The sequence below is a fragment of the Sus scrofa genome, chromosome X (genome assembly GCF_000003025.6).
Source record: "Sus scrofa isolate TJ Tabasco breed Duroc chromosome X, Sscrofa11.1, whole genome shotgun sequence".
NCBI classification, from domain to species: Eukaryota; Metazoa; Chordata; class Mammalia; order Artiodactyla; family Suidae; genus Sus; species Sus scrofa.
In genome coordinates, this window is record NC_010461.5 from 120,419,797 (window position 1) to 120,491,885 (window position 72,089).

General features: G+C 39.4%; 1 protein-coding gene across 3 annotated transcripts; it reads left to right on the forward strand.

Moving 5' to 3' along the window:
* FMR1NB (FMR1 neighbor) lies at positions 1,470-39,070 on the forward strand. 3 transcript variants are annotated; one of them, XM_021080273.1, is made up of 6 exons: positions 1,470-1,872; positions 19,463-19,582; positions 22,924-23,064; positions 24,421-24,517; positions 37,271-37,416; positions 38,911-39,070. In XM_021080273.1, the coding sequence occupies exons 1-6, from the start codon at positions 1,560-1,562 to the stop codon at positions 38,925-38,927; spliced, it is 834 nt and encodes a 277-aa protein (XP_020935932.1). In that variant the 5' UTR covers positions 1,470-1,559; the 3' UTR covers positions 38,928-39,070. The 3 variants fall into 3 exon arrangements, with proteins under 3 accessions (XP_020935932.1, XP_020935933.1, XP_020935931.1); XM_021080272.1 differs by having other exon boundaries at positions 1,472-1,872; positions 37,268-37,416; XM_021080274.1 differs by lacking the exon at positions 37,271-37,416 and having other exon boundaries at positions 1,471-1,872.

Here is a 72,089-nt window from a genome sequence, read left to right on the forward strand (position 1 = left end):
GATATTTTCCATGGGTCCTGTGACATGAACAAGGTTGCTCTTGGGAGGCAATTGTTCATGGGGCTCTTGAGTTTCTTTTGTCCTTTGTCTCCGACCCAGTAGTCCTCCATCTTCTGCCAGCATTTATGAAATTGTGGCAGGGTGCCTTGTTATTCAGAAGCACAGTAAAATCTCAGACACCTCTCTGTTCCTCATGGTTGAAGGCAATGATTTCAAATTAGTTTTGGAAAGGCTGAGGCAAAAAAAAAAAAAAAAAAAAAAAAAAAAAAAAAAAAAAAGATTACAAAAAGATAAAAGGAAAGGAAAGCAGATTTTTTCCCCCTCTTCCAGATCCTTTAATAAACTAAAGAGCATTATGAATTGCTCCTGGATGTGGGGGCAGAATGGAGTCTGCTAAATTTCAAGAATTATTTACATAGGAAAACTCCCTTCCCCCTTCCCCCTATGGAATGTTTATTAACATTTCAAAGAACCATAAGAACAATGGAATACAACTACTAGGCAACCATTTGGGAAGCCCCAGTAAAATGTAGTAAAAAAAAGGATGGAAATACAGTTCAAGGGGGTAGTTTTCACATCCCTAAAGGTGCTTTCGCAGGGTTGCCCAAAACAAGACAGCTAATGGAATTTTGCCCAAGGGTCAGATTTTAGAGTCTGAAAGGGGGCTTCGAGACAATGCTAACTTCTATGTTTCACCCAGGTATCACTGAGACACAGCAGAAGGAAAGTACTTAGGGCCACCCAATTTATTGGTGACAAGTGATGAGAATCAAAACTAAGTGTTCTGAGTCACCCTTTTTTGTGTTCCTCACACAATCTTTGTTCTCATATTGTCCTACTGTTTCATTTACTTGTAAATCAGCCTTAAGGTCTCTGAAGGCAAATACCACTTTGTTCCATTTAAAACCTCCTACTAAGATGTACTGGCAACCTGTTGAACATCTACCATATTCACTATCAGCATCCAGTGCTGCCCACCACAACGTTCTGCTTTGATGGAGATGCTCCACATTCGCACTGATACCCGATATCACCTGAGCCACGTGTGACTATGGAGCACTTGCTGCGGAGCTATTGGGACTGAGGAAGTGACTTCTTAATTCTATTTAATTTTAATTCATGAAAAGTTACACTTATATAGCCACATTTGGCCAGCAGCTACTGCGGCCAGCTGCAGTGACTAACTATGGTGACCACGGGGGCGACAACGGTGTCAGAGGACTGAATTTGAGGAGGAATTTGCAGCCAGGGCTGGAGTGTGAATTCCAGCGAGGCCCTTTTGTCAGTGGGTGACAGCAGTCCCGCTACTGGAGCAGGGCCTCAGGGCCCCATTCATTCATTCATTCAACATGATCTGCCCGGTCCTGCAAGGGCCAGGCCCTGAGCAGGGGCGCGGGGACCCAAGTCTCCCAGCAGGCCTCGGGAAAGGGGCGGGGCCTGGCCACGAGGGCCGCACGTGCTGCGGGGTGGGGTCACGTAAGCGTCCCCGCCCGAGAGGCTTCTGGGTTCTAGGCGACCGTTGGTGAGGGAGCCTCTCAGTGTGGCCGGAACCTTGAGCTATGCCTTCGGAGGGGCGATTGATGCGGGGGAGGATCCGCTCAAAGACCCGGGGGCTGCGGGGGCCGCGCTCCAGGGTGTTCCACTGTGAGCCGGGATGCAATGCGGCTGTGGGGTCGCACCCCGGGGGCAGCGGCACGGGGCGCCAGGCCGTCATGGCGGCGGCGACGCCTCAGCCCAGCTGGCAGGCGTCTCTGCGCGGCCTGCAGGCCGAGACGCGCCACTCTCTGCTGAGGATGTGGGCTTACAAGCGCTTCGGGCTGCTCCTGCTGGGCCTCTGGGGCCTGCTGCTGCTGTACTACTACCTGAGTCCCGGTGAGCGCCCGCTTTGGGGACCCTGGGCCAGGGCCCCTCAGGGGGAGCGGAGGGGAGGGGAGGGCGCCGAATTGAGGGGTGGGGGGCTTTGCGGGTGGTGCGAAGGCCCACGATCGCTCCCTCCGCCTCTGCCCTCAGGTCCGACAGCAAACTGCTGCCTCCTCATCTCCTTTCGGAAGCACCCACTCCTCAGAAAGCCGTTCCCCCCTCACTTTCCCTAACAAAACCCTACCCGCCTCACCTCCTGGCTTTAAAAAAAAAAAAAAAATGGAGGCGACATTCTCAAAACCGAAAATTAACTCTTGTTGTGAACAATTCAGTGGCATTTAGTATGTTTAAACGTTGAGCAGCCACCACCTCTCTCTAGTTCCAAAGTATGTTCGTCACCTCCATTTCAAACCCACCTCACGAATGCGATTACTCATTTCCCTGCCCCTGCCCGCACCCCCCCCCCCCGCTGCTTCCGTCTCTATGGCCTGTTCCTATAAAGGGGAACAAATATTATTTGTCCTTTGTGTCTGGCTTATTTTACTTGGCATAATGGTTTCAGGATGTGGGCATGTTGTAGCCTATGTATCGGTAGTTCATTCCTTTTTATGGCCAAATACTATTCCGTGGTGTGAATAAGCTGCATTGTGTTTAGCCATTTATCGATCGATGGGCATTTGGTTTATTACCACTTGTTGGCTATTATGAGTAATACGGCTCTGAATATGCATGTATATGTTTTTGAGTATATTTTCTGTTCTCTTGGGTGTGTACCTGGGAGTGGAATTGCTGGGTCGTATGGGAATTCTGAACTGTTTGAGGAAGTCCCAAACTTTTCCAAAGTGGCTGAGCCATTTTATATACCCACTGATAATGTGTGAGGGTCCCCATTGTTTGTTATCACCCTTCTCTTTTTGCTTATCACCATCCTAGTGCATATGAAGTGGTATCTTATTGTGGTTTTCATTATTATTTCCGTAATGACTAATGATGTTGTTGAGCATCTTTTCATGAGCCTTTGGATATTTGTGCGTCTTCTTTGCAAAAACGGCTATTTTTTTGGCCATTTTAAACTGGATTGTTTGTGGTTTTGTTATCGAGTTGTAAGCGTTCATATATTTTGGATATGTGATTTGTAAATATGTTCTCTCATTCTATAGGTTTTCTTTTTACTTTCTTAAAAATGTCTTTTCTCTTCTCTCCTCCCTTTCTCCTCCTCCCCTCCCCTTCTCCTCCTCCCCACTCTTCCCTTCTCCTCCCCCCTTCTTCCCTTCTCCCTTCTCCTCCTCCCCACTCTTCCCTTCTCCTCCCCCTCCTTCCCTTCTCCCTTCTCCTCCTCCCCTCCTCCTCCCCCTCCCTGCCTCCTCCTCCCTTCCTCCCCTTCCCGTCCCTCCCGTCCCCTCCCTAACCGTCCCTCCTCCTCTCTCTCTTCCCCCTTCTCCTCTTCCCTTCTCTTCCTTCCCTCCCCTCTCCCCACTCGTCCCTCCTCCTCTCTCTCTCCTCCCTGTCCCTTCCTCCCCCCCTCCCCTTCCCATCCCTCCCCCTCCCCTCCCCACTTCTCCCTCCTCTCGCTCCTTCCCTTCCTTCCCTTCTTTCATGGTTGCCTTCCCTGCAGCCTCTACCCTCACAAATGACTTCCCTCCTTCATCTCTTCCCTGAAATGCCACCTTCCCTCAAGTCCTCTCACAAAGTAGGAACTTCCCTCTCCTTAGGAAAATCCCTCCTCCTTTCTCAAAGAACTTTCCTCCTTTGCTTACACTCACTTCCCTTTGTCACCTCACTTCACAAATCCACTTCCTCTCTTACTCTCACAAATACCTTCCCTTTCTTCATCATCACTCCTAGAATGTTCTTAACCTTAGCTCAAGGTCCTTTCATTCCTCACCTCCCCACAGTGTCTTTCCTTTGCTCATCTTACAGGCCTTCTCGACTCTCACTCAAAAGCTTTTCTTCTTTATTTGACAGAGCGCTTTAATCCTCTCACTCATGGTCTTCACCCCTCACCTCCCTTTTATAATGCTTATATTCTCTTCCCTTATACTGTCCTCGCTCTAACCTAACCTACCTTCGCAAAGGCCTTCCCTTCCTCAAAATCCTTCTCTTACCTCTCTTTCTTTCTTTCTTTTTTCTTTTCTTTTCTTCTTTTTTTTTTTTTTTGGCCTGCCCCCAGCATGTGGAGTTCCCAGGCCAGGCCAGGGATCAGATCCAAGCCGCAACCTCAACTAAGCCCTGCAAGTGCGGCAATGCTGGATCCTTAACGCACTGTGCCGGGGATCCAACAGGCGTCCTGGCACTCCCAAGATGCTGCGGGTCTCCTTGTGCCACAGTGGGAGCTCCCCCTTACATTCTTATTTACTCTCTTCAAGGTCTTTGATCACCTCCCTGTCAGATGCTGTTTCAGCCCTCCAAACCCCTCCCCTTCTCCCCATTCACAGATTTTTTCTTCCCTCACCACTCAAAGGTGTGCTCTTCCTCCTCAAAAGTTTTCTTTTCCTCCTTCTGCTCAATGGTCTTTCCCCAAGTCTTTCCCACCTCCTCCTTCAAATCTTTCTTGCACCCCACTCAAATACTTTTCCTTTCCAGCCACAGCCCTCTCTGCTTAGCTTCAAGATAGCCTTCCCACAGGGGCCTTCTCTACCTTACCTCCCCTGGCCTGCCCTCCCTCCCAAGCCCCTCACAGTGGTTTTCTGTCTCCTCACCTGCATAAAGCCTTAGCTTTCCCATAGTATTCCTCTCTCCCTCCCTCGCGCTTCAGCTTCAAGCCTCCAAACCTTCCACTATCCCCACTTCTAATCTCAATGACTTCTCTCTCCCTGCCTTCCCTAGAAGCCTTCTGTCCCCTCAACCGAAGTCCTTCCACAGTCAAAGAAGGAGACAAAAATTGGGCAAAGGCAAGGTATTACAAGTAAAAGGAACAGAGACCACCGTATACTGTCAGAACTGCTTGGGGTTGAAATTCAGTGTTCAATAAAGTATAGGTTATACATTTTCTTATCAACGGTTTAAATAAGTTTAAATATGATTCATGCCCTTTGAAAAGTATTTTAAAATACTTTTAAAATGATCATTTACATATCATAGTACTTGAGATTATTCATATTTATTTTTCCTACTATTAATCTAAAATATAAAGTATTTCTGGATTACTTTTACTGTATTTGTAAACATTAGTTACATGTACAACAGAGAACCTTACAAACAGAGCTTTTTCATTCTCTGAAAAAAAAATCTAAAAAACAAAACTATAGATTGCACATTATATTTTCTTAGTCCATGGGTTCATTTCCTATTTTGAGTAGAGCTCTTAGAAAAAGAGAATAATGTCATTCAGTATGACTTCTTTATTTCCACAAGGACTTTTCCTAACATAGGTTCAACAGGTTTTCTTCTAAAATAATCCATGATTCGTTCTTTATGTTGTGAGATTTTCCAGATTCCCGGAAGGTAATATGTGACTGGATGGATTAAATGTCATTTTGCATTTAAAATGATTTAACTTAATTAACTTAATTAATTTAACTAAATTTATTGTGTTATGGGTTCAGTTGTGTCCCCCCACAACAAAAAATGCTGGACTTTTACCAACCCCCCCATCTCAGAATGTGACCTTATTTGGAGATAAGGTCTTTATAGAGTTAATCAGGTTAAAGTGAGGTGGGCGCTAATCTAGTATGAATGGTGTCTTTATATAATGGGGAAATTTGGACACAGAGATAGATATTCATAGTGGAAAGACTGTTTGAGTAGACACAGGGAAAAGAGAGCCATGTACAAGCCAAGGAGAGAGGCTTTCCTCACAGTTCTCTGAAGGGGCCAATCCTGTTGTCATCTTGATTTTGGACTTCTAGCCTTCAGAACTATTGAGACAATAAATTTCTGTTGTTTTAAGCCACCCTGTTTATAGTGCTTTCTTACAATGACCCTAGAAAACTCATACACACTGAGGGGTAAAATAATTTGGCTGTGATCCTGTAATATTATGATGAAAACAGGGCATATGGTCTGGGAGCTAAAATTTCCCTTCTTCTAGACAGACCCTTCTGCGTTCTCTGATATTTAATGCCACCAAGGAGAGTTGAGGTTGGGAGATCTGAAGTAACTCTGAGATAGCCCCACGTTGTATTGTCATTTGGACCTTGCTTTTCAGGTTATTTTTATGCATAAGGCATAAAAACTAGTGGCATGCAGGATGAAGAGACTAGTAGATTGAGACTGGGAATTTGATCCCACCTCCTCCACCAATTCTTTACCACCTATTGTGTCAGTCTTTATGGAACATCCTTTTTGGGGAGATTAAAAAGAGAGAGAAATAAAGATTGACTAATAGGTAATATTTTCAGAATGTTTTAGCTCCATTGGAAAGAAACACATGGCTGGTTTCTATATTATTATATTACAATACCTCAATTGTCTGTTATTCTTGGGATGTGAATGAGGCAGTGCACCTAGGTAGAAGGTCTGATTGACTGCCTTGTACCGCATTAAGCACCAAGTTTGGTCTTGCTTTAACCATTTGTGTATGTGGTGTACTTGGAGGATCCCTGAATTAGGAGTTAGAAGAACTGAGTTGTTATGATTCTGCCATTGACTTGCTGTGTGGCCTTTGATGAGTCATTTTCCCTCCTTAGGCTTCAGTTATCATGTTTAAAAATCGAGGCGATTTCACTAGACAGGTGTTTCTCCTGCCTCAGTCATTTGAATAACACCTTCACAACTCTTGGTTATCTTAATTCTACCAATTATTCATATTTTTATTTAAATTTCCTCACTTCTTAATATAAATATATTTTCAAAGGAAACTGAAGCATGGTTATAAATGGAAAACTGGTCATATTTGCTATTAAGAGAATTGTTTATAAAAATAAATATCCTGAAAACAAAGTAATATTATTAAATTTAAAATTATAAAACAGTAAGAAGAAACAGCGAAAAGGAGTTCTTTTGTGGTTCAGCAGGTTAAGGGTCCAGAGTTGTAACTCCAGTAGCTTGGGTTGCTGCTGTGGAGCAGGTTCTGTCCCTGGCCCAGGAACTCCTGCATGCAGCAAGGTGCAGCCAGAAAAGAAAAAAAAAAAGAAAAAGAAACTGTGAAAGACATATGATAAAATATTTACTCATTTTACATTGTACTAAGCGTTTCATGTATGACTTCACTTAATACTTAAAATTTTTCAAAATAAATATTATCCTCATATTGTAGATGAATAAACTGAGGCGAAGAGAAGTTTACTGATACTGCCCAAGTTCACCAGCTAGTATATGGCAGAGTCTGGATGCAAATTCAGGTCTATTTGAGGTCAGGGCCCAGAAGAGACTGCAGCATAGGTAGACCCTCAACTTACTAAAGTCTTAGCAGAATCCTCTTCAGGCTGATACTGTTAGCTACTATTCGAATTCTGTTTCTTCACTATTTAATCTAGTTCCTTATCTGAAAGACCTCACTGCAGAGCAGAGCTGACAGCCATTATTTGCAGAAAGAAAATGTGGGGGTCCCTTGTTTAAAATTTGTTGTTTAGGATAATAGTAGAATAGTGAACCAAAGTGTGAGACCTTTCTAAGAGCCATGTTCTGTAGATTGCACAGGTCACATGCCCAGAAGGCTGTGGCTTTGAGTCTCTTTTTTCTTTGAAATGTAGTTAGATTTTCAGTCTTTTTTTTTTTTTTTGTAACAGGGAAATTAAAAAATAAAAATTCTTTGTGACAGGGAAACCTAATTGGTTCTTTACTATTTCTTGCTGCCATTTAGGGATGTTGGATCCTAATCTTTTATTTGCTGAGCTTGTTAACGAGTGTACAGATGCAAATGAAAAGCAGAGAGGATGGAATTATTCTGCATATGAAAAACAGTGGGGAAGGGGAAAGGGCTAGAGCCTAGTAGAATGAGAAGATGATCAGAAAAGATCTGGGCACTAGCTGATGGGAGATTTTGGAGAGAGGAAAAGGACAGTTGCTTCCAGGAATGAAAGAACAGGGATGTCAAAGGGGATTTTATAAAGGTTTCCATATTGTGAGTGATGTCAGCCTTGTTTGGTGTCATGGTAGTTTTGATATACTAGTCATATATATTTTTTCCACTTTTATAATAAATACATAAGTAGCAAATACTAAATACATCCATAAATATTCAACTGTGTTCCGCCTAGAATCAACTCATGTAATACTGATGGTACTCATACCACATTCTGGGAATAGTGCTCAAGTTAATTTATAAATAATTTCCTTTCAAGATAGGGAAGAAACCAGTGGTAGAAAGCAAGTTAAATATACTGGAGGCTTTTGGTACAGGCTGCCACTGATGACACTTATCTGAGTAAAGGTTTAATTACCTCCTCCTTTCCTAGTGCCCATTGAAATGCCCAAAAGATCTGTAATGTTTGAAAACCCAGAGAACCAAAAAGGGTGCTATCTTTATTGATATGCCAGACATTTGGAGGATTTCTGAAAGATGGATGGCCATGCCAGACACTCCTAAGAGAAGTTATAGCAACGTGTGTTTCACCTCTGCTAAAGCTAACCCAGTTTGTCAGGGTCTGGAAGGTAGTATACTCTGAGTTAGATAACAGTCTCCATCCTGGAGGGACTCCAGAGAGCATACCCTCTATGGAAGATAACCTAGTATGGGGACTCAGACCACAGTGTGCTACTGCTAGCCAATAATTCCTTCAGATGGTGTGTTGATAAGGACAGTCAGTTGTGGAAGGGAAGCACTGAGTGAGCAAATGGCAGTACAGAACACAGGTCCTGTCAGGGCTGCTTGCAACTGCAGCTCCTTTCCTATATGATGTGGGGCAATGAGTCCTCTAATTTAGCAAAGCATGGCTGATAATATTAATATCATTCCTTGTTCCCTGTTCTGGAAGCACTCTTCCAAGCCCTTTGTGTGGCCGGTTTCTTCTAATTTTTTTCTAAGCTGAAATATTAACTCAGAGAGGCCCCTATTTAAAGTAGGTCCCCTGATCCAGCGTTACTGTGAGCTGTGGTGTAGGTTGCAGACTTGGCTTGGATCCTCTGTTGCTGTGGCTGGCAGCCGTAGCTCTGATTAAATCCCTAGCCTGGGAACCTCCATATGCCACGAGTGCAGCCCTAAAAAGCAAAAATAAATAAATAAATAAATAAATAAATAAAGTAGGTCCCCTACCTTATACTATATTGGTTTCCACTTTCTTCATAGCACTCATTAAAACTTGTAATTTTTTTTTTTTTTGTCTTTTTGCCATTTCTTGGTCCGCTCCCGTGGCATATGGAGGTTCCCAGGCTAGGGGTCTAATCGGAGCTGTAGCTGCTGGCCTGCACCAGAGCCACAGCAACGCAGGATCCGAGCCGCGTCTGTGACCTACACCACAGCTCACAGCAACACCGGATCGTTAACCCACTGAGCAAGGGCAGGGATTGAACCCGCAACCGCATGGTTCTTAGTCGGATTCGTTAACCATTGCGCCATGACGGGAACTCCTAAAATTTGTAATTATTTATTAGTTTAATCCTTTGTCATCTTTTTCTCCACTATCTTGTAAGCTCCATGAGGGCAGGGATCTTATCTAATCCATTCACTGATATATCCCCCAAACCTAGAATATAGTAGGCGGTAAATACTTATTTATTGATGAGTTGGAGTTAGGAAAAAACAAACTGGACAGAATGGGTTATTTCAAGTGAATATTCTTATGATTCCATCCTGATAATTATTTTATAAGAAAATGATTTCCTAGGAAAATGATAATGAAAATTGATTCTTGAGCATGAGAAAATAAAAAGTCGTAAAGGAACTATCTCCCTCTACAACATGCAGACTCAGACTATTTATGGATGTGTTTTTCCAAACCTTTAATGGATCAAATATTTCCTATGCTGTTTAAACTTTTTTTGGTACAGAAAAAAAGATGAGACATTTTCCAGATTATTTTATGAAGCAGATATGACCTTTATGCCAAAACCTGCAGAGATAGAAAACAAAACTGCAGACACCCTTGACATAGGAATGTTGAACCACAAATCCTATGCAAAGCATTAGCAATTGTGGGCTTTATTTCAGGAGTTCAAGAATCTCTTAATATTGAAACATATATTAATACTCAACAATTAATAGGCAGAGGAAAATATGATCATGACAGTAAATATTAAAAGTATTTGATAAAAAAACCCCACTTCCATTCTTGCTTAAAAATAAAATAACAACAGAACATTTGTAGTAAACTAAGACTAGAGGAATACATCCTTAATTTAAAAAAAATATTTTAAGCCAACAGCCAAAGTTACATTTAAGTATGAAACACTAGTGCATTCCCATTAAAGTCATGTCAGCTTAAAAAAAATATACGATGTGGAGTTCCCTTTGTGGCTCAGTGGTTAACGAATCCGACTAGGAACCATGAGGTTACGGGTTCGATCCCTGCCCTTGCTCAGTGGGTTAATGATCCGGTGTTTCCATGAGCTGTGGTGTAGGTTGCAGACGCAGCTCGGATCCTGCGTTGCTGTGGCTGTGGCGTAGGCCAGCGGCTGCAGCTCCGATTCAACCCCTAGCCTGGAAACCTCCATATGCCGTGGGAGTGGCCCAAGAAATGGCAAAAAGACAAAAAAAAAAAATGTACAATGTAGGAGTTGTGAGTTGTTTTATTTGGGGCAAAATGAGAACTATAGTTCCAGAAGCAGCAGTTCAGATAGCTCTGAAAAACCATTTCGAAGAGATGGGGGGAGTATCAGTATATTTGTGATTTTGGTGAAGCGGGGAGGTACATGCAACCAAGCACACATTTTGCAGAAGGTTGCTGCTAGTCTTGTGAAGGTTATTGCTAGTCATAAGGAGTGAATGTCACCATGAAGGATTTTAGTGCTTTTCTAGATAGGAGGAGATGCAAGAATTGGGCTTATAAAATCTCCTGAAAATATCTGTCTGAGACCTGTTCTGCCAGTTTTCCCAGAGCACAGAGTGTCTCACTCCTGATCTCCACCCTTAACTCTTTCAGTGGGTGTTGAGGGTCAGCAGCTGTAGTGGCTCATGATTCAATCATTGTAGAGGCAGATAGCAAGTGCCAGTCTCCAATTCATAGCCTCCCCCCACATGATCATAAATGCAGCCATAATTTTGGGAGACATTTCATGACCCTTTTGTCCCATGGTGCTTGGAATGCTTATTCCAAGGTTTGGAAAGGATTTTTCTGATGGGCCACTTAATGTACTGTTACTAGACTAGGCCTTATTAACAGTAGCCCAAAGTCTCTGGACTACCTGTCTTACTAGGCTGTTATGATCCAGGAAAATATTCCCTTTTGTTGCATCTTCCCATATCTAGAATTACATTATTATAACCATTGATCTGGTAAAGAACCGTGTATCTGTTCAACTGCTTCAGGTTGCTCAGTCATCATTATTTTTGTTGGAGGCTCAGTCACACATTTGGTAATACAAGAAATAATAATCTTTTACAACAGGCAAATACCAATAACATAGATAATAACATTAATAGAGTTACGAGTAAATATTTATGCCAAGAACTTCCTATGCCAAACCAGTTTTTGTAGATGTCATCAAGACTAGGAAGTGGGTCACTTAAGGCAGAAATCTGATTTTTCATGTGGTTCATTAGATGTGTTATATATGGGGATTCATTGGGTGTGAAAAGACAGTGTTCAGTTTGAATTATGGCACAGGTGCCTCCTTGAGATGCTGTAAGGCCATGCGGTTTTGTAGCACTGCTTTCCTCATTATGGAGAGCTCAGAATTCAGTGGGATAATAACTTGGTTACTATCACTTGAAGTCTATTTATGTTTAGCATCTCAATAGATGGAGAAAAAGCATTTGACAAAGTCCAACATCCATTCATGATCAAAACTCTTACCAAAGTGGGTATAGAGGGAACATACCTTAACATAATAAAAACCATTTATGACAAACCCACAGCAAATATAATACTCAATGGAGAAAAGCTGAAAGCCTTCCCACTAAAATCTGGAACAAGACAAGGATGCCCACTCATACCACTGTTACTCAACATAGTATTTGAAGTCCTAGCCACAGCAATCAGACAAACAAAAGAAATAAAGGCTATCCAAATTGGAAGAGAAGAGGTAAAATTGTCATTGTATGCAGATGACATGATATTATTTTTAGAAAACCCTAAGGACTCAACCCAAAAACTACTTGAACTGATCAACAAATTCAGCAAAGTGCAGGATATAAGATTAACATTCAGAAATCAGTCACATTTCTTGTGCTAAGAATGAAATATAGGAAAAGGAATACAAAAATACAGTATCTTTTAAAATTGCACCGCAAAAAATCAAATACCTGGGAATAAACCTGACCAAGGTGGTGAAAGACTTATATGCTGAGAACTATAAAACATTAATCAAGGAAATTAAAGAAGATGTAAAGAAATGGAAAGATAGTCCATGCTCCTGGGTTGGAAAAATTAATATTGTAAAAATGGCCATACTACCCAAAGCAAACTACAGAGTCAATGCAATCCCTATCAAATTACCCATGACATTTTTCACAGAACTAGAACAAACAATCCAGAAATTTATATGGAACCACAAAAGACCCAAAATTGCCAAAGCAATTCTGAGGAACAGAAACCAAGCAGGAGGCATAACTCTCCCAGGCTGCAGGCAATATTACAAAGCCACAGTCATCAAGACAATGGGCAAAAAGACCTGAATAGACATTTCTCCAAAAAAGATATACAGATGGCCAACAAGCACATGAAAAAATGCTCAACATCCCTGATTATTAGAGAAATGCAAATCAAAACTGCCACAAGATACCACCTCACACCAGTCAGAATGGCCATCATTCATAAGTCCACAAATAACAAATGCTGGAGGGGGTGTGGAGAAAAGGGAACCCTCCTGCACTGTTGGTGGGAATGTATTTATTTATTTATTTATTTATTTTGTCTTTTTGCTATTTCTTGGGCCGCTCCTGCGGCATATGGAGGTTCCCAGGCTAGGGGTCCAATCGGAGCTGTAGCCACCGGCCTACGCCAGAGCCACAGCAACGCAGGATCTGAGCCGCGTCTGCAACCTACACCACAGCTCACGGCAACGCCGGATCCTTAACCCACTGAGCAAGGGCAGGGACTGAACCCGCAACCTCATGGTTCCTAGTCGGATTCGTTAACCACTGCGCCATGACGGGAACTCCTGTTGGTGGGAATGTAAACTGGTACAGCCACACTATAGAGAACAGTTTGGAGGTACCTTAGAAAACTATACATAGAACTACCATGTGATCCAGCAATCCCACTCTTGGGCATATATCCAGACAAAACTGTCCTTGAAAAAGACACATGCACCCGCATGTTCACTGCAGCACTATTCACAATAGCCAAGACATGGAAACAACCTAAATGCCCATCGACAGATGAATGGGTTAGGAAGATGTGGTATATATGCACAATGGAATACTACTCAGCCATAAAAAAGAACGAAATAATGTCATTTGCAGCAACATGGATGGAACCAGAGACTCTCATCCTGAGTGAAGTAAGTCAGAAAGAGAAAGACAAAAACCATATGATATCACTTATATCTGGTATCTAATATATGGCACAAATGAACCTTTCCACAGAAAAGAAACTCATGGACTTGGAGAATAGACTTGTGGTTGCCCAGGGGGAGGGGAGGGAGTGGGATGGACGGGGAGTCTGAGGTTCATAGATGCAAACTATTGCCTTTGGAATGGATTAGCAATGAGATCCTGCTGTATAGCACTGGGAACTATATCTAGTCACTTATGATGGAGCATGATAATGTGAGAAAAAAGAATGTATATATGTATGTGTGACTGGGTCACCTCGCTGTATAGTAGAAAATTGACAGAATACTGTAAACCAGCTATAATGGAAAAAAATAAAAATCATTAAAAAAAGACAAAAAATAAAATCTATTTACATTTAGAATGTGTAAGTAATGAGGTCCTATTGTATAGCATGGGGAAATATATATATCCAGTCTCTTGTGATAGACCATGATGGAAGATGGTACGAGAAAAAGAATGTATATATATGTATGACTGGGGAACTAGGGTCCCACCTAGTAATATCAATAGTAACCTAAACAGGACTGAATTTTTTTCTTCTAAAATAAATTTCCTAAGGGCTAGCTAATCAGAGCCTTCCTTGGAAGGGAGAAATCCACCAAGGTAACTTAGAAGCACTAGTCACAGGTAATTGGCCATAAGCCCAACAACTGGATTGATTTTCAAAATTAGCACAGGATAGTACCCATGGTAAAAATACATTTGATTCATATTCAAAAGTCAAGAAAGCACTGTAAATCATCATATGAGTCAGGCCCAGCATCTTTGGGCCAGCTCTCTACTCTGATGTCTTCTTCCTGGTGTGAGTGCAGTTTCTCTTCCATTTGAGCATTGTTTTAAGGTGAGTTTGAGATCAGCAGCCCTCTCTATAGACCCATCTGGTGCAGGGCTCCCTTTTAAGTGGGAAATATGAATTCAAGAGTCAGACTCAAGAATGCCTGTTATCATGGTGTATGATCCTTTTAATATGTATAATATAATACAGTTGGATTTGGTTTGCTAATATTTTGTTGAGGATTTTTATTTTTGCATCTATGTTCATCAGTGATCATGGCTTATAATTTTTTTTTGTGATATCCTTGTCTGGTTTTTGAATGAGAGTGATTGCGGCCTCATAGAATGAACTTGGGAGTGTTTCTTCCTCTGCAGTTTTTTGGAAGAGTTTCAGAAGAATAGGTGTTAATTCTTCTCTGAATGTTTGATGGTATGAGGAAAAGAATGTACATATAAATATACATGTGTATATATATATATATATATATATGACTGGGTCACTATGCTGTATATAAAAGAATGTGTATATGTATATATGTGTGTGTATATATATATGACTGGGTCACTACGCTGTACAGCAGAAATTGACACAACACAGTACATCACCTATACTCTAATAAAAAAAGTCTGTAAAAGTTTTTTAAAAAAGAATGCCCGTTACCATAGCTATTGTTCAACATAGTTTTGGAAGTTCTAGGTAATGCAGTGAGAAAAGAAAGAGAAACAAGCTATTAATATTAGAGAGAAAGGAGACAAAACCATCTGTATTTAGTGATATTGTGGCTATATAGATCTGGAATGAAACTGAACAATGAGAGCTAATGAGAGTCAAAGAAATGATTTAGAAAATACCTGAACCGAAATCAATAGCTTTCTTACAAACTAGCAGTAATCAGCTAGAAAATGTAGTAAAATAGACCATATTCAAATAACAACAAAAATATGTGTAATATATGGGAATAAGTATAATAAGAAAGGTTATAGGACCTGTATGAATGCAACTAGAAACCTTACTCGGGGAGATAAAAAGAGACTTGAATGAGTGAGAGTCTTGGGAGAGATAATTTTGTACCACTATCAGTTGTTTCCAAATGAGTCTACATTTACGTGAATTCAGTCTAGACAGGAGGCACACAGTAAATGTTTTTTGAATGAATGTTGAATAAGTGAACACAATTACTATACAAATATTAGGATTTTTCAATTTGACAAAATAGTCTAAATTTCATCTAAAAAAATTCTTCAGGTTTGAAAATAAAATAAATTTTTTTCCCCTTTACTTCTTTGGCTGCACCCATGGCATGTGAAAGTTGGGCCAGGGATCAAACCCACACCTCAGCGGCAGCCCAAGCCACTGCAGTGACAATGCCAGATCCCTAACCTGCAGCACCAGAAGAGAATTCTTAGAATTTTGATAATGAGAACTAATGAAGGGATTGCCAGATCAGTTATGAAAACATATAACAATACAAGATAAATTATAACAGTGATATTGATGCATGAGCAGGTAGATTAGTGGAACAGAATGAAAGTCAAGAAACAAATTGATCACTAAGGACTTAGTATGTGATGGTGATGTCATAAATAGGAAAGGATGGATTTAATAAATGGTGTTAGGAAAACTGGAAAAATACATCCATATTTTATAAAATAGTCCAAAATATTTTCAAGATGGTTTAAAGATTTAAATTTAAAAAGTGGAACTATTTAAGTGATAGGCAGAAATATTAGAGTGTAGAATGCTTTTGATTGAAAAAACACACAACCTAAAATTTGAGAATTATGTTCTTTTCAGCAGGTTTACTGAGGACTTAAGCCCAGTATACTATCTAACCTGGCTCCTCCCTTACCTCTTTGGAATAGTCTCTCAGATACCTCTTAGTATCCTGGAGCAGGAGAAACCAGGATGTATAGGAGTTTGGGCAAAAAAAAAAAAAACAACAAAAACTCAGGTAGTCGAACATCAAAAGATAATTTTAAAAAGCTAATCAAAGAAGAATCAGGGAGTTCCCATCATGGCTCAGCAGAAACAAATCTGACTAGGATCCATGAAGTCGTAGGTTTGATCCCTGGCCACGCTTGGTGAGTTAAGGATCTGGCATTGCTGTGAGCTGTGGTGGGGGTTGCAGACGCGGCTTGGATCTGGCGTTGCTGTGGCTGTGGTGGAGCCAGAGGCTATAGCTCTGATTTGACCCCTAGCCTGGGAACTACCATATGCCACGGGTGCAGCCCTAAGAAGCAAAAAGTGAAAAAAAAAAAAGGAAAAATCAGACATCTCAAGTTAATGAATTTAGTGCTTTTCTGTGTATGGGAAGAATCAAGGGTTGGATTAATTGAAATTATTCCTTTGATACACATCTTAACTATCTAGGGCCAGTATCCTGTGTTGTTTCTCTATCCTGAATCCCCTCAAGGTGCACCGTATCTGGTGGCTGCAGTGGCTAATGGCTTGGCGGCCTCAACATCCTTTGTTAACTGAAATGACAGGCACATTCTTTGTCCAAGGTGCTTTTTAAAACATGACCTGAAAGGCAGAAATAGTAAAGGAAGAGATTGATACGTTTGATTACATGAAACATTTTAAACTTTTGAACTTCCCAAAACATCATAAAAAATATAAATGTAGCTGACTACCTTGAAAAATATTTGCAACATATGTGGCAGATTAAGGGTTAAGTTCTCTACTACACAATATATGAAACAGATAAACTCACTGATGACTAAAAGTGCAAATTAAGGAGTTCCGTTGTGGCTCAGTGGTTAACAAATCTGACTAGCATCCATGAAGATGCAGGTGGGTTAAGGATCCAGCGTTGCTGTGAACTGTGGTGTAGGTCACAGATGCGGCTTCAATCCTGCGTTGCTTTGGCTGTGGTTTAGACCGGCAGCTGCAGGTCCAGTTCGACCCCTAGCCTGGGAACCTTCATATCCCGCAGGCGTGGTCCTAAAAAAGCCAAAAAAAAAAAAAGTGCAAATTAAAACAAAAGAGAGACCATTATTTTGGCTATCAAACCGACAAACAACAGTGAAAAGGTGAGGGTCCATGAATATTGCCCTTGCCGGCACTGCTGGTAGACGTATACCTTGGGGCAGCCATACTGGAGGGGAATGTGGCCAAGGTCAAGGGCCATTCCTTAAGAATTTATCCTGGGAGTTCCCATTGTGGTGCAGTGGAAACGAATCTGACTAGGAACCATGACGTCAGTTGAGGGTTTGATCCCTGGCCTCGCTCAGTGGGTTAAGGATTTGGTGTTGCCATGAGCTGTGGTGGAGGTTGCAGATGTGACTTGGATCTGGTGTTACTGTGCCTGTGGTGTAGGCCAGCAGCTGTAGCTCCAATTTGACCCCTAGCCTGGGAACCTCCGTATGCCGTGGGTGCGGCCCTAACAAGCAGAAAAAAAAATAAATTTATTCTAAGGAATTTTCATGAATATCTGCAGAAATATAGCTCCAATGATAATTATTTCAGAGTTTCTTTTTTTTTTGGGTGGGGCGGAGTTGTGCCTATGGCATGTGGAAATACCAGGGCCAGGGATCAAACCAGTGCCATAGCAGTAACCCAGGCCTCAGCAATGACAGTGCTGGATCTTAACCACTAGGCCACCAGGGAACTCTCAAGAGTTCTTTCTTTCTTTATTTTTTTTAAATTGAGGTATAATTGACATCTAACATTATATTAGTTTCAGGTGTACAACATAATGGTTTGATACCTGTATAGAAATCATCACAGTAAGTCTAGTTAACTAAGTGTATCACCATACACAATTTAGAATTTTTTCTTATGGGAACCTTTAAAGATTTATTCTCTTAGAGACTTTCAGATATGTAGTACATTATCCCAGGACTTTTTTATTTGATAACTGGAAGTTTGTACCTTTTGCCTATTTCACCCATTTCTCCCACCTACCACCCCACTCCGTGCCTCTGGTAACCATCAATTTATTCTCTGTAACTGTGATTTCTAGGCAGTGTTCTTCATAATATCAATAAATTGTAAACAACATAAATATCTTTCTGTGGGAGGATTGTTAACTCATTTATAATAGAGCTGTATAATGGAATACTGTGAAGTTATTAAAGATCATGTTGGCAAATATTTAATGATATGGGCAAAGCCATGTTATGAGAATGAAGATGGATATTCTCTCTCCTTATATAAGATGAATCATGCAGATAAAACTAAAATGTTTTGAAGTAGTGAAGAAGGATAAGGAAGGTTTATGGTGTCTCTGGCTTTAATTTTTATTAGTAGATAAAGAAATCAATATATTTACCAAGAGTTTCTCTGATGGGGTCTGATTTAGTTGGAATGCATAACTGATTCCAAGTTGTTAATTGATAAGGCCTCTGAGTGCCAAGACTGTCAAAAGCAAGTTCACTATTGTAAATCAGTTTATTTTATTTATTTATTTTTTTTATTTTCCCACTGTACAGCAAGGGGGTCAGGTTATCCTTACATGTATACATTGCAATTACAGTTTTTCCCCCACTCTTTCTTCTGTTGCAACATGAGTATCTAGACATAGTTCTCAATGCTATTCAGCAGGATCTCCTTGTAAATCTATTCTAAGTTGTGTCTGATAAGCCCAAGCTCCCGATCCCTCCCACTCCCTCCCCCTCCCATCAGGCAACCACAAGTCTCTTCTCCAAGTCCATGATTTTCTTTTCTGAGGAGATGTTCATTTGTGCTGGATATTAGATTCCAGTTATAAGTGATGTGTAAATCAGTTTATAGTGCAACAATGAAATATGTCAGCCTATAGCTTAAGCATTTTACACTTTATTTTTAAATTAATTTTTAAACTTAATACTCAGTTTTTCAGTTTAATGGCAGAAACATGTTCTGATTATTAATTGTACTTAAGCTGTTACGAATTTTAGGTACAATGTCTGTTAGCTCTTAGACTTTCAATATTTATTTATTTTTATTTTTTATTTTTTGTCTTTTTGCCATTTCTTGGGCTGCTCCCGCGGCATATGGGAGTTCCCAGGCTAGGGGTCCAATCGGAGCTATAGCCACCAGCCTATACCAGAGCCACAGCAACGTGGCATCTGAGCCGCGTCTGCAACCTACACCTCAGCTCATGGCAACGCTGGATCCTTAACCCACTGAGCAAGGCCAGGGATCAAACCTGCAACCTCATGGTTCCTAGTTGGATTCGTTAACCACTGAGACATGACGAACTCCTAGACTTTCAATATTTAATTTAAGCAAAGGGAATTACTTTTAAAGGATTATAGAAAGTGATAAATGCTTTATATGTTGGGATTAATAATTTCACTTTTCTTAAGGGTTTGTGAATTCTGCGTCTCCAAGTGAGAATACTCTGTGGACCAATGAAAATGCTAATGGACAATCTCTGGAAAAAAATTCAGCCTCAAGAGCTCTCTTAAGTTTTTTCTTTCCAACAAGTAAGTTCCTGTTTGATTTTATTTCTCCCAATGTCCTTGTTTTGAAAACAGTAGTTAAATGTTTAGGAGGCAGTGTGGTCTATTGGCATCGGGATGAGACAAACCTGAGTTTTAGTGCTGACTCTTCCCTTTGCCCCAGGCAAGATAACCTCTTAACTTCAATGTTTTTCCTCATCTTTAAAAGGAAAATATTTACCAGAGAGAATTGTGAGGTTGAACCGAGATAGTATTTTAAGGCATTCCGTAAATGTCTGTTACTCTTTGTAGAATACTTTTCCTTCATAAATCTCTAAACCAGAGTTCCCATCGTGGTGCAGCAGAAACAAATCCGACTAGGAACCATGAGGTTGTGGGTTTGATCCTTGGCCTCGCTCAGTGGGTTAAAGATCTGGCATTGCTGTGAGCTGTGGTGTAGGTCGAAGACAAAAAAAGACAAAAAAAAAAAATCTCTAAACCTTTCAAAATTTACCTTAATAGCATTGCTTGAAATTTAGTCAGTGATTGTGAAATCAATGTCTTCTGTGGCATTAATCAGGGTACTGTGTAGCTCTAACGTTATGGGGTATACCAGCTGTTTTCCCATCTGTTTTAATGATAAAAAGTTCAGGTTTCAAGTCACATCATCTTTGTCTTTTTGTGATTCTGTATATAATGTGTTTATCAAGCACATGATGGCCCGTGAGATTATTAACCACAAATAAACATACTTCATTTTGTACAGCATGCAGTGCCCTTTCAAGAAGGTTCAAATAAATTGACATACGTGAATTACAAAGATGAAGCTTTCATTAAAAATCAATGTGGAATTTATTCTAACAAAATTTGATATATATACACAAAATTATGGCCACCGTTTAATTTCAGACTCTACCACTGAATTCTTATGTGACCTTGCATAAAGCTATTCATGTTTCTCTCTAGCGGTTTCATCATGTACAAAGCAAGCATTATAACACCTACTGCCAATGAGAATAGCAAAATAAGCAAACTCCTTAAGTAATTTATCTAAAAATACTTCCATGGTCAAATTGAATGGAGAAAGAGAAACCTGATAAGGTGGTATGTTGTGAAGCTAGAATAATGGTTTAGTGAGTGCTGGGGTTGGTCGTAAACAGCAAATGATGATTTACGCTTTAGAGCTTAAGAAGATAGCAGATGTAAACTTCCTGTAGTTACCTGTAATAACTACATTATACAAACACTGAGGCCACCTTTAAAATAGTTTAGATATCTGCATTTCTGAAATACTCCTACAACCTGGTGCAGTAAGTTGAGTCAAAATCAACTTATGAGATAACGTTTTCCCTCAACAAAATCATACTATTCCATTTTAAGAGACATCTCACCTAGGTTAATTCAAATCTTTCAAAACAGTGATTACATATTTAAAACATATATATCACATTCTTTGAGAATAACTACAAGTTCATAAAATATGAAGTACTTTTAACCAATTTATTTCCTCCCCTGTATAATTGAAAATGAATACTCTTTCTACTTAAGCACTAACAAAAGTAACTGTCATCTTGTTATTAGGCTGCTGTTAGAAATAGATTCATCTCTTACAGATTAAAATGATAACCAAGAGACAGACTGGCAGAGAAGCTTGAGAGGTCAAACCATCCTTCTCCCTTGGGACAAAATTATATATCATTTATATATGCTTTAGCTTGATAAAAATAATTGTTCTACCTTTTTTATTCTTCAAAATTACAAGTGTCTCTTGGTAATTTGAGTCTGAAAGTTAATTTTAGTATCTGGTATAGAGTCTATCAGATGGCAATTTAAGTAAGATAACAGAAGCCCAGCATTAGAAGGGACTTTAGAGATCATCTAGTCCAGTCTTTTCTATGATTTAAAATCTTTTCTTGTATGAATTTCATCCCCGGAAAGTGGTCTTTGAACAGTACCAACAGGGAAGAACTCAGGACATAGGAAGTCCTTCCAGTCTCTGACCAAGCCCTGACAGTTGTCACCTTTTTCTGAGTGTGTGATATCCAAGGCTGAACATGGTATTCCAAATGTAGTCCATCCTGGGGAGGAGAGTCACTCTGGGCCTGGCAGAATCTTAGAACAGATTGTTTAGAGTATAACAACAAAGTAGGCTAAGCTCTCACGTGTCTAAAATATTTGGGAAATGAATATCCAGGCCAACTGGTAATGCATTAAATTTGTGACCTTGTTCAAGTTACTTTGATCCTTTAGTTCTTCATTTTAAAAATGGAGGTTGAAATAAAAAGTAAAAATGGAAGTTGTAGAACTAATTTTGAGAGTTTGCTGTGAAGATTAAAAATAATATGTCTAAAGCAGGGTACCTGGCTCAAATAGGTGACTAATGAATGGTAGCTATTATTATTTTCACCTGGGCTTCAGGAATTACTAGTTTTTAAAGAAGAAGAATATAACAAAATATACCAAGAGGTAAAAATATGCTAAATAGCCATTACATTGTTCTTTGCTGATTTTGAAGTGCTTTGGAGTGGTTAGAGTGATCATAAAACATCATTTATTACTTTCCTAAGTCTGAGGTTGTTGATGGTATTGGAGATTGAACTGAATCTATACTGGCCTTAAAGCCATACTATAGAGATTTTCTTTTTGAATAAAATACTGATACCTACTTTTTTAGTTGTCAATTGTTTCTCATATAGATCAGCTATTTGAGCTTGTGAATCTTACAGATTCAGATATATATGAATTTATTGAAGTTGTATGAATCTTGGTATTTGTACTATAAATCATTGCCTATTCAAAAATTATAGATTCATAACTTAAGGCCAGAAGAAAGACTCTCAAAACACATTGCAGTGGCAATATGATGTGTTTACAGAAAGTAGGTCAGTACCAGTAGTATCACTTACCTTATTTCCTAGCAGTAAACTGTTCAAATTTTGCTTGCATTCATTCTTATTGACGTAATTTATCTGTAACTTAGTAAAACTGAGTGAGAGGATGTCTGTGGTATTATTTTAGCAAGGTGTTAGTTTTAAGGACATTTGACCTGTTCTTGTTATTTAGCCCCTTCTGTGTGACATTTGCATCACTATTGCTCAGCTTTTGTTTATAGTCACTTTGAAACTACCTTACCAATGATCTGTTAACACTTTTTATTTTCTGCAGTTCATCTAGAATTGAAAACATGATGTTAGATAACTTCGTGGTAATTTTTAGTTTAACTCATTTTTTTCAGCATTCAGTACTATTTGTATAAATCATTCAATCTTGAAATGTACCAGCTTAAGTGTTTTTCTTTTCCTTTTGTATTGCAGGTATTATTTAATTAGGGAATGTGCTTATTAACCATGCCAAATTCTCTTTCTTGCATTTTTTTCACCTAAAAGCATGCATTCTGAAGGAGAATCAGGTGGTGAAGCCTTGCAATCCACTGCAAGATTTTAACAAGACTGAGTGTTTGAGAAACAAGTGCTGTTATTCATCACTCAAGACCAGCAACTTCAACTGTTTTGTCCCACTGAAAGATAGTAAGCTCATCCTCTTACATTTATTATATTCTTATTTTTTAAAAATTGAATAAACAGCCTCAGTTTAAATTTGGATCTCTCAGGTCCAAACACTTAATTAAAGGAGGCTCCTAGCCCTAGAGAAATACCATCTGTAGGAAGTCCTGAAGTGGTCAGGCTTCTCTGTTCATGAGCCTTTTCTGCTTAGCACTTAGATGGGATTATGGCAGTTTGAAATTAGTTTCATCTTTTCTTTTGCTTTAGTCACTATCTTGTCACATAGGCTCCAAGCTTTATGAGATGTAACCCTCAATGCCTGGGAGTAGATAGCAATCAGTCATGCCTTAGCTTACTTTTCTCTTTCCACCTTCTCTTCCTGAGTAGAAATCTCGTTTATCTTTTTTCAGCATCTCAGTATGTAACAGTATACTTGAATGTTTCTTGTTAAAGTCTGTTTATTAGTTTCTCTCTTTATTCTTTTGTTTTTGAATTAGGTTCTTCTCTTAAGATTTTTTTTCTTTACAGTGTTTTGAGCACTAGACCATCTGTTTTTGCTCCTTCATTTGGATAGTGGGGACATATTCCCAGTTGGTTCCTTGATGGACGTATATGATATGATTAAACACTAACAAATGCTACAAAAGGATGCATGCAAAACAGTGTCTTAGGTTAATATCATCCCTATTAAATTTACAGCTCTTTGTTGAACATCTAGTATTAATAATGGAAACTGAAACCTGGCCATGAATATAGTATTACAATTTGAACACTGTCACATGGTGTTTATAATTCATTCATTAGTTTAGTCTTTATATTATGTGTGAAGAGACATTTGGTTCTTGTAGAGGGAGAAATTGAGCCATGACTTACAATTCCCCAATCATATTAGAATGCATTTATGAATGAATATAAGAATAAAATATACTTATTCATATGCAAATTCTTGATTTCTCATTTAACATAATGTTTTATAATTTGGAAGTAAACATTTAAGAGGCCATTCCTTTATCAAGCTAACTATTCATAGATTAATTCACTTCCTGAGTATTCTAGGATGTATAACATATGGCCAAGGAAAAAACATGGTTAGGCCATAGGAAGGAATGTATTTAGTATGATTCATAGTCTGTTAACAAAAACAGTAGATCACTATGTTAAGGCTTTCATTGGGGGGAACATACTTAAATGTAACCTTTAGTTGTATTTCAAGAACATTTCATAAACTGCTACTTATAGAATACCAAGGATATTTACCTGTTATGTAAGAATATCTCCTTATTTTATTATATGATAGTTTTTTATAAAGACTATGAAAGAGCTCAGATTTGCTTCTCTTGCTTAAGTCATAAAAGTAACAGGATATAATTAAACTACCAGAGCCTACGCAGATGTTCCGGATGTTTGGGTTTGGTGTGATCAGCATGCTCATCCTGGGATGGCTGCCCATTTATTGCTTCTCTCTTTGCCAGAGGAGGTAGGCAAACATAAACTTTTATTTGCTGATTGCTAAGTATACTTGAATATTTCTGTATAGACACATTTATTCATAGCTCCAAAAATGCAGGGGTTATGTTTCGGTCCCTTTTGCTTGAAAGAAGGTAGCTTGGGAAAAACCTAAAAGTTGAGTTACTATAATATTTCTTTAATGCATGTTATTTTATTTTTCTGTAAATTTAAGATATCCTTTTGCATAGTATGTACATTCCCTTATCAAACAAAATCCCGAATGGAAGGAAGAAATAAATCAGTGAGCTGAAGTTGTGTGGAGTAGAGGTGGTTATTAACCACAAATCAAAAGGATTCCCGGAAGTGTTAGTATCCATCTAGTAGATTGTCATCTACCATTGGGTCTTAAAGCTTTGGTCTGTCTTCAGGCGTTTGTATCAGATTTCTTACTAGCATCTTGTGCAAAATCCCAGTGGGCTGTTGGCATGATGCTTATAAATTCTTTTTTGGGGAGGGGGGACCACACTTGTGGCATATGGAAGTTCCTGGGGACAGGGATCGAATCTGAGCTACAGCTGTGACCTACACCACAGTTGTGGCAGCACCAGATCCTTAACCCACTTTGCCAGGCCAGAGATTGAATCTGCACCCTTTCAGAGACTACTCAAGATCCATAATCCACTGCGCCACAGTGGAAACCCCTACTTTTTTTTTTTTTTTTTTTTTTTTGGTCTTTTTAGAGCCACACCCTCAGCATATGGAGGTTCCCAGGCCAGGGGTTGAATCAGAGCTGCAGCTGCCAACCTCTGCCACAGCCACAGCCACACCAGAGCTGAGCTGTGTCTGCCACCTACGTCACAGCTCACGGCAATGCCAGATCCCCAACCCACTGAGTGAGGCCAGGGATCGAACCTGTGTCCTCATGGATGCTAGTCATATTTGTTTCTGCTGAGCCACAATGGAAACTCCAAGTTGTTGTTGTTTTTTTTTTTTTAATAGCGCCCCACCTACTGGGACAGAGTGGGTTTGGAAGTAGGGATCAAGGCTAGGACTAGGGTAGGATGAGTGAGCCACTCACTCTCAGATTTGTGCAAGTCTAAGTTTGGCACTGGTACAACCCTGAGAGCAAGTACCTCCTTAAACTCTCTGGTAAAGAAAAGGTACCTATTGAAAGTAAAGCATCTTTAATATTTTTACTCAAGTCAATAAGAAAGTAGTGTTTGAGTTACCAAGAAATTTAGATTTCATGGTAAGATTTAGACTAGACACATGTTTTACCTTATTTTCCATAAAGATAATGAAGTCCTCTTTTTTTTGGCTGCATCTGTAGCATGCAGAAGTTCTGGAGCCAGGAATCCATCCCACATCACAGCTGTGACAATGCCAAATCCTTAACTGCTGGGCCACCAGGGAACTCCTCACTAAGACTTTTTTCTTTTCTGTACCTTTTCCTTGAGTCTAATGAATTTGTCATATTCATCATTGTATTTTCAGTTCATAGCAAGGTGCCTCACATATAGTAGATGCTTAATATATTTTTTGTTGAATAAATGAATAGTTGAACGAGTGAAGAAATACAGTGAATGGAACTGGCTGGCCCGGAAGGCAGTCCTTATAGTGATTTAAACTTTGTCATTGCTTACATCACTTTCACAGACTATTTTGAAAAGTCAGTTGGATCACAGTCTTTCACCTCTTCCAGTTTGTATATGAATGTCTATTCTTTTTTCAGTTTTCACTTTTCTATAATGAGTGAGTAGTCTCTTATTCCTAGGCCTCCTTCTTTTCTTTCTCTTCCCAGGTAAATGGGAATAGGAGTGGCATTTTTTACCTTTCCTCCTCCTCTCTAAAGCTTGATTTCATATAGAAGATAACGCATAAATAAAAATGAAATATTATGTGCTAGAAATAGGTGACTAGGATTATGCCATGCAATTTAGAGTGTCTAGTGTAATAGGTCTGGTATAATAATTTCATTATGGCCCCTCTGTTGCGCCTTTGCAAAGGAGTTTTATGGGAATGTTCAGGCACACTGAATTTTTCTCTAAGATGAATTCCAGAGGATTATCCCTTAATAAGAATATATTTTCTTGTTCTGTATAATACAAAGTGCTTGAGAGATTTGAACAATGTGAATAATATATATATATATATTTATATTTATATAGAGAACACCATAAATTTTGGTTTACTGTGATTTATTTGTGTATTTATTCATTTACTTATTTTGCCATTTTGTGTAAGAGTGGTATGTTCCTTACCACTGTAAGTTATCCTGAGCTATTTTGTTGCAAACTCAGAGTAGGTGTCAGTTTCAGCTTTCTGCTTAAGCTGAATTTCCAGGAACAGTGGATGGTTGATGGTGGATGGGGTACTATCATGTTTTCCTGGTAAGCTTATTTTAGAGGCAAGGGGAATAACTGTGTTAGAACTAAGATCCTATCCTTGATACCAAACAAGGAGTTTAAATGGAGGCCAAAGCCTGCTAAACTCCCCCTTTTGGGGGCAAGGTATCTCTTTATAGCTATTCCCTTAACTCACTTTCTTTTCTCCATCTCAAAGAATAAACAGATAGATAAAAAAATTACAGTGGGTAAAATAAATGATCCCATAAAAGGAAAATTGATGCAGCAATAAAATCAGTGTGCAGTGGTTGAGAAAAAGAAAAGAAAGAAGCCAAACACAGTTGTTTGTCTAAATCAGAGGGGCCCAAAGCCAAATGCAGATCTATGGTAATATGATCTGGTCCTCTTTGTTGGAAGAACCCTTGAGGCATTGGAAGATACTCTTAAGCTTCTCCTCCTGCTGGGTCCTTTCCTGTATATTACATATACATTCCTTCAGGAAAAGGCTATGGTAACTTTCCTTTCTTGGCCTTTAGTCATAAACCAAAGCACATGATGTTTTGACATTCCTCAAGTCCTGCAGTTTGGACAGTGCCTTTTAGTTAGTTATAGGTCACCTAAGGAGCTAACAGCTGGCAGGAGTTGGAAGGGATGCAAAGTGAGAAGCAATATGAGTCTGAGGGAGAAATGAAAGTAGTTTAGATGAAGAGGTTAATCACTTTCCAGAGACAAATGCATTTCATTCTTTTAGTGCCTAATTCATGCTTTCTACAATTGACCATACTCAGTTACTGTTTGTTGTGCTAGATGTTGTGGAGGATACAGAAATGTCTAAGAGATACATTCCAGTTTTAAGGAGCTTAAATCTACCTTAAAATAAATCCCAAGCATGCCATATTAAGTAACAGTATAAGATGAAATATAATTAAGCACTAAAATGAATGATGGCAATAACTTATAAAAGTTCTGAAGTTTTGGGTATCAGGTTGAGTGGGAGAAGGCAGAGTGAGCTCCATGGTGGAGGTGCTATTTGAGTTAAGTTTTGAAAGGAGGACAAGATTTGGGTTAGGTGCAGAGGGGACCTAACCCAAATCTTGTCCCACAGAATTCATTACATCCAGATGGAGTCTTTTTACTATAGACTCTTCAAATGCTTGCCATTTCTAATCAGAATTGGCTGAACTTTCCCCTTTAATAATTTATAATTGATTCTGCAGTTTATGTCTGCTTGACTTGAATTCAGGTGTGATGTGAACCAGGTACACAGAGAACTCAAGCCAGCTTAAACTGGTTCACATATACAAATGGAGCAGAGAGCATTAGTGAAAAGCTTTCTAAGAATTTGCTACTAACAGCCTTATTAAACTTGCATATAAGATGCATTTTGAAATTCATTATGTCCTCAAGGTTATGTAAGATCTATTTTTATTCTCATTAATAGGAATCAGAAGCCTCATTAGGTTTAAGTGTCACTAGTAGGCTTAAGACTTACATAGAGATGAAGGAAGGAAAATATCAGGTAAACTGGGACAAAAGGAAGTAGGGGAGGGGGCTCTACGGGGAGAGAGGAGAAGAAGATGGCTAAATTATTCCCGATACATAATAGAGTGCCAGTAACAGTATTTTCAAGTGCAAAATTCAGCGTCTAATGTTTATCTGTTTTTATATAAAGTTTAATCTGTATGTATATGTCAGTTAAATATCTGTGTATTATATAGTGATATGATACTTGAGTGTGTACATAGCTTTGGTAAGGTGGAAAATTCAAATATTGTAATACTATGCCTATTAAACTCAGATGAAGTGCATTTTCATGTTCTTTTTCTTCCTATCAGATTGACTTTGTAACTTTGAATTAAGAAAAATTCAGAACTCAGTCTGAAAATGGCAAGATTTTGTTTTCTTTCAACTAATAAAGTGCCATGTTTTTTTAAGATTGTAGATCATCTGATACACAGATGATGTAAATAGCACATCCCCCATACACTTTGAATATTGCTACTTGCCAGATGGCTGTTACTGAAAATTTCTACATTTAGACAAATCCTGCTGAGTGATTCTCTGTATTATAATGTGGTTTTCATTATGTAGATAGTCTTAATACCACTTATTTTCTTAGAATGGGAGGTAAAAAACTGGGAATACATGTGTCAAAAATTGCCTAAAAATCATTACCCATTGAATTTTAAAAGTAGGCATTTACATTTTCAAATCCCCATGTTTGTGTGTCTCATTATACTGTACAATATAATTAGTAATGTTATTTTGAAAAGGTTTATGCAGTAATTAGCCAACTGCTGAAGGGGTTGCGGTTCCTAGGATTATATACATATGAATTCAGAGAAAGGAAATAAAGCCTATAAACTTTAAAAGTATGGCTGGGCTCTAAGAACTTTGATAAAATATGATCAGATGAGAATGTGAGCAAACTGGAAACCTGCTTTAACATAAAACAGTATAGATTTGAAATTTACATGAAGCCAGTTGTTCTTGGACCCTGTTCAAGGTAATTTAGTTACTGAAGTAATGAGAACCTCATTATATGTGGATTATATGTCTGAGGTGTTCCTATTGCAAGGACTCCAAGGGCAGAATTTTAGAGAATTCTGGAATATTAGGTACTATTAAAAAGAACAGTTTGTTGCCAAGTAACTAATAACCTCATTGCAAAATGCAGTGGCCTTTCTTCAATTCCCATCCAACTTGACCTTTTTTGGTCACATACTACACTGTTGACTGCCCCGGTCCCGGAACTTTGCTTTGAATTTCATTGTTTCCCTTACCATTCTGATCCAGCTCAGTTTGCTTTTCTTTGTTTTCCCAGCTCTGGTTGTTTCCCAAGGCCTTATTCTCAACTATCAGAGAATATTACAAATATGTAGCAGAAAGAATATTTTAAAAGATCTGTGTTCTGACAGTTCCTGGGTAGCCTGGCAATTGAGGAATTAGTGCTGTCACTGCTGTGGTATTGTTATGGCTCAGGTTTGACCCCTGGTCCCAGCAACATCCCTGTGCTGTGGGCGTGGCCAAAAAATGGTCTGTTCTAGTTCTGCCTTTACTACCAGTTTTATAGTGCACTTGACTTCCTTTGGTATTGATTTTCTCATAAAATTAGAGAATTGAGTTTGATAATTTCCAAAGTCCTTTCTGAACATAATATTCTGGGCTTCTCTGGATAAATGATTCTTAAATTTACACCCTAAAATCCTTACTTCTACCTCTTTTATATTTCCAACTACCCTCATGAATTAGATGTCCTATTAGTGCAAAATATACTTAATGCAACATGTGCAAAACTGAACTTATTTTCCTCTCAAATCATCTCCCCTTGACACCTATTCATTTCTGTCATTGATTCTTTTAGTCTCTCAGGCTAGAAACCTTGGAATCATCTCTATTTACTGTCCTTTATCCTTAATTTTTAATTCTATTCTTTTAGTCTCTCTGTCATTTTTTTAAAATTTCCTTTGGAATGATCTGGGATTTACCTCTTCTCATATGTTATAGTCTCAGCTTGCTCCAAGCCTTGTATGTTGTCAGCTGCTGTCCTAAGTAAGTGGTTTCAGGAGAGGAGCAAAAGGGAATCAAGATGTATTAGTCTCTTAGGGCTGTCATAACAATACCACAGCTCAGTTGGCTTAAACAATAGACATTTATTTTCTCGTAGTTTTGCAGGTTAGAAATCCTTGATAAAGATGCCAGCTGATTTGGTTTCTGTAAGGGCTCTCTTCCCAGCTTGCAGATGGTGACGTTCTCTCTGTGTGCTCACATGGCCTTTCCATGATGTATGTGAGAGGGGGAAGAGAGAAAAAGAAGGATGTCTGGTTTTTAGTTTAAAAAAACTAAAAAATTAGTTTTTTATGATGACATTAATTTTCCTGGTCAAGGCCCCACCCTTATGACCTCATTTAATCTTAATTACTCCTTAGAGGTCCTGTTTTCAGATACAGCCACACTGGTAGTTAGGACTTCAACCTGAATTTTAGGGACACACAAAGATTCAGTCCATAAGCCAAGGCTAGCTAGCATTCAAATGCAAAGGCAGTGTTGGGAACTGAGTAGAACATTAGGATGATATATCCAATCTGAAGAATTCATACAAGAGAGACAATAACTGGGATGGGGCTGCAAGTGGGGTTTGGAAGATGGCTAGGAGTTAGGTTCTGGAGAAGTTTCCTGGCACTTTGATAGGAATGTATGGCTGTGCCCTTAGGAAGGAGGGAGTGAGTAAGGATGTTTGCCAGGCTAATTCGGGCATATACTTGGACTCCTAATCTACTGTTTTTCTAATCCATCCTGTACTACACTGCCAGACTTATCTTCCTAAAATAGCATTATCTTATTATGTCATTCAAGAACTTCTAATGGATTCAAGAATATCTGGATTCCAGGCCTTCTGTTGGGTGTTGTGAAGGGCAAAAAGGTGAATCAGATCATGCTCTGTGATCTCAAGGGACACCTAATCTAATATAAGATATAAACAAGTCTCCAAGATAGAAATCACATTCCATAAAAAAGGTACAAATAAAAACAGCATGTTTGGCCTTTTCCAGTTTAAGTTTTCATATACATTGTCTTGTGTGACCTTCAGGACAGAGAGGTTTGGCCTCTTGCTCAAGGTTACGTAGTGATAGAGCAAGGATTCCAGTCTGTCTTCTGAGTTCTCGCAGTTTCTACTATAGGAAATAAGAAAATTAGATTAAAATGGTAACATCTTATTGCTTCAAATCCACTCAAAGGGGCTGCAACTTTCAAAGTTATCTGTATCAGACTCATTCTACAACTCCAATAATATTTCTTATAATACTCCATGTATTTTTTGCTTCAGCCAGGGAACTGTCTTTACTTTTCTTGGCATACCCCAGGCTTTATTCTTTATCTTCTTTTCTTTTGTCCATGTTGCTCCTAGATCTTGGGATTGTTCTTCTTCATCATCTTTGCTTGTTCGAATTCTTTCTTACCTTCATATTGCAGCTACCCCAACTTCCATGAAGTGTTCTGCAACTGCCTGAGATCCCAGTGGTTTTTTTTTTTTTTTTTGGTCTTTTTTGTCTTTTTGCCATTTCTTGGGCTGCTCCTGCGGCATATGGAGGTTCTCAGGCAAGGGGTCGAATCAGAGCCACAGCAGCCGGCCTATGCCAGAGCCACAGCAATTCGGGATTCGAGCCGCATCTGGAACCTACCCCACAGCTTACGGCAACACCGGATCCTTAACCCACTGAGCAAGGCCAAGGATCCAACCTGCAACCTCATGGGCCCTAGTCGGATTCGTTAACCACTGTGCCGTGATGGGAACTCCTGTTTTCTCTTTTCTTGGAACCTCTTTCTGCACTTGTATTCTTATGCACATAATCAAACATATAATTTTCCTTTGTTTCCTGTTATTAGTTTTATTCCTTTGTAAACTGTAACTTCTGTGAGGACAAGGGACCAAGCTTCATACTTTGAGTCTAGAACTGCGAATACCAAAATGGGGTTTCTGCATAGGTATTATTATCCTCCCTTGGGAACATGTAAGAGATGTATGTTTCTAGGCCCCACCCCAGACCTACTGAATCAGAAACTCTGTGTTTAAAGTCCAGCAGTTTGTGTTTTCACAAGCCCAACAAGTGATTATCATGTACACTAAGGTTTGAGAACCACTGATCTCTAGATCGTGTGGTAAGCAACTCAGTGAATAATTTTTGGAATAATCTACTTCATCATTTCTGTGGATTTTATAATGGTCGTTGTGCTGTTGCAAATGATAAGTTAAACTTATAAGTTTTCCTAGCTATAAAATTGATGTTCTATTCTTCACCTGTCTTAACAAATTTATATTTATGTTAATGAATTAGAGTTTATTAAGAAACATGGAAGAATCAACCCACTGGACCAGTGTTTCAAACGTTGTCTAAAAGATGGCTTTACATCTATCGTCTGTAGATGGCTTCTATGGAAGTAACCTTGGGAATGTTTAATAAAACAGATTTACCCAAGAGATTACGATTTAGTAAGTCTGAGATTTGGTCCTGAAATTTGTATTTTTAAAGCACCCCAAATGAATCTAGTATGCAGTCCCATTTGGAACTGCACTAAACTCTCCAGTTCATTCTCCTTTATTCACCTTCGCTCTCCTTTATTCATTCATTCTTTTGGCAAAATTTATTGAGCTCCTGCTTGGTCTAGGCACTTGATAGGCTGCTAGGTATTGTGTTCTTCTCCATCTGAGCGTCTTTCTGAGCGTTCTTCTCCATCTGAGCCTCACTGTCTCTGTTATGAGCTGTCTCAGCCCATAGCCTCAGTTCCCTGATGTACTGAGGGATGTCATCTGCACTCTGCACTGGCCACCCATATTTATGCCAATATCCTGAAACTTGTCATTTGTAAAAAATTGAGCCTATGGGTCTCTACAGTTTTAAACTTCAAAATCCTATTCTTTGACCATTGGTGCCTGTTCTCTAGGTTTTTCCTTTCTTTACTCTTGCTACTCCTGTTTTCATTGAGCCCTCTGGACTCATTATTTCTCTCTTTTTCACTGGTCTTCTATCATTTTAACATCATCTGATTTCTTTACCCTGTATCCTACTGCCTGACACATGAATCCATTCTTTCCAGCTCCTCTGTTGCATTGAAATTGAATCTACATCACTTCTTTGCTCCTAGATCTAGGCTCCTGGGAATTCCCAGAGAAAAAAGTCCAAAACTGTATAGATATGTATCACTAGAAATTCTCATTGGACCTATTAATGTTTCTAGCCACACTACTCTACATGATGCTTACAGATAACATGCTGCCTCACCACTCTGAGCTTTTCGCACAGTGTAACTACTCACTGACTGAAATACTCTTATATATCTCCCCATCTCCACTCTTCCTTATCTGGCTCACTCCACTCAGAATGCAGGCCTTGATTAGATGTCTCCTTAGATTAGACTTCTAGAAAGCTTACCCCAAACCTTCTGCCCAGGTTGGGTCAGACTTCTTCCCCTTGTCTCCTACCAACCTCTGGTTACCTCTATTGGATTAGCTCAATGTGATAAAATTATCCACTTATATATCTGCCTTCCCTTCTAAATTTTAAGGTCCTGTGAGGGCAGGTCCCATGTCTTTATGTCTCACTATTTAGAATAGTATTTTATTTCATAAATGAAAAAATGTTCAGTGAGCGAATGAGTATGGGATAAATTGATTTGTTTAATTCAAGTGTGAATACACTAGCCACAATATATGGCGTTTTATATACAAAGAAGAAAATCACCTCTAGGATACTAAACAGATGATCTCACCCCTACTTTTACCCCTTGGGTATTCTCATTAGGGACTGGGTAAAATATGTAACTTTGGATCAATGATGTGTGTTAGAAGGCTAAACCTAAAACCAAGTCCTCTGTAACCTAAACCAATGCAGTGAGTTTTAAAATAATAAGGTTGTGTTTCATTTTTCTTTGTTGATTAGGTGAAATGTACACCATTAAATTTATTTTTATTTTTTAAAACATTTTAATTTTTTTGTTAATTATTTTTATTTTTCCATTATAGTTGCTTTATAGTGTTCTGTCAATTTTATACTGTACAGCAAAGTGACCCAGTCTCACACACACACACACACACACACATTCTTTTTCTCGCATTATCCTCCATCAAGTGACTAGATATAGTTCCCTGTGCTATGTAAGTCAGAAAGAGAAAGACAGATACCATGTGATATCACTTCTATCTTAAAATAAAAATGTATAGGTAAATAAAACATCATTTTAATTGTGTGGAATAAGATATATTAAAGTCATAGCATTAGAAAAAAAAGTAAGTCCTCATTTTCTTATTGAAAATTCTGAAACTCAAAAAGTTCTGTAAACCTTAAGCTTTTTTATGAATTCATTTGGCAGCAAAACCTGATCTGACCTGACCTGAGACACTTCTAGTCATTATTTAATGCTTAGAGTGAATATTTATATGTTTTGTTATATAAACATTACTGTTTGATCATGAGATGCTCCCCCCCAGACTGTATGAGAATGTGATGTAATATGCAGTATATCATGTCATATCAACTTTCTAAAATACGAAATATTCTACATTCTGAAACACATCTAGCTCTAAGGGACTGAGAATTATTTAGTTGTTTAAGTTTTTTTTTTTTTTTTTTAAAGCTTGCAGTTAACAGCAGTGCAATGTAAAGAAGCCATAGGTAAATCATATCAAATATATTTTTGGCCTTCACCCACTATTTCATTTATGTCTGGAGAATTTTTTTATGATTGATTGAGAAAAAGGTGTTTATTTGCTCTATATCTGTCTTACTTACTTAAAATGTTGTTTTTGGGGAGAAAAATGAGTACTACCTTCAGAGTCATCATGTCAAAAGTAGGCTTACCTATCTCTGGGCCCCACATGCTCAGAACCCATTGCTCTGTATAGCTAAGTAGCACTGCCAGGGGCCAGCTGTCCTCTTCTGTATTCTACCTAGCATTGAGCTGAGGATAGGCATATGTGTCTCTCATTATCTCTTCATAATATATGCAAATCCTTCTCTCCTGGGTTTCCATCCTTACCTCTGCTACAGGCATTCCTATTTCTTTTCCTTGGATTTTTAGGTCTTTAGAAAGTGAAAGGTCTGTAAACATAAAAATCAGCTAACACTTCCTGAGCCCTCATTGCTCGGTAGAGTATATAAAGTTACAAAGTAAAGCTCTAGCCTTACGTTATTTCCAAGTTCTAAGGAGAAAGAGACAGATTAATATAGTGGGTGAGAAATTGTGCTTTAGGTTTAGACAGGTCAGGATTTGAATCTACTACTGAGTAGTCTGGTGACCTTGGGCAAATTACCTTCCTTCTTGGTGCCTCAGTTTCCTTGTCTGAAAAATGGAAATGATAGAAATTATACCTGTCTCATTAACATCATGAAGATTAAATAAGATCATGCACATGAAGCACTTCTATATCGGCCTTGGCATGTAGGAAATCTATCTTACTTACTGTTATTAGTCATTGTTTGCTAAGGCCACAGTATGGTCTAACAGAAAGAGTCTGTACTTGAGAGTCAGACAGACCTTGGTTCAGATACTAGTAACATCTCCATTTACTAGCTATGCATGACCTTGGGTGAGTTATCCTACCTCTTTGAACCTCAGTTTTATCATTTACGCCTTATAGGGTTATTGTGAAGATAAAGTATATAAAGCACCTGGCCAAATTCCTGAGTTCTTGGCCTCTGAGAGGCTTTCAGGTGCTTACCTCCATCCACTGTCCATACAAATGCAAGGAAGTTTAGGATTGACCACCCAATGATATAGTGAATATAAGTGCCGAATTGTAATATTGTAGGTGATCATGTAATGTGAACTATTACTATTTGGTTTTGAAGTTCATAGGAGGGAGGAATCCCTATAGGCTAGAGGTGGAAGGGAAGGGTACCTGGATAAATAATGTATAAGTTAGGTCTTGAGGGTGGGTAACATTGATGTCAGCAGAGGAAAGTAGGACGCCATTTATGTTGTAGAGGAGCCAGTGATCAAAATGACACTACATGGAGTAATAATTATGGTTACGGTAATAAATATGAGTGAGCCAAGTGTAACATTTTCTTTTTTTGTTTTTTTATTAAAGTGTAGCTGATTTACAATGTTGTGCCAATTTCTGCTGTACAGCAAAGCGACTCAGTCATACGTATATATATATATACATTCTTTTTATTTATTTATTTATTTTTTGTCTTTTTGTCTTTTTTGTTGTTGTTGTTGTTGTTGTTGCTATTTCTTGGGCCGCTCCCGCGGCATATGGAGGTTCCCAGGCTAGGGGTTGAATCAGAGCTGTAGCCACCGGCCTACGCCAGAGCCACAGCAACGCAGGATCTGAGCCGCGTCTGCAACCTACACCACAGCTCACGGCAATGCCGGATCGTTAACTCACTGAGCAAGTGCAGGGATCGAACCCGCAACCTCATGGTTCCTAGTCGGATTCGTTAACCACTGCGCCACGACGGGAACTCCTACATTCTTTTTAAATATGATTTTCTAGCACAGTCTATCCCAGGAGATTGGATATAGTTCCCCATGCTATATAGTAGGACCTTATTGTCTATCCATTCTAAATATAATAGTTTGCACCTACTAACCCCAAGCTCCCAGTCCATCCCACTCCCTCCCCCTCGGCAACCACAAGTCTGTTCTCTATGTCTGCAAGTCTGTTTCTGTTCTGTAGATGGGTTCATTTGTGGCATATTTTAGATTCTACATGTAAGTGATATCATATGGAATTTGTCTTTCTCTTTCTGACTTTCTTCCCAAGTGTAATACTTTCTATCATAGTTATTAAATCTGGTGAATTAAACAGTCAGATGGGAATGTGTAAAGAGCTATATGAGCAAATAGCCTTTTCCTTATAACCCACCATTATTATTTTCTATCACTGTTGAGAAATAAGGTTTCACTTTGAACTTTTAATATTACAGCAGATGGGCCAACCCTTTACGAAGGAAAATGAACAGAATTTTAAAGGGTTTGAAGAAACAAAGAAACAAACTAAAGAGGGATGCTGAAATGTTAGGGACAGCAATGGATGAGGAAGGATTAGGTGATGAAAAGGAGCAGGAGACCAAAGGTAACGACAATAGGATATAAAGTTGAAGTATTTAATACTTGATTCTTGTTATCATCATCTTGGTTCAGTTGATGCTTTTTTGTTTTTTATCCCATAAATGTTTGGACCACAGAAGTATCAGCTTATGAAGCAAATACTGTCACTAGGGATATTTGGATGAGAGGAAGGTGGACAAGAAATATGCCAAGTTATTTGGGTGCCATGTTATTTGGTATATATAGTTCAGCCCTTCAGAGAAACAAAGATATGGAATCTGCCTACCCTGACTCTGAAGCTCTATGGTAAATACCCTTGCTAAATAATAATGGCCATGGTTCTCCATATACATTGATCATATTGACATATCCAGGGGAAGGAGCATGGCCACAGGAGTCTAATGGATCTGAGATCAAATTCTGGATCCTAGCTGTAGTTTCAGCTGTATGTTCCCTAAACATACACAATGCAGTATTAGAAGAGGTTCAGAGAGATGATCCCGGAATCACACATCAGGGACTACCTGGGCCTCACTTTACTTGCACAGGCTTATAGATCCCCTAGCCTTGGCCTCTGTATCCTCCTCCCAAAGTAATTGCAAAGGGCCAAATAAGAATAAAATGGTTTGTGAGAAAAGAAGTATACTTCAAGGGGTAGAATACTGGCCTGAAGTCAGGAGACTCAGGCCATCAACTAGTGGCATTTCCGTGAGCAAGTACCTTAACCTTTCAGCTCCCTAATACTTTCAGCTGAGATTTTTTTTTGTGTGTAGCTTAATATAACATATGTGAAAAGACTTTGAAAATTGCAGCACATTACTTAAATTTAAGGTGTAAATTTCTAGTCTCAGTTATAGAGGAGAGGAGTGGACTAATAGACCATTAAACAGCATCAGGAGAGTCTGCCTTTAGTCCCAGTTCTGCTCTACTCTACAATGGGAGCTTGGGCAAATCCCTTACCTTTCCTGGGCTCACTTCACGAAGCCGCAAAATAGAGATTTGGACTAGATGAATAGGAAAAGTGACTGATCTCAGAAGAAACAAAAGAAAATCCTTATACAAGATATTATATATGTATATATAATTGATATATTATTCATATTAGGCAATAAACGTATAAAATTCATTTTAATTGTTATACATACCTACATATTACTTTGTATAAGTTTAATGCAGTACATACATACATATATATATGTACACACATGCACATATGCATGTATATGATATAACTAGACTAACAAAGCTTGATTTCTGTGGCCCATTCTTTGAGGCATGGAAATTATCTTTGTTATTCATAATTTGTCACTGTAATGGTATTTGCTATAGTGTATTTTGTCTGTATGCCTCACAGTAATAAGATGATACATTGGCAAACTGAAAATAACTAAGTTAATGATAGCATTCAGCATATAGAATTTGAGAACTTTGTTGCAGTCAGTTCCCTTTGTAACAAAGTGTGATGTGTGTATAGTAATTCTTTCAAGTTGTTTAACTCTACTTTACTTTTCTCCTGTAGCATTATTTTCCCATTGAGAAGAACACAAATCCTTTCAGAGCAGAGGAAACTGTCCCAGTCATCTATACCTGATGGAGCATTTTAGAAGGATGAAAGTTATTTTTCTTATGTTTATTTCCAAATATAAAATAAAGTTATAGTTCAGTTTTTGTGCATCAAATCAGAATCCGAATTCTTCTTATTAAAAATAGTTTCACAGGGAGTTCCCATTGTGGCACAGCGGAAACAAATCTGACCAGGAACCATGAGGTTGCGGGTTTGATCCCTGCCTTTTCTCGGCGGGTCAAGGATCTGGCATTGCTGTGAGCTATGGTATAGGCTGACGGCTATAGCTCTGATTAGACCCCTAGCCTGGGAACCTCCATATGCCGAGAGTGCGGCCCTAAAAAGACAAAAAATAAAAAATTAAAAAAAATAGTTTCTATAGAATTTTAAAACCATATGAAAAGCTCTGCTGGCATTTCAGGTCCTGCATAATGATGTGATCTTTGCAACTTGGGTTATATTATCAACATATACTTCAATTGGTGTTAAGGCAGAGATTTCATGTTGTTATTCACCTTCCAGAAAAGTGGCAGGAAAAAACCAGTGATCATATCACTGTGTATGACACTCTTTGTTTTGAGGAAAAGAAATAAAAACATTTTGTATTAGGGTTCTTAGTAGTTTATAATTTATGGAATTATTTTTTTCCACCATAAAAGTAAGACACACTCATTATAGAAAATTTGGTTAAAAGGTTATGTAGAAGAAAGGGAAAAAATCAACCATAATCTGTTACCCAGAGCTGAACACTATTATTCTCTTACGTTTTCTTTATGTTTTAAAGAAAACAATTGTGTTATGTGATATACATAAAATTGACCTCTTAAAAAAAGTTACACTTTTTTATGATTCACTTTCCTCTTTGAAATGTGTGGGGCTCAAGTTTACCTGGGCTTGTTGCTTATTCATTCAACGAACATTGACTTAACCCCTACTCTGGGCTACAAAGAATACAGTCAGTCATGAGCAAGACAGACTTGGCCTTTCCTTCATGGAGCTCACCATCCAGCTTGTGTGGAAACCAAATAAAGAAATAATGATAGGGCTGTGATTGGAGGAGTAGAGTACCAACTTCTATGGGAGCAGATGGCAGGGGCACTAGACCAGACTTCAGGAAGAGACATAAAATGAAAAGTAAGAAGGATCAACAGGCATTTGCCACACAGTCACTGTGGGGTGGAAGGAGTGTTTCAGGTATGAAGCCCAAAGTGCATGGAGTATTTGGAACACTGCAAATAGTTCAGGTTCGCAGCAGTTTCAACTTAGATGTTAATTCAGAGGAATTTATAACCTACATTAAAGAGTTGGGTTTTATCCTATGGACAGAAGGGAATCAAATGAAGGGTTTTAAGCAAAGAAATGATATGGTTAGATCTAGATTCTTAGAGGTCACTCTGACTAATGTGTGGACAATTGGGAGTGTGCAACAACTGGGGTCAAGGGAACCATTTATGAAGCTGTTGTATTAATGTGGATGAGAAAATATAGTACCCTGGGCTAGGGTAGTGGCACTTGTGGATAGAAATAGATTTGAGAGCTGTTTAGCTTATAGCATCAATCAGACTTGATGATTAATGTGTGTGGGAGAAGAAATGAGAGTGCTGAAAGGAGAGTATGAAATTCAGGTTTCAAAATGATGAGTCAGCTAGAAAGATGGTGGTGCTATTCACTGAGCTGGGACAATGAGAAGACAGGCAGGTTTGGCAGGGGAAGAGGAGTCATTTTTAGATGGGCTGTTTAAGTGCCTATGGGCCTTTCAGGTACATATGAATAGTAGACAGATAAATGGTTCTGGAATTCAGGAGAAAGGTCTGGCTGGATATAAAAGTTGAGAGTCATCAATATATACGTAATAATTGAAATCACAGTGAATGATTGAGTCCAACCAGAAAGAATAAGAAAAAAAGAAGGGACTGGAATAGAATCCAGAGGAACGCATGCATCGCAAGCATTTAGAGGGTGGTCAGAGTAGTGTAGCTGTCAGCAGAGACTGAGAAGTAGGAGCATAAGTAGGAAAGAACAATATAGGTGGTGGCATGTTTCAGGAAGGAAGAGTGCTCAACAGTATCAAAATTTGCATTCATTTCCATTGGATTTGATAACATGGAAGTCATTAGTGACTTTTACAGTAGCAGTTTCAGTGAAGAGGTAGGAGCAGAAATTAGATAACTTTTGGGAGTTCCTGGCCTGGCTCAGCAGAAATGAATTTGGCTAGTATCCATGAGGTCGCAGGTTGGATCCCTGGCCTCGCTCAGTGGGTTAAGGGTCTGGCATTGCCGTGAGCTTGGTGTAGGTTGCAGACGTCGCTTGGATCTGGCATTGCTGTGGCTGTGGTGTAGGCCAGCAGCTATAGCTCCAATTCAGCCTTCAACCCCCAGCCTAGGAATCTCCATGTGGCACAGGTGAGGCCCTAAAAAGACAAAAAAAAAAAAAAAAAAAAAAGAAAGAAATTAGATAACTGAGTTACAAATTAGGAAGTGAAATGTGAAAGCAGAGAGTGTAGACAATTTGTTGAAAAAATTTGGCTGTGAAGGGAATCAGAGAAATAATGGTGTCATAATTGATTGGTGGTACAAGATGTGAGGAATAATTTTTTCAAGATAGGAGACTAAATGAAACATTGAGTAATAAAGGCTGGGGGTGTAAGGAAGTTTCAACTTGCTCTCCTTATCCCATCTTACCCTGGTCTGTTTTTTCCATAGCATTTATCACCTGTGAACATACTGTATAATTTAGTCATTTATTATGCTTATTGTTTATCATTTGCCTTTCCCTGCCAGAATATAAGTTCTCCGAGGGCAGAGCTTTTTATGTATTTTATTCAACGATGCATCCCAAGTGCCTAGGACAGTGTCTGGCACATAGTAAAGACTCAAAAGTAAGACATGTATTAGATAATTGGATTAGAAAAAGGTGTTTTTGTGAAGTTCTTCACTTTTACTATGATGAACAGGCACTTCCAAGGTGAACTGGCATCTTAGAGAAAAGTTGGCCGTACAACAAATGATCATCAGAGTTCAATAAAACAAGTGGTTGCTTTTAAAGCTATTCCATAAGAATCTAATACCGCTTCTCTAAATTTTAAGAACTGTATTCAGGAAAAACTAAATGAAAAAGAACAACCAAAAAAGGCCTCTGGGTAGAAATAAGTAATAAGACAACTCCGTAAAGAAACTTTAGACTATAAGATTGAGATTTTTAGCAAAAGCTGCTGCAGTCAATGAAGAAGATAAGCATAGTACTCTGAAAGCAATAGAAAGGAACATCTGCAGTCTGCAAATGCTCTCTGTTTAACAGAAAAGAATCTGGGTTGCTGGGTACAATGACAGAGATTACCACTAAAAGGGTAGTGTAAGGGAAAAGGATATGAGCATAGAGTTGCAGTAGAACAATTAAAGATAAATGCTGGACCATAGATGAAAAGTTGAAGCAGTTGAGGGCTTGTTATTGTTAAAGATTAAAAGCCAAAGGGACCCTCACAAGAGTGGGAAGGAAATAAGGTTGTTCAGAGTGTCATGTCCAATACCAGTGCCTAATGCACTACTAAGTCGTGTCAGACACAGTGATCAAGTCCTGCAAGAGATAGGTGGGTAGCTCATAAGTGTGTCACTAACATGCAAACCTTAACAGTCACAGATTTATTTCGCTCAAGCCACTAACATGTCTATTCAAAGGAAAAGATAGTACTTAAGTGAGAAGTACCTCTGATGCAGAGCCTGAACTTAAACTGATGAAGGTGGCTGCTTTAAAACTAGAGGTAGTAGAGCAGAAGGAGATGTGTTAAAATGACATTGCACTACACACACATACATTGTACCAATGTCAATTTCTGGGGTTTGTTTTTACTGAAATATAATTGATTTACATGGTTATGTTAGTTTTAGGTATTGTACTGAAGCTATGTGAGATTTAACTATTGGGGGAAACTGGGTGAAGGTTATGTGGGACCTTCTTTATTCTCTTTGCAACTCCCTATGAGTTCAGAACTTTTTTATTGTTATTTCCTCAATACAATTTTTTTTTCTACTGGACAGCATGGTGACCCAGTCACACATACATATATACATTCTTTTTTCTCACATTATCATGCTCCATCATAAGTGACTAGACATAGTTCCCAGTACTATGCAGCAGGATCTCATTGCTAATCCATTCCAAAGGCAATAGTTTGCATCTATGAACCCCAGACTCCCCGTCCATCCCACTCTCTCTCCCTCCCCCGGGTAACCACAAGTCTATTCTCCAAGTCCATGAGTTTCTTTTCTGTGGAAAGGTTCATTTGTGCCATATATTAGATACCAGATATAAGTGATACCTATGGTATTTGTCTTTCTCTTTCTGATTTACTTCACTCAGGATGAGAGTCTCTGGTTCCATCCATGTTGCTGCAAATGACATTATTTCGTTCTTTTTTATGGCTGAGTAGTATTCCATTGTGCATATATACCACATCTTCCTAACCCATTCATCTGTCGATGGGCATTTAGGTTGTTTCCATGTCTTGGCTATTGTGAATAGTGCTGCAGTGAACATGCGGGTGCATGTGTCTTTTTCAAGGACAGTTTTGTCTGGATATATGCCCAAGAGTGGGATTGCTGGATCACATGGTAGTTCTATGTATAGTTTTCTAAGGTACCTCCAAACTGTTCTCTATAGTGTGGCTGTACCAGTTTACATTCCCACCAACAGGAGTTCCCGTCATGGCGCAGTGGTTAACGAATCCGACTAGGAACCATGAGGTTGCGGGTTCAGTCCCTGCCCTTGCTCAGTGGGTTAAGGATCCGGCGTTGCCGTGAGCTGTGGTGTAGGTTGCAGACGCGGCTCAGATCCTGCGTTGCTGTGGCTCTGGCGTAGGCCGGTGGCTACAGCTCCGATTGGACCCCTAGCCTGGGAACCTCCATATGCCGCGGGAGCGGCCCAAGAAATAGCAAAAAGACAAAATAAATAAATAAATAAATAAATACATTCCCACCAACAGTGCAGGAGGGTTCCCTTTTCTCCACACCCCCTCCAGCATTTGTTATTTGTGGACTCATGAATGATGGCCATTCTGACTGGTGTGAGGTGGTATCTTGTGGCAGTTTTGATTTGCATTTCTCTAATAATCAGGGATGTTGAGCATTTTTTCATGTGCTTGTTGGCCATCTGTATATCTTTTTTGGAGAAATGTCTCTTCAGGTCTTTTACCCATTTTTCAATTGGGTTGTTGGCTTTTTTGCTGTTGAGTTGTATGAGTTGTTTGTCTATTTTAGAGATTAGGCCCTTGTCAGTTGCATCATTTGAAACTATTTTCTCCCATACTGTAAATTGTCTTTTTGTGTGTGTGTGTGGTTTTTTTTGGCTTACTTTGCTGTGAAACAGCTTGTCAGTTTTATTAGGTCCCATTGGTTTATTTTTGCTTTTATTTCTGTTGCTTTGGGAGACTCCTTTGGATTTCTTATGTATGCAGTCATGTCATATGTAAATGATAGTTTTTATTTCATTTTTAATCCTTATGTCTTTTATATTTTTATCTTTTTCTTGATTAAACTGGCTAAGCTCTCTAGTACAGTGTTAAGTAGAAGTGTTGCAAGCAGATATAATTGTCTTATTCCTGATCTTGGGAAATTTAAAAAAATAAATAATAGTAATTTTTGTAGTTACTGTTTATTCAGATTAAGGAAGTTTCCTTTTCTTTCAAGCTTGCTAAGAGGTTTTTTTTTTTTTTTTTGCCTTTTCTAGGGCTGTTCCTGCAGCATATGGAGGTTCCCAGGCTAGGGGTCAAATCAGAGCTGTAGCTGCCGGCCTACGACAGAGCCACAGCAACGCAGGATCCAAGCCGCATCTGCAACCTACACCCCAGCTCACGGCAACGCCGGATCCTTAACCCACTAAGCAAGGCCAGGGATTGAACCTGCAACCTCATGGTTCATAGTTGGATTCGTTAACCACTGTGCCGTGACAGGAACTCTGAGTTTTTTTTTTAAACTACAGTTATGAGTTCAGTCTTATCAAATACCTTTTCTACATCTGTTGAAGTGATCATATACTTTTCTCCCTTTTCTTCTTCCCAATATAGTAAATTACACTACTTGATTTTCCCATAAACTCCACTTGGTTCAGTTGTATTATCATTATTAAATATCACTGGATTAGATCCCCACACACTGTTCGTTTACACACACAATTTTCATTTCTTTTTTAAACCATTTTCTTTAGGTATAATTGACATGTAAAAAATCTGTACATATTTAATGTATACAACTTGCTGAATTTGGGGATAAATATGTACCTGTGAAACCATCAAGACCATAGACATATCCATCACCTCCCAAGGTTTCTTCCTGCCCTTTTTACTATGTGATTTTATCTTCTTGGAATGTTCTTTCCTTTTTTCTGATCTCTGGAAGTATTTGTGTGACATCAATGTTATTTCTTATTCAAGTGTTTGAAATAATTTATTAGTGGAGTCATTTAGGCCTAGAGTTTTACTTCATTGGGAGGTTTTTAATAACAAGTTTTGTGTCTTTCATCGATATAGGACTCTTTCTTCTTCTGTCAGTTAATTTACTGAGTTGTGTTTCTCAAGGAATTTGTCCACTTCCATTCACTTTTTTTCCTGGGTCTCCCAACTACACTTGTGTTAGACTTTCCTACCGTATCTCATATATCTCTTATATTCTTTTCAGGAATTTCTATTCTTTTTGCTCTCCATTCTTTTTTCTATCTACTGACCTCTCTCTTAGTGTACTGATCATGTTTTCACTTTGTCAAATCTACTGTTAAACCCCTATGTTGAATTCTTAATTTTAACCATTTTATTTTCTGTTCCAGACTTTACATGTGACTTTTCATTACATTTTCCAGTTCCCTGGTGAAAATCTCTCTGTTTCCATCTATTTTCATGAACCTGTTCATCACAGTTATTTCAAAGTCTGTGTCTGGTAACTCCAATACCACCTGTTTCTGTTTCTATCCTCTCTCTTTTTCTCTTGTCTTGTGTATTTATAAGACACATATAAGACACATAAATGCTCAACATTCTATAAGAAAAATTGTAGCGGCTCCTGATCATGTTATCTTCCTTCAAAGAGCACTGCCCTTTTCCTGTGGCAGGCAGCAGAGGATCAGATCACTTTGATTCAGCTAGAGACTTTGCTGTCTCAAGACTAGTTTGCAATCTTTACATGTCCAGCTTTACCTCTGGTTAACCCCCACTTCTAGGATGTAGCCCTATAGGAGTTCCAACTAAGAATCAGAGTTTTTGCTAGGGCTCCTCCTACCTGGTAAATTATAAACTCCAGTTTTTCCCTCCCTAGCACTGTGAGCATGTCACAGACTTGCTCTGCTTTGCTGATGCTTTCTACCTGACTTCTTAGCCTTATTCTCTGTACAACATGTGGTGTTAGTGCCTCTAAAAGAAAACTGGTTACACATGTTACATTCTATTCAGTGTCCTCCTACCTCTTTAGGATCTTGATCCATCAACATCAGCTGCCTTGGCAGCTCCAAACTTCATTTTAGTCTCCCCACCTCATGTGGTGACCCAAAGCTAATCTGCTGGCTTCTGTCTTATGCTCTATGCCAAAATATCCTGATGGAAAAGCAGTGTGCAGAAAGGCTCATCTTAATGAGCTTTCATTCTTTCTGGATCTCATCTCTTAAGTTCTGGCTGACTCAGTAGCCCCCTAATTCCTTCACAACACATATTTTTAAAAGCATGAGTTTATAAGTTTTTCTTGTTAGATTATTGGACTGCCACCAAGCTACTCCATCATAGTTAGAAGTCTTCGGAACTCATAACATGTTTGTGTGTTTCCCCTTATCTCTATACATTGATCAAAAGGATATAGGAGCAATAACTCTCCAGTATCAGTGAGCACACCTAGCACCCAGATTTTTGTTTCTGTACCTCATTTCCTACTAAGATGAATCAGATTTCCTTGAAGAAATTGCTGATTTCAGGTAAAGTACAAGTATAAGATGAGCCTGGCTATCTTGCTCTATCAGAAAGAAGAAAATGGACAGAGAATGAAGAGAACATGTCATAAGGACATAGGAGCTAACTTGAGGGAACACCCAATGGATAAGTCTGGAATAATTTGAACATCAAAAATCATAATGATGCTAATGGTTTATAACACATTGAGTTAAGAAAAGTCTGTTAATCCATGGTGATAATATAAAAGAGAAGGAGAGGAGAAAAAGGAAAACTCTGGTTTTGTTTTTATTTTTTATAGAAGAATGCCAGCTACTAAATGTAGAATAATATTATTTGAAAATTGCTGGTTTATAACCCCCAAGGTAATAAATGGTTTGGGTAAGGATGATCAGTTGATGCAACTATGACTGAATAAAATGTTATTGGAAATAAGTTTCAAATTATCACTCCACAGATTACTTTTAATAAAGGGAATTATGCGCTCTTACAATGGAAAAGTCTGGTGATCACCACTGTAACCGAGTGGTCAAGCTTGGAAATGGCAGTAGTGGTTTGACACTGTGCTTCCAGTATGACTCAGTGGTAGGTACACGATGTCATTTATATGATGTTCTTGCTGGAAATGTTTGACCTTATTCTTATTACAAGGAAATAGACAGTCCTAAAATGCACAGCATGGTGGACAACTGACCTGTATTCTTCAGAGGATTTGATGTCGTGAAGAGCAGAGGGGGGTCAGGGAGATTGTTCTGGATTGCAGGAGACTAAAGAGACAAACAGCCAGGTGCTCTGAGTGAATCTTGAGTGGATCCTAGATTGGAAAAATAGAATCAATAAAGGACATCTTGGGGACAATAGAAGAAATTTTAGTATGGAGTGGGTGCTTGATGTTGAATTTATGGTGAATTTTTTAAGGTGTGCTGATATTGTAGTTAAATAGGGGGAAATGCATCCTGAAATATTTCATGGTAGAATGTCATTTTGAAAACAGTCTACTTTTCTGTGATTTTTAAAAAAATGGGTGTTTTGGTGTATATATAGAGAAAGAGGGTGTAGCAAGATTTTAACATAGATGAGGGCTGCATGTGTGTTGAAAATTAGAAGGGGAGTTCCCTGATGTGGCTCAGTGGGTTAAGAACCCGACATAGTATCCACGAGGACACAGGTTTTAATCCCAGGCTTTGCTCAATGGGTTAAGCATCCAGTGTTGCCACAAGCTGTGGTGTAGGTTGCAGATACAGCTTGGATCCTGGGTTGTTGCTGTGGCTGTGGTGTAGGCCAGCAGCTGGAGCTCCAATTTGATTTGGACCCCTAGCCCGGGAACTTCCAAAGAAAGAAAAAAAAATTAGAAGGGAAAAAAACTCTTGTAGCTTTCTACTGTTTTATCAACAAAAATCCACAAGATGGCAGTAGAGGGACACTCTTGAAATGTGCTTCTTTGCGGCCTTTTATAAGGTGACCTTATTTTCTGATTTGAAAAGCAGGATGCGAGATCCAACAAAGGATTGCTTTTGCTTTTCATCAGTGAATGCATTTATAGGAAAAGTTATACAAAAGTATTAAGACAAAATGCCATTTGGCTGTATCATTGTATGGATTGCTTTTGTTGAAATAAATACCATTTTGTTAAATTTGCTCCACAAAACTCCTGAAATGTATCTAAAAGGTTGTGTAAATGAGCATTTTTTTCTGGTGAGTATACACACAACTTTCACCATGTCTCAGAGTAGTCAGTTATTAGCCCCAAAACTGAGAAGTTTGAGGGGCTCAAGAAAATGGTGGAGGTTGATGTCTTAACAACATCAGAGTTGGTAGTAGCTTAAGCCATTTTTCTTTAATAAGTTCTCTGAAAGTGTTTGGGTTTAGTGAACTGTATATTACATGGATTGATGTAGGAATGAATGAATGTGTATGAATGGAAGTCAGATGACTTAGGTGTACATGTGACACTTACATGTGCCTCTTGACTACACCACTCCTCCTTCCCACACACCAAGATAAAAAGTATTTAGTGAAATATTTGTGGCCACATAAAGCAGTTCCCTAAAAAACAGAATCAGTCATTTGCCTCTGTTTTATTTTATTACTCTCCACAGAAAAATGGTATATTGCTCAATGGAGATGCTAGCCATATAAAACTTTCTCTTTATAAACATACATCAGAAGAGTTTAATTTTTTAGAATAACATGAACTAAGCTTCTTGTGATTGCAGAAAGCTTCTAGTCTCCTATGAGTGTTACCTGTGCCTCTTGTTTTCCTCCAAGAGTTCCTGGTTTAGATCAGGACGAGGTTTCTACACATTGCAATGTGAGCAGCTTGCAATGAGAGAGCCAAGCCACACAACATCTCCTCTTTTTGATTCACTAACCAAAGAGTGAGCCTTCTTTTCTGTGAAATTGAAAACAATTTGGTAGATAGCTACCTTAAAAACTTTCATAATGTCTTGATTGTAAAAGATAATCCCTGCTAAGCACCTTGATCTGGCTATATGGGTAGTATGGATAATGGGTCATATATTAGAATCTGTTAAGGGAAAATAAAATGCTTGTTTAAGATGCATTGGCAGTACGTAGTTGGTTTAAAGTATCATTTACTGACTTCTTACCATTTTTCACTCTCAGTTTCATTAGTATTTGAGGTTTTCTTATTGAGGGACTGTGAGCATTGTGACTGCATACAAGAGACTAAATAGTAAAACGGTCATGTCTTTAGGAAGGAACTTCTAACTTCCCCCTTCATGTATCCCCAGTGGAAACACCATGTCATGCCACATTGTTGGCTAGAAGAGCTTATGTTAGGTAAAGAACCGGTGAAATAAATCATGCCATCCGGGTGATGGACTATATGTAGCTGTTCAAAATTATGACATAGATTCATAAATATAGACATGAAAATGTATCCAAACTGAATTGAAGAGAAACAGAGCAAGGTGCAGAAGAATATGTAAAATATGATTCTAGTTTGAAATATATATTTGCTTTTATATGTTCGGAAAGTAAGGTCTAGGAGATCATTCACTAGTTTGCTTAAAGTGGTTTACTTATGTTGTGAAGGAGAGAGTAGTATTGCAGTGCAAGGGACTTATATTTTCTACTTTATATACTTTTCTGTTGTTTGGATTTTTTAATGAGAATGTAATCTGAATAAATAATTATTTAAAGGGAGTGTATGTTGGCACAGTCCTCTGAGACCTTCATATGCTGAATATAATTGTTGTTGCTCAGTACAATCAATTCTATCATTCATCTCGAACAGACCAAAGCCAAAGAAAACCAATGAATTAACTTATAAATTATACCCTGTCTACATTTGAATTTGTTTATAATATTAAAAGACCTGAATTGGAACAAGAAAAATAATTGTATAAACTTAAAAAAGACAGATTGTTTAGAAGAAATGAGATAACTATTTAGAAGAAATGAGACAACTACTAGGAACATAGAATGACTTCTCTATTAAACAAAGCACAGAGTTTAGCTCTGAGCTTTCTGGTTCCCAAGCAAAAAAGGCAAATAAGTTGGCTCTCTTGTTTGTATCTATACTCCAGAAAGAGTATTAAAACAAATGTATTGTGTGGCATCTTATTTATATTGCAACAGTGAGTGACGTACTGGACAGTGGTTTTTTTTTAGTATATGTTTACCAGTGACACAAACCTTTGACTGAATACTTTCTTCGCATACCCTTTTAAAAATGCAGCCAAACTATCAAATAATAAGTCAATAACTAAAATCCCCTCATGGTTCAGCAGTTTAAAGATCAGGTGTTGTCCCTGCTGCGGCTCTGGTTACAGCTATGGGGTGGGTTCGATCCCTGGCCCAAGAATGTCCATGTGCCATGGGCGTGGCCAAGAAATAAGTAAATCAATGAAAAAAATCTTTTTGGGGAAACTGAGGGAATATAGTCCAGATACCTATTTGCTTGATGACCCAAACAAATTATTTTCAAATCTAGCTGCATATCAGAATGAACTGGGGGGAGGCTTTTAGAAATTTGGATTCCATGATCCACTATGCATCTTTAGAGATTCTCATTCTGGCATTGGGCTTGAGAATCTGTAGTTATTGGTGCTTTGTGCACATTCTGGTGCAAATCCTGGTTTGGGAACCACTTATCTATGATACACAATGAGCATAGCATGTTTTCCTTTAAGCATATGTTTTATTTGCAGATAAATAACATTTTCCCCATTAAAAGAGAAGAATTATGAAGCAGAATTCAAATTTTGCATTCATTTCTGATATGAAATATGAGCCTTAGACATTTAATGCAGGCAAGGGCTCATTTGGGGCTATTTCCCAGACCCCAAGGAGGTGGAGCTCATGCCTCACTACTGTTAAAAATATTTTGATGAGAAGGTAGTTAAAGCACCAAGGAAATTTTATCAGTTAGATTTTGGTGCTTATAAAATCTTTGGAAGGTTTAGAAGATTGGCAATCAGGAGACACCACTGTAACTGGGACTCAGAGGCTGGGAAGCTGCTGCTCTAGACCCTGTCACCACTGCTGCTTCTACTACTTCTCAGCCACACAGAGTTCAGGGCCGACCAGTGACACTTGACCAACAGTGACAGTAGCAACAGGGAGATGGCCTTTGCCTCACTCCTGCTTTCCAAATCTTGTGCAAGAGCATCTCATTGGCCAGATAGAATCCTAGCTGCAAGAGAACCAGGGAGGTAGAGTTTTTAGTTTTGCCATCCCTGTGGTATGTAGGCAGGTACATGGAAGAGGGAAGGAGTGGATACTATGTATCAAAGGATGCTGTCAAGTATAATCATGAATCAGAAATGCTAAGCAGATAGTTTCAGCTGGCCCTGAGATTCACAAAACTTGGAGATATTGCTGCCCACTTTTAAAGCTGAGTGAGATAGTCTTTCCAGACACAGGCTAAAATGGAAATTATTTTTTTCCCCTTTATGGAAGACATTCTATAGCTGGTTCTGTCCCCAAAATGGCATTTGTTATTGGTGCTGGCATCTGAGCCAAAAGCTTTCAAATGAGAATTTGTGAATCACATTTTTCCCCAAATAATAAGCTGCTTATGAAAAATCATTTCTTTAAGTATGTATGTGGCTAATTCTGAGTTATATGTGAACTGCTATCCCATCATTTTGCTTGGTGCATGTGTGAGTGTGTGTGTGTGCGCATGAACACATGTATGTGCTCACACATTTCTTAAAAAAAACTTTCCTGAGCTGGGAGACAGGCTGGCCATTCTCCCAGTCAGACTCGGGTTATTCGAGGCTAACTTCAACCTGCCTGTGATTGTGTTGGTTTGGAGTCAGAGGCAGTGTTTCTCTGAAAGCATCACAGTAACAATAGGTTTTTTGTTTTTGTTTTTTTTTTTTCCTTTTTCTAGGGCCGCACCCGCAGCTTATGGAGGGTCCCAGGCTAGGCGTGTAATTGGAGCTGTAGCTGCCAGCCTACACCAGAGCCACAGCAGTGCAGGATGCGAGCCGCATCTGTGACCTACACCACAGCTCATGGCAACGCTGGATCCTTAGCCCTCTGAGCAAGGCCAGGGATTAAACCCGAAACCTCATGGTTCCTAGTTGGATTTGTTAATCACTGAGCCACGACGGGAACTCCCAATAGGTATTTTTTGAGCACTTGTTCTCTGCCTAACATTGTGCTAAGTGCTTTACATAATTTTTATTTCTTTAATTCTTATGGTAACACTTTGAGGTACATGTTACTACCACCATTCTACAGATGAGGAAACAGGCACAAAAAGGCTAAATTAACTTTCCAAGGTGACCGAGCTAGTAAGTGGCAGAGCCCAAATTTGAACCATTTCTCTGATGCTAAAGCTTCCACTACTTTACATGACATTGAAGAGAACCTCAGAAAATTACTTGTGGAACTGAGACCTCTTTTCTGTTTTACTCTTATTATCCCTTCAGTCCTGCTGTTTTGGCCCAGTGTAGGACCAGACTCAGGAACTGCAATATTGAGGGTAATAGTGTGTTTAGGAGGGCAAGAGAGCATTTTTAGTAAGCTGAAATACCTACCCAAGGATGCAGGCACACCAAAAGGCTCTCTGGTTATTTTTCTGGCTATTGAATATTCAGCTGTTTCAGGACAGAAATAAGAGAAGAATCCCCTCGTCTTCCCTTCATGCCTGCTATTTTCAGTATTAGGTTGTAGGGTGAATATACAATCTGTGTATTCATATAATACTTGGAGTCTAGGTAGGGAAATATATATGGAAAAATAATAACAAGGGAGAGAAATAATGTGGATTTGTCCACCGTCTTAGCTAAACAAATTCCTAGTTAAAAAAGAAGTTTCTCTCAGAAAACCAGGAAGATTGAATGATGGGAATTCCATCTTCAAATAAGGCCCCACGAGTACTTTATGAGGGACTGTTCTTCATTGGGAAGGGCTCTCTTAGGGAGTTGTGTAGGATCTCTGACTTTAGGGCACTAAGTGTCAAGTAGCCCTGAGCCATCCCCTGGAGATGCCAGAGTTCTGGTCTCATCCATGGTGTGACTCTGACTAGGGAATGCTGCTTCCCTGTGGGCTGTTTCTCCAGGCAGAACTGCCTGAAACATGGAGAAGTGGATTGCTCAAAGTAGGATAACCAGATAAAATACAGGACACCCAGTTAAATGTTAATTTCAAATAAACAGTGAATGATTTTTTTAGAAGTCTATTCCCCCAATTTAACCGGGTATCCTAAATTTTTATTTGCTGAATCTGACAAATAATCAGGTAAGCAGAACCCAAGGTCACTTGGTAAATCTGTAACTGAATAAGTGGTAGATCTGTGACTTGAAGGCAGGCCTGTTTGGTGTGACTTTGGATTGCATGAATTCCAGTGCTCTATACTGCCTCCTACATTTGTTGAGCATCTTTCATGTGCAAAAACCATAACCTGCAGGATGCAAGGATAGAGTTATAATTCCTGCCTGCATATTATTTGGCTTCTCCATGAAGAGAAAAAAGAGCTGGGAAGAACTGTGCATTAGGCCTATCTTCTTAAGGGCCTACTGTGTGATGAGAGCTGAATCATTTTATATTCTAGAGGAGTTTTTGTTTGAACAAGGAACTTCTGTTATGCTTTCCTCTGAGGAGTCTTGTAGAAACATTCAGGTTATTTTATAGACTGAGATGTCTGAAGAGGCAGTGCCTTGAGAAGCCCTTCCTGGGACTGACTTTTTACTCTTTTTCTTTGGTTCCGGGGTTGGCTGGTTAGGAGTCTTAACCAAGGTCAGAGGTTTATGTTAATTAATGTTTCACATACTGGGCAGGATAGTCCTATAGATAAGAATACAACCCATCCATACAGCTTTCTTAAGCTAATCCAGTCTTACTAAAAATTCTCATGAGTACAAAAGCTGAGGAAGCACTTTTAAACATTAACACTTTTATGTTCTCTTTTGTCTTTAATAATGAGACTGTATATATGAAAGTGTTCTGCAAACTGGAAAGTGATTTAAATGAAATAACTGTAAAATACTATTTTTTCATCTGTTTTAAAGGTGAAGAAACATTCATCAGAAAAATTAGAGTTACAAGTGAGTTAAATGGATAACTGGATGGTTTCATCCTGTACACTGTATCTTTTTGCAGTTTGCTTTTTCACTCAACTCTGTTTTTGAGATTTGTGTTGATATAGTATAGATCTAGTCTATAGTTATTTTAACTGTGGTATAGTATTCCACTGTCAGAATAAAGTACAATTTTATTTATCCAGTCCCTACCAATGGATGATTAGGTTGTATTCACTTTCTTTTTTTTTTGCTCTTGGTAAAAAAAAAAAAATACTGCTCTTGCAGTATTTATTGGTACTGCAATAAATATACTGTAATAATGCCCATGTCTGTAAGTTTTCCTAGGTTAGAAACCTACAAGTGGTTAGTCTGGTTCTAGCCATGCCAATTAAAAATCACTGAGAATAATATTATGTTTTGCTTATAATACATATGTATAGAGACCAGGATAAGAACATTCATGGGAAATATACACATCAACTTCTGGAGAGTGGTTACTCTGGGGAGGGAAAAGGAGGATAGATATGGGAGGGATTTGGAGCTTGAGCTGTAACATCTTATTTTTTTAAAAACGAAGACCGTTCAGAAGCATATGTGGCAAAATGTTAACTTCTGTTAAGTCTGAAGGGTGAGCACATGGCTGATGTTACTTTCTGTAATGATATAAAGATAATGAAAAATATTAAGTCATATAATTAAAAAGGTAAATTGAAAGAATTCAGGAAACCAGCCCCTGTGTTGGCCACTAGTTCACACTCAGGTGAAACTTGAAGAGCATAGAATTCTTCTCTTCAGTGCAGCTCAGAGTCACTTTTGGAAGTGCCAGAAAACACTTCCTGAACTCCCAAGAAACAGGGGACATGCTTGTTAAAACCAAAGCAAAATATACCAAAAAATGTGCAGAGACTTCCTAAACAAATCTCTATTCAATCATATTTCATGTTCTCTAGGGGAGATGAGGATCCAGTCAAAGATTTTATGAGGTGATTTGTTTAAAATGGAGGCATAGCATTTTTAAAGCTGAAAGAGTTAGATTTTTTATTGTTAGTTTCTTGACAGTTATAGTGACAAATCACATGGGGGAGCTCTGGGCTAAGGGAACTAGGAGAGGATTCTGGGGAAGAGTATTTCAACTTGGAAATAGAAACAAATTCTGGCCAATATCCCTGTCTAACTACCTTTCTTAGGCCACTAGCTATTTCAGCAAGGGTGAATGCTTGCTTGCAATTGCATAGCCGATCTGAAAATAGAAGGGCAATAGAAACCTCCACCAATTCCTCAATCCCAAATACAAACCAAGTCAAAACAATAGGTTTTGACCTATTTGTCTAGAGCCAAATGCTAAATTTCGAAAAGACCTTTTCCTTCCTAATTAAGTACAAGGCTATGTCACTATTTGATGTTACTGGCTAGGATTTGTGGGATGGATTACTGAGTTCTGACATACAGTTATTTGATTAACAAATATAATAATGTTAAAAGATAAGAATAGGTACCCAAAGACTCTCTGAGGAGGCAACAAAAATCACATTTGTGCGTGATCGTAAGATTGTTTACTATTAATCAGCACTTCATAGTTTGCAAGTATTACCCAGTCATTAACTAATTAATGTAATCTAGCAAACTGTCAAGTAGTTTATTATGGTTTGCTGACCAGAGCCTAATCAATGCAGAAGCCATTTTACTTTAAGATAAAACCATACTCATGTGGAAATTTTCTGCTTTATATTTTACTGCCACATAAATTTGACCTGCATTGCATTTCACAGATCAGATGAATCTACCAATATTACAAACAAGTGAAATTAAGAGAGAGATCTCAGCCACTCATCCAGACTAATCAACCAGCAAAGAATTAAAAAGGAGTTCTGTGTTTCCCTGTCCCCAGAACCCATACACAGCAGAGGCCTTTGTCCTGTTTGCAAATCTGACCACATAGGAGAAATTTGCTAAAGCGGCTTTTGTGCATGCAGTGGCATCATTGGGCCTGGCCACTGCTGTGCTTCTTTGCCAACAACTGCTATTGAACATTTGCCACCTTCCCTGCTGCTGCGGAGGCTCAGGATTAGATGCAGGGAGGCCAGCAGCCCTCACAACTTCATCTGTTGGCACGGCAGGCAGGCAGGAGCCAAGCAGCATGGCAGAGGGAGAAGCCTTTGAAACCATCAATTTGAAGACCCTGCCTCGAATTGGCAAGTCTGGAGCGGAGGAAGGGAGTAAACAAGGCTTGAAGTCAAAGGGCCAGCAGTGGCTCCTCAGAGAGAGCTTGGGGAGCAGGTTGGGTAGAGAGGGACACTTTTCTGATGGAAGCAATGTGGGAGGCAGGTGAAGTTTTGTTATTGTAGCACAAGGAGTATCAACCGGGGTCCCACGGGCCACATACTTCTTTGTTGTAATCCTAACCATTGGTACCTCAGTATGTGGTTGCTGCAGGTGTAATTAGTTAAGATGAGGTCATGGTGTAGAGTGGGCCTGAATCCATGACTGATGTCCTTATAAGAAGGTGGCTATGTGAAGACAGAGACATACAGAGAGACAAGGCCATGTGAAGACAGAGGCAGAGGTTGGAGTGAACCTGAGGACTGCCGTCAACTCTAGAAGTTAAGAGAACGTACCCTGCTGACACCTTGCTCTTGGACTTCTAGCCTCCAGACCTGTGAGACAATAAATTTCCTTTGTTTAAGCTGTGTGTTTTGTGGTACCTTCTTTGATGGCAGTTCTAGCAAATAAATAAAACCTCCCTGCTGAAGTTGGTCTGTTAACAAAGTCACATTGCAGGGAAGACGTTTTTGGGCAGGGGATTTGGAGCAGTCTGTCAGAGGCCTGCTAGCTCTCTCCTGGCCCATGGCAGTTTTTGCATGGCACCCCGTATTGGTAACTTGTGCTCAAATGGTATTGGGAACTGCTTTGAAGAGCCTTGGTAAGACACACAGCATACACAACCAAAGCCCATGGTGTGTCCATTCTTATCCTTTCACACCTCTCCTGCGTCTTTCTCTCTGATAATTTCACTCCAAAGCAAAACTCCCAGGCAGTAGAGTAAGCATCTTTCTTACTTCCCTGACAGTGTGCGTTGGTCTATAAGAAACTCATATCCATGCAGTCTTCCATACTTTGGTCAAAAAAGTGGCAAAGGTAGTTAGGATCTTGAGCTCCTGGCACCTCTCTCTTCTTTCAGCTTTCCTTCCTGAAAAAATGCGGCTCACCGCAAAAACTGGCTTCAAGTGAGGCTGTGCTTCCTTAAGAGACACAGGAGATGACCTGAAGGGGATTGATGCGGGTTGTTGACAGTTTAGATTTTATTTCTTTTAAAATTTTAAAGCTTGGGACTTTGGCATGTTGAGAATTACCCTAGTCGTTGGCTTCAGTGGCTCCCCAGGGGTCGGAGGTCTCTGTAGCAGTCAGTCCCAAGTCCAGGGAAGGTGGACAGAGAAAAGTGGGGATCTGAGGTGGGAGGCAGTGGGTCCCTGGGGTGGTCCCCTGCCCCCACCTGGTGTGTGGCCTCTTAATTTAACTGTTACTCTGCCTTGGCAGGGCCATCTGGGCACACAGACAAATTTGCTCTTTCAACATGGAATTGAACTAGCAATAGCAGTAATTATGTGAAATAAAGCTTTACTTTTTTTCTTAAAAATTGGGGTGTGGGGACACATGATAACAGCTCCCATTTCATATGTGCTTTTGACGCACCAGTTGCTTCAGAGCTATCCCTTGTGGAATTATAACAACTACCCTCGGGAGATGGTGATTGTTAGACCTGTTTTCAGAGGACGTAACTGAGCCTCAGAGAAGTAAAAGTGTTTGCTCTAAGTTTGCACAGCTATAAGGAGCAGAGGCCAATTCGAATCCAGACGTTGCTGAAGGCAAGGGCCAAACTCTTTCCATGTCACCACGCTGGCCCTTGCCAGCTAGCCCTTGCCTCTCTTGCAAGGCCTAGAGGTCTCCTCATTGTAGGTGAGTGAAGCTGTCTGGAGAATCTGGAGGTAGTAGGTAGAACATTCTGCCCGCACAAAGATGTCCAGTACCTGTGAATATGTTATCTTACATGGTGTTAGGGGGTAAATAGTGTCCCTCCAGGAGATATGTTGATGCCCTAATCTCAGATACCTCAGAATGTGACCTGAGTTGGGAACAGGTTCATTGCAGATGCAGTTATTTAAGTTACAGTGAAGTTATCTTGGAGTTAGCTGTTCCCTTCACCCAGTATGACTGGCGTCCTTTAAAAAGAGGAAAATTTGGGAATTGGGACATAGAGGAGAATGCTATGTGACAGTGGAGGCATTGAGACTGAAGAGATTGTGCTTATGATTTTTATTTTTTCCATTATAGTTGATTTACAGTGCTCTTTCAATTTCTACTATATAGCAAAGTGACCTGTCATACATTGTGTGTGTGTGTGTGTGTGTGTGTGTATTCTTTTTTCTCATATTATCCTCCATTATGTTCTGTCACAAGTGACTAGATATAGCTCCCTGTGCCGTACAGCAGGGTCTCATTGCTTATCCACTCCAAATGCAATAGTTTAAATACAGTGTGAGGGAGGGACCTGCAGAGGTGCATGATCAGCTTCTGTACAATCCTTGGATTGGTTGGCGTCAAGGTGAACTTTCAACCATTAACCAGTGTTCTGGTTTCAACTGGTTTGGAGTCTACATGCTTGCAGTCAGGGGTTTTCATCTGTTAGATGTCTGCTTCCTGTATAAAAAAAACAATTTAGGAATGTGTACCCAGCCCTTTTCTATATCTTCCTGGGAACTGGGTGTTTGGTGAGTCTGCTATCTGGCTGGTTTATAGTCTAAATTGTTACCAATTTTCCAGTCCAACAAGCATTCTTCATTCCTACATTTTCATATTTCCTAATCATTAAGTCTTGTGCCACCCTTTTGGGGGCAGGGGTGATGCTGGGAGACTAAAGCAAAAGTTTTATATTTCAAAGGACAGGGACACAAGGGCTTGTACATGGTTTCCCCCCTCCCCCCGTTACTCCTCAATCTTGAAGGGAACAAGTTTAGGACAAGAAAAGGAATAATGTTTTGGGTAGAGAGGTTAATCATAAACCAGGCAGAGGAACTCAGTTTCAAGTTTAGAGTGTTTTTCTCAGCACCATGTAGTCTCCTTGCTTTTACAGCACAGTAATTTTCCATCTGTAGCTCTTTGACACAAAGGTATTTGGCTAGAGGCTAGCATTTAGATCTGATGTCAGACTCCTTATCGTGTCAGTTGGACCTAGTCTACAGCCACCTCAGTGGAGATGAACTCAGAATCTCTGGGCAGATTGGGCAGTTTGAGATCCCATCGTCATGACTTTCAGAGACACTGAAGGGAGTAGTCTCTGGTGAACTGGGAAATAGCTTTCTTCCTCTCAGGAGTCACTTCAAACACCAGCTTTCAAAGGTCTCAGACCCTTGACTCTCTGGGGGTCATGTGACCCTGGAGTAACCCAAGACTATTGTTTGCCTATTTGACAAGAGGAGATCCTTTTAAGTTTATGGGACTCTGTAGATGAAGGTCAGTGGTCTGGTGTAACATTAGAACAGAGGTAAATTTCTGTGGTAGCCTTGACACTTTTAATAAGAGATTTGACATTTGATAGAGATGTTGATAAGGACTTAGTTGGGGTCCTAAGTGGTCAAAGCAGCAATAAGAATACATGCATCTAGCAATAGTTTATGCTGGCCTGAGGCAGGAATGCTGGTTGCAGAATTTAGAAAGAGACTACATGTGAATTAATCTTTAGAGATTTCAGAAAAGGAGGCTCTCTAAGATGCCAGCAATATGACTGGCACACTTTGGAGATAATCGAATTGGCTAGTGTCTTTGTATTAAAAATAGCTGTTGGATGGAAGAAAAGGCTTCCCGAAGAGACCTTGATGTTCTGCTAAGAATATTTGCTTACGGTACTCAACTTGACTCTATGTGTTTATATCATGTATGAATTTTCACTTAAAACAGGTCTTGATTACCTGCTGCTTATTCTTTTTTAAAAATTCCCCTTGCTGATTATCTCTACTCATCTTTCTCATATGCAACTCAGATGACTTTTTTTTTTTTTGTAAAAAGTGTTATTAAACCTCCATGTCTGGGAGAGATGTCCCCTTTTTATGTTCTCACCATTACCTGCGTGGAGTACCATGGTGTAATTTTCTGTTTATTTGTTCACCCATATCACCAGGGCCTTGTGCCTGGCACATAGCCAACTTCAGTGCCTATTAGTTGAATGGGAAAATGAATAAGTGAATTGAATGGATTGCGATTCATTTTTGTGAGGGTTTGTAGAAGAAAGAATATGCATCTGATTGGATGGAATATAAAATAATCCCTAAAGGATATATCATTAGAGATATTTTTCAAGAATATGTAGGATGTTATAAGGGGGAAAAGGCAAGGGGAATTCCAGACAAAGGAAACATCATGAGGAAACCACAGAGGCAGGAGAGGTAAAGTATAATTATGTGATGGGCAGGTCAGATTGGCTGGATCGGTGGTTCTCCAATTTGAGGTGCATTAAGATCACCTGCAAGACTTCGTAAAACCCAGATTGCTGGATTCCACCACTAGAATTTTTGATTCAGTAGTTCCGTGGTTGGGTCCAATACTGTGCATTTCAAACACATTCCCTGGTGCTCCTGGTCCCAAGACCACACTTTGAGAGTTACCGAGGTGGACAACAGTGTATTTGGAAGGAATGGTGGTAGATAAAGCTAGAGAAGAAGATGGTGCCTGCATTGCAGAAGGTGTTCAAATGATAGGTTGAGGATTTCATTTTATTGATTTTATTGGTAGAGAGGAACCATTGGAGATTCTTGAATGTGGAAGTAATTTGCTTAGAGTTACTGCTTTAGGAAAATGAATCTTGTAATAACCTAAAGAATAACTTGATGGAAGTGGGTGATTGGGGGCTGGGAGGCAGAATACTGGGTAGGAGGTGATTTCAATAATCCATTCTATATTGCTGAAATTTACCTTTTAAAATGTTAATCATTTTGGATGGCAATCTTCCTAAAATATATTTCACACTCTCTGCTCTCCTACAGAGAGAATCCTGAGCATAATGCATTCTCTGGATGACTCCAAGTTATCGTTCTGAACATCGATGATTGCACTGAGTTGTAACACAGTGTGCTCTCATGGGCATGGAGGTGTAAAGAGCTTTGTGCCCAATTCTAAATGCCCTAGAACTGCTGTGAATTTTTAGTTTTGTGTCTTCTATTGATAACATTTCTATCTCTCCCTTGGCAGCTCCTCTCTCAATTCTAATTGGCTGATCCTAATCTGCAATGGGCTGGAAAACCAGATATAATTGTGTGTAATGTAAGAGTAAATAGAGTGTGGGTGAAGTAGTCTTCTATGAATAAAGTCTATAAGCTTTGGGGTGTGAACTCTGCAACATTTATTTGGGCTGCTTACAGGCCTCTCAAAGTTCTTCCTATTTTATGGCTCCATTCCAGGTAAGCGAGATTGCCAGGAGCATGAGAAATAATGTGTTGTCAATGGAAGTATCATGCATTTTTTTTTCAAATAAGAATACTTGAAAGACTTTATAAAAGTCGTGATTCTGAGTAAATTGAGTTCAATAAAAGGGAGGAAGTAGCATTTTAAAAGACAAATTGATTGTTTTCAGACCACTCTCTCCTCACCCCCGATATCCCCTACCCTGGTAGTCACTGAAATTACACTCTCTACCACAAGTCATTTATGAAATTCCTCTTGAGAAGCCACCATAAAAGATGAAGAAAGGTTTCTAATGTTTGAGATGATAAAGAGTACTTGTAAAAGTGATAAGATAAACCGTTTCCTTGATAGACTGTTGGGAGGTAGGAAGGTAGGGGAGAATCCCATTTGGTAGCATATTGAGTCTCCAAACAGCCTGCCTCTTTTCAAAGGAAGCGAATCCCATGAAAAGTCTTCAGGCAACTGCATATGGGCCCTGTGGAGTTTATTAACTTGTTTTTCACCAAAGCCTAAATGTTGTAGATACAAATAACAGCAGTTGGGGGAGGGGAAGGAAAGAGAGGATGCTAGAACAAAATACTTATTACCACAGTGACATTAAGAACTTGGGCAACATTTACTTATAAGTTTTATTTCATATATATACATGTATATATATATGAAATGACTTATGAAGTCATCAAATTTTTATCCTTAAAAGAAAAAGCCAGAAAACAAGACCACAAATGACAAAACATCCTAGTTAGAGCCCAGATGGCTGCATAAAATAAATAGCCATTTCCTTGATGGAAGCATAGGCAATTTGGCTGTGTGAAGCTGCAATTCCAGCAGAGATCCTTGAAACAGATGTTGATATTGCTTGTGCATCAAAACTTTCTGAAACAGCAAGATGTTCAGGTAGCATGAAAGCACATAACTGGTGCCTTCCAATCCTTAAGTCAGTGTCATGGGGAGACAGTGCTTTCCCAAAGGGAGACTGCCTTGAGATACCTACAGCAGAACACACAGGAACAAAAACTTGGGAAGATAGAGGTCTTCTGTAGTTCTGTTACAGACTGGGAACATCTCCCAAATCTCCATGTTACGCCTGTTCATTTTGACCCTCCCGTTCTGCCTTCCTGTGTAGCTCTGCCTCCCTGAGGTCATGTCATAGAGAATGCTGCACCAGCTGATCCTTTGAGAGAAGATGAAGGGAGTGTAGAAAGGAGAGTGAAATTCTCTCATCTCAGGAGTAGTTGCCTACATGACGGTGGTTAAGACTTTGACAGATGGAGATAGGTGAGGAAAAGCCTTGCAGGTAGAGGGAGTGGCAGAAGCAAAGCCAGAGGTGAAAAAGAGTGTGATGTGTTTAGGGGCTGGTGACCAGAGACTGAAGGGTTTGTAGAGGGGAATGAAAGGTTGGAAAGAAGACTGGGAAAGTTTCATGAAAAAAAAAGATTGGAAAAATATGAATTCAAAAACACTTTTTTCAAGAAATCTTATGAAACTAGTGATAATTTACTTAAAGTTTTCCATTTGATATCTTATTTGGGAAGAATCACTGAATTCCAGTACCTCCAAAAACATTAACCCTTAGAATTAGTACAAGAATCTAACATTTTAAAAGATATGTGAGAACTATGTCTAGATACTCATGTTGCAACAGAAGAAAGGTTGGGGGAAAAAACTGTAACTGCAATGTATACATCTAAGGATAACCTGACCCCCTTGCTGTACAGTGGGAAAATAAAAAAATAAATAAATAAATAAAAGATATGTATCAAAAAATAAGTAAATAAAATTAAGATGCGTTTAAAATATATACTTATCAGAATAAAAGTCTTTCACAAATAGAAATTATATATCTTTTTTCATGTGTCCTATAAGATAAATATCATTGGCTTGAAAAAGATGTCACTAAAGATGCCTCAGATATTACAAAAAATAAGAAATTATGAGGAATTATATGCCGATAAAGTAGAAAATTTAGATAAAATGGATGAGTTCCTAGAAATTTTAACATACCAAAACTCATTTGACAAGAATTAGAAACCAAAGAATTGAATCACTAAGCAGGAGCCTTCCCACAAAGAAAACTTTGGGCCCAGATGGCTTCACTGGCAAATCCTACCAAATATTCAAGCAAGAAAAAAATTCCAGTTTTGCATAAGACCTTTCAGAGAACAGAAAATGAGTGAACATTCCCTGACTGTTTGATGAGGCCAGCTTAATTCTCATGGACAAAAACATTAAAAGAAAGAAAAAATGGAGGGTGATCTCATTCATCGTAAAAGATGTAAAAAACCTAACCAATGAGCTCAGCAGAAATGAATCCGACTAGTATTCTTGGGGAAGCGGGTTTGATCCCTGGCCTCAGTGGGTTAAGGATCCTGCATTGCCGTGAGCTGTGATGTAGGTCGCAGATGCAGCTTGGATGTGGCCTTGCTGTGGCTGTGGCTCTGGCTGATGCTGGTGCTGTTGCAGCTCCAATTTGACCCCTAGCCTGGGAAATTCCATGTCTATGCTGCGGGTGTGGGCCTAAAAAAAAAACCAAAAACCTAAAACCCAACCAAATATTAGCAAATAGAATTCAGCAATATATAAATAGGATAAATCATCATGACAAAGTAGAATGTATGAATGTATCCCAAGAATACCAGATTACTTTACCATGAGAAAGCCAAGCAGTGTAATTCACTGTATCAGCAAATTAAAGGAGAAAAATCATATCATCTCAATAGATGCAGTCAAATCATAATAAAACAACATTCTTTTATGATAAAAATTCTCAGCAAACTAGAAATAGAAGAAAATGCTTACAAGTCTGGGCTCATGTGGTAGGCTGTGAGAAATCCTGAATTCAAACCAAACGAGATGAAATATCACTTTTAGTGAGAATAAAAACTGACATGAATACTTTGAAAAATAACTTGACATTTTCTAATGAAGTGGAAAATGAAGTACAACTATGACTCAGAAAGTCTGCTCCTATGTATATCCCCTAAATCAATACATGCTCATAGTCCTGGTAACATTATTCCAAATTATGAAAAATGGGAAACAAACCAAATGGCAATAAGTAGACTGTATAAGTAAATTGTGGGATATTATAGAACAATAAAAAACAGATTAACTATAGCAAAGCACAACATAGATAAATCTTACAACTATTATGCTGAGTGAAAAAAAAACAAGACCAAAAGGAACATATAGTGGTTCCATTTATAGAAAATTCAAAACCATAGAAAACTACTGAAAGGTTTGAAACTGCATACATAAGTGGTTAAAGCATACAGAAAAGCAAGGAAATAGTTACTGTACAACTTAGCATAGTGACCTCCTTCAAGGGGCAATGGTGATCTGAAAGTGATACATAGGGGGTTCTGGGTACCAGGAATGATCTCTTATTTGGTTGACATGATGTTGTGGTTTAGATTTGTGATTTATATTATATGTATTTGGTCATTTAGATGATCAAAATATATTTCTCATATATATTTAGTCTTCTTTTTCCATGGTTCCTGGCTCTCAATTCCTAAAACCTTTGGAATTTCCTGTGATAAGAGCCATAAAAGTGTCTTTTGTTATGTTAATGAGGTGACCTTGGGAAAGTCCTTAGGTAACCTATGGGTAGGCTGCTGGTTGCCAGGAGAATTAACCACCTGATTAGAAGGTTGGAACTTTCAGTACCTCTTTCCCAACCTCTGGGGAGAGGGGCTGTAGATTGAGTTCAGTTGCCAAGGCCAGTAATTTAGTCCATCATGCTTAGGTAGTGAAGACTCTAAAAATCCGAAAGGACAAGGTTCAGCGAACTTCTGGGTTGGTGAACATGTGGAGGTGCTGGAAGACCCGTGCTCCCCTTTGCTGTGCTCTACCCTACGCATCCCTTTCACCTGGCTATTCCTGAGTTACATCCTTAGACTGTCAACTGTTGGTCTAGTAAAAATGTTTCTCTGAGTTATGTGAGCTGTTCTAGCAAATTAATTGAACCTGGGGTGAGGAAGTCATTAGAACCTCTAGTCTGTAGCTGGTCAGTGAGAAACACAGGTGATAACTTGGGCTTGAAACTGGCATCTGAAGTGGTGGGGTGGCTGTCTTGTAAGCCTGAGCACTTAACCTGTGGAATCTGATCCTATGCCTGGGTAGATGGCATCAAAATTAAGTTGCATTGTAGGATACTCAGTGTCTGGAGAATTGCTTGGTGGTGGTGGGCAAAACTTCCTCCCCACAATTTGGAAGCGGCATCTGGACACTTTTAGTTGGTATCAGAAATGAGGTTTGCTATAAAAAGGATCCAGCTCATGTAAACCTGTGGTTTAGGAAGAAAAAGGATGAAAGGGTGGGGGATGAGGAACCTTTGATTCTTTGGTGGCTACATGGTCACCAATGGTAATGCAGCAGCAGCTGTGCTGCGATTAGTTGCTAAGGGTAAATGTTACCAATGGAATATAGAAGTAGATCCAACTCTAGTGAAGTTTGGTTCACAGGTTGCATAAGGAAATACGTACTAATAAGACAAAGGCAAAATATTCAATCACTTGATTATTGTTCTCTGTAATAGCTAAACCAAAAGTAAAAGAAAAGTGCTGGGTCAGGCCTTGATGCTAAACAAAGCTTACATTTGGGTCAAGTCTGAGCTTGGGCCACTAGCTTAGCAACCCCACTAGGGTTGCTTAGAAAGGGAAGAATTATGTAAGGGAAGCAGAAAGTACCTCTGTGACCTCTGGTCCCAGAGACAGAAGTCAATGTAGGGGGAGAGGAAAACCAAGAAACTGTTGAAACGAGGGGTTATAGTGTGAAGGAGTTGTTTCATTTTGTAGATTGGTATCATCAGCTTCCTAAGGAACCTTTACTAAAATGGATCATGAGAGTAAATAATTTAGGAGCTGTGTATTTGGTTTTGAATGCTACAGGGTGGAAGAGCAAATTTGGGTCAATACAGGACTCACAGATCACTATGGAACAGTTACAGTTGGCTATTGTAGAAACTAAAATGGAGTCACTTACGTCAAGGACAAAATGGAGATGGTCAATGCAGGCACATAAAGGAAACTTAATGTAACCTTGCAGAAATTTACAGCTCTTCTCAGAAATCAGCAGAGGACACCAGCCTACCCCCAAAAGCCAATTCTGTTCATGCCATGTCTGGACTTCTCTGTTCTCCTAACTCATCTCTCCTTATCCAAACAGGGAAGAAGACCACTAGGCAACCAGTCAGCTGAAAATGCCAAAAAACTTAAGCATTTACCGCATACAAATCCCTTAGTCTGTGAGCAACTCAGAACTCATGGCTCCTGCAGCCTTGAGTTTCCTGGCTTGCAGGGCAAAAGCCTTGTAGTAAACTCATCTTTCTGCTTTGTTTTGTTTAGTATGCAGAGTTTGGGTTTTGACACTGTACATGATCCAGACACAAAGCAGGTTATTCCTGGGGGAACAGCCAGCCTGGTGGACTAGATAAAAGCCACTGAGAAGGGAGATTGTCTGTCACCTCCTATGAATGCCAAGTGGAATTCCCCAAATGAAGCAGCTGATAACGCTTCCTGTATAAGCCATGTAGGACTGGTTTTTTGATGACCAGGATGTTAACCCATTGAATATGCCCTTTACCCGGCTCATGGTAAATGCCATGTTTATCCAGGCCTCTTTCACATAGGCATCCCATATAACCTTATTGCTGCAAAATCAAAAAACAGTTATGGAGGATTTATCAAATTTGCCATCTCAGCTTCCTCTCTTGGGTCTTGCAGATGCTAATAAAAACATTTGGTTAATTAAGAGAATGGGAAGAGGCCGGGGAAGAGTCAAGGGACTCTTTCCAACCATGTAGAAAAATTTTAAAAGATTGTTAAGAACTGGAGTTCCTGTCATGGCTCAGTGGCTAACAAATCCGACTAGGAAACATGAGGTTGCGGGTTCGATCCCTGACCGTGCTCAGTGGGTTAAGGATCCGGCATTGCCGTGAGCTGTGGTGTAGGTCGCAGACGCGGCTCGGATCCTGTGTTGCTGTGGCTCTGGTGTAGGCTGGCAGCTACAGCTCCAATTCGACCCCTAGCCTGGGAACCTCCATATGTCACAGGAGTGGCCCAAGAAAATGGCAAAAAGCCAAAAAAAAAAAAAAAAAAGATTGTTAAGAACTAAGGTGAATAAAGAAAATAATGAAAGGGGCAGAACAAGAGGAATCAGAAAGGGAAGAATCCATCACAGGACTTGCCCCAGTAGGGTGCAGATTTTTAGATGGTTATTAAGAAATGGGATGAATAAAATGAACATTGATGGGGCTAAAACAAAGGTTGGGCAAAGGGAACCACTGCCGGTCACCCAGCATTAAAGGACCCCTAACAAGTTCACATTATTTACCCTTGTTTGGAGAAATTCTAAAAGCTTGAAGGCAAAGATTATAAGGAGAAACTTGACCAGCAATTGCTTGGAGCAGCAGTTTGGCCAACTAATCAAGCTGAAAATTGACAAAAGTGCCTGGGTATTTTGGCTTTACACCTTGTAGCTGCAGAACCAGCCCAAACTGGTCCTATCCTTTGTCTAACACGATACTGAGTCGCTTTTCAGAGCCAACAGAATAGAACCATGAGTTATGCAGCTGAAGCTTGCGGAGGGGAGAAAATTTTGACCTCAAATCGCATCCAGAACTAAAGGACACCCTACCCCCATCCCCCACCCCACAGAACCAAAGGACCAGGACCAGACCAGAACCTGAACATCAGAACCCTTTCAAGCCCTTTCAGAAGTGGAGGGTCCACCATCCAGGAAGATCCAGTGCTGAAGCCCTCTTTACCAGGCCCTACCATTAATGGCCAAGTTCCAAAGCCCTCCCATCAAAACCTGCCCCTGCCAGCACTTCTGCATACCAACTCATCCTCCCTAACTCTGAACTCTAGATCAGGGAGACAGATTTGCATCTTGCCTCCTCTCTCCTTACCACTCAGTCTTGCAAGCAAGCTTTCTTTTCTCAAAAGCCTGTGCTTTTGGCCTTAACACCCTCACTGAGGATGCAAAGCCTTTTGCACAAGGATGGGTAAAATAACGGTCAGGGGTGAAGAAGACAAGTTTCCAAGAATCCTTTACAGCGGGAGCCCCAAGAGTTGTGGTAGCAAAAACCATTGACGAAACCCTGACGGGCTACAGTTAGATTGAAAGAATGTGAAAGTGTAAGCTTGGTAGGATTATGAAAGTTGGAATACTTAAGCAGGCATTATGTACAGAAGTTGTGTCAACTTTACCTGCGTATTCTACAGGAATGGATATTATGTCTGGCTGGGGAGCACTTCCCGCGCCCGGTATTGTAAAACCCAAACCTGCTGAGGAGGTCCTAACAGAGACTACAGTTAGGAACATAATGGTTGATGGAATTAAAGTAAATGTTTGTAGGAGAGTCGGAATGTTTGAACTGGCTTTATGTGATGTGGCTGTCCCTCATTTACCTGATTGTGTTATGGGGATGGACCTTGCATCTGACAGGGAAACATTTCCTTTACCTAGTATGTAAAGCAGAGGGCATGGAAGTCCACCCTTCTGAGGAATATTAATTGGATATGCTAAATGGGAACCAGTAAGGTTTCCAGAGCCCACACAGTGTAGACTAAAAGCTGGAGTTCTGGTTGGGGACAAACTCTGTGTGCTAGCCATATGTGGAGTGCAGACTGGGGCTTATGGCAGAAACCTATGAGTGCCTCCCAGGGACAACTACTGGGACTTTGGACTAGAGAATTTCTGTTTGAGTGGCATTTACTACCTTGCTGTTGGACATTATTAATTAAAGGTACTCCTATGGCTGAAAGATATAAAGTGATCTTGAACCCAGAAATGTTCACAATGTCTTGGGTGATGTTAGAGAAACACTCTAATGGGGATGGCAGTGCCCAGAAGTGTCCCATAATAAAATGGAAATTGTTTATACAGGATCATGCTGCCTGGGGAATGCAAGGAGGAGATATTCACTAGCAGGGAGCCCCCTTTACCTAGGACTGACTCTGCAACTGCCAAAGAAGCTGTTGAATTCTATCATCACTTGGATAGTGTGCTATAAATAGCTCTTGACAAAGAGCTGCTTGGTTTGTGGACTGCAGTTCCAAGGTGAAAGGACAATATCCGGTTTTGGAGGCCATCACTCCAATAGAAGAAGGTAAAAAGAAATCAGCTCGGTGGGCTGAATTGCATGCTCTTTTCCCAGCAGTGATGGAAGAATTGAACAGTTGTAAAAGCCCCTATGCTTGGCTCTTTACTGACTCATGGGCAGTGGCCAATCATCTGGCCATATGGTCAAGCAGGAGGGTGTTGGAAACCTGACTTTTTAAAGGGATGCCCATGTAGGGCACAGCCGTATGGAAGTTTGAGAGTTGCATTAAAGTAGGACATGTCAGTGGCCATCATAAGAACCTCCTTCCAGGTTAGGAAGGTGATTGGAGTTGACAAGCAGGTATCACTGAGTGCTCATTTATAGTAGCTACCTGGGTCCATGAAATAAGTGGACGTCAGGGGCCTGCAGCAATGTGGAGATGGACTGAATCTAGACATATTCCTCTTGCACCATCTCAGGCACAAAATGCCAATAAGAACTGTTCTGTCTGCCAGTAAAAGTGACAGCGAATGCAGATGGCTATACAGGACATTCCCTAGTGGGAAGGCCCCAAGCATAGCTGGCAGTTCAGACGGATGCTGTTAGTCCGGGGGGTACAAATGGGTCCTGTCAGGAGTAGACACTGACCCTAGACTGGGCTTTGGTTACTCGGTGGTAGATGTAGAGGCTCTGAGTGCCATAAAAGAACTGGAACAGTAGATATTGCACCAGTTTGAATGGTTGAGCATCATTTCTTCACACCAAGAAACTCATTACCATTGATAATGTCCAACGTGGGCAGAGATGTCCTCAGGGTAATAGTTCAATAGAGAATTGGAATGGGCAGTTGGAACACTGGTTCTTTAAAATGAGGGAGAAATAAAGGCATGAAGGGCTGGGTGACATACCTTCACAAGTATGTACTCACGTTAACAGGAATATGAGTGGAGCTAAAGGACTGTCCCCATTGGTTAGATTATATTTTTCTTTTTTTTTTTTTCTGGGTTGAGGAAGGTGCTGGTATACTTTCTCCCCCATATCACCACAACTTTATCTTTTTTTCTGCAACTAAAGGTCTGGAAGCAGGGATGATTCCTAAGGAAGAAAGTTAGGATCCCTTACTATAAAACTATTATATAACTTAAAAGCTACAGACCCATTACTAGAAGCTCATTCAGTCATTAATAACTATCCAATCTATCATCATATCTTATGAAAATGTCTCCCAGGCTACTCAGGTTTTCAAGTTTCTAGCCAGTCCAATCTGTGTGTTTTTACCCTGTGTATCACAGTTCCTAAGGGCCTGATGGGCAGGATGTGCCTTCACCCTGTCTGCCAATTTGAGACTAACAGTCAATTCAGCTGTATTGCCTAGTGGTAAAAATAGCCCACTAGTTGCACCTATGTAACCTATGTAACGTTACTCTACATGAACAGGAGTGGATTGGGGGGAAGGAACTTTCTAGACTAGTATTGCTGCCTGCTATTCCTTGCTATTGTTATTGCTTGTTAGGCTGCTATTGCTACCAGCACAGTGGCCAAACCTAATGTCCTCTCCAAAAGTGGAAAAGTTAGGGTATAAAGGGAGATAAGGAAAAATAGCAGCTAATGAATAAATAAATGGGTTATGTTATGTAATGAGGGAAGCCCAATATTACATTAACATCTGTCTTGAAATAGGCTCAGAGCAAGAGGATATTATCTCTTAGCTCTAGTATACAGGTGGCATGAGAGATTAAAAAGACATATATTGCTGGGACCACTCCCGCTTTTGGAACTTGACCTAGATGGCAGTGTAGACAGGTCATACTTAGAGAGAGGCCTTTTAATGTAGTGATCATTGCTTTTAATATATCTAACCATTGCACTCAGAATCCCACTTGTAACTCTTCTGATTTCTAGTACATATAAAACACTTTATAAGATGCTCTTGAGGGCAACCAGGAAGATTACTATAAAAAGCATGAGCATTTTTCAGCACTGGCCCCAAGGAATCCTCAAGGGAAAGATGTCTGGATGTAAAGGCATTATCTTTAAGACCTCGGCTTGCACTATCTGATTTTTCCCTTTCCAGCATTCACAGTTGTAAAAAGTTCAACTGCACATAATGCCTGCCTGTCCACGTTTAGTTTCTGATCTTCAGCTACTAAAGCAGTCCTGGAGACTGAAACACAAATGAACACCCATTTTTTCCTCACCATGCAAACCTCTCACC

Excerpts from the sequence above, each read along its gene's own strand:
- FMR1NB (XM_021080272.1), top strand. The coding sequence starts at position 1,560 with ATGCCTTCGGAGGGGCGATTGATGCGGGGGAGGATCCGCTCAAAGACC. Across the intron at positions 1,873-19,462 it reads GTACTACTACCTGAGTCCCG|GGTTTGTGAATTCTGCGTCT; the intron begins GTGAGCGCCCGC and ends ACTTTTCTTAAG. Across the intron at positions 23,065-24,420 it reads TTTTGTCCCACTGAAAGATA|AGCCTACGCAGATGTTCCGG; the intron begins GTAAGCTCATCC and ends TTAAACTACCAG.